The following is a 56,666-nucleotide window of genomic DNA, read 5'->3' as shown; positions in this document are numbered from 1 at the left end:
TGCCCATGGGCAATAGCTGTTGACAGACCCATCTTCTAGTAAGTTGACTAATCCCTTTTAGAACTATTTAAGCCAATGGCCACCATTGCTTCTTGTTGAAGCAAATTCTTTAGCTTGATTATATGGTGCCTGTAAATGTACTTTCTTTTCTGTGCCCTGAATCTACTCTTTTATTGGCTGACAGTGAAAGTGTTCTATCCATCCACCTTCTCCACACCTTGTACAACATATTCTTGGCATGTATGTCAACCTTCTTATATTACTTTTCACAGATCCAAAGAAGTCTTCACTAATTATACAGCAGCAAGCACAAATTTGCCACCTAATGTACAATTGGCAGGGAATCACAGTTAATCATGGCTCCTGGAGGAGTTGTGTTTACAAACACAAATTGATCTCATTCACATGTTTAATTTTTAGGTGTATTTCAAAATTATCCTAGATGTAAACCTAAAAAAGCAACAAGTGAAGTAGCCATCATCTGGATATATGGATGTGCCAATGTCTTCTTAAAAGTAATGTGAAAATCTACCTTCGGACTTTGAAACTAAGAGAATTAATGTACTCCTGTTGCTCTGCATATTTTCGGCTCAGCTCTCTCAAACTGGGTCTAGAATTCACTGGGGTTGGTAAACAGCAGAGGTTCTGTTGCAAGTCATCTGGGACTGGGGCCTTTCTGAGGTTGGACAATCTGCCTTTGCCAGCAGAAGCTGCAGGCGCCACCAACAATAGGCGAAACAGCAATGAAACACAGGGTTGTCACGAGGCACACGCACACAGCCGATGAAAGGGGGGCTGCAAATATCATCAACCCCCCCCCCCCACAGAAGCATCTTCACACAAGCTGCAATCCTCAGCTCTTGAATCAATACCATTTAAGACCAATTAACCACAGAAACAAAAACGACCTTCTGCCTCTAGTTTTCTCCAGCTTTGAAACCTTCTCTTTGGACATGCCTGCCAGCTCCGCTCCCATCAACAGAATCTGTAATCAACCAGCCTGGCCTGCCATGCAAACAATTATTTTAAGAACCATACTTAATGGTTCTTACAACAGGTCTACCAGGAAAATGTATAATTTTACCTTTTGACTCTTATTTTCTCCCCTTACGCCGTCCCAAACTGTGGTAGTCTTTGTTTGGAGGAAGGCTAACGCTTCCTTTCCGCTCGTTCCATCACATGAAAAGAGAAGGGGAGACCCTGCCGTACCTGTTTTTTTAAAGCATCATAAAGTCCATACCTGAATGCTAAGATGAACTTTTAGGGGAGGAAGGCAGGAGGTTTTCAGAAGTTTAATCCACAGTGTTAAAGGAAAGCGGGCAGATTCTGCTTTCTCGCCCTAGATGGAGAAGCGGGGCTGGAAAGAAACTTCGGCAGGCTGATGCAAGATGCCTTTGCAAGCGATTTAGCATTCTGAGGATTCCTGGGGCCTGGCCAGAAATCCCACAATCCAACATATTTCACATTTGGTTTCAATTAGGGAATGAGAAGGGGGAAGAAAGTCACCAATTGGAACTGGCTTCTCTTCAGCGGCTCTTTTCCCTCACTCAAGGGAACTTGGGCTAAACTATAATTTGCAACAAAACCCATTCATTGCTTGGGGGGAAAAACTGTAGCAAACAGGCTCCAATCATCTATGCATTCTCTTTTAAACATTTTAAATATGCCCCCTTCCTCTGACTTAGCTGCCAGCATTTGTTTTGATTTTACTGTCTTGAGGCGTGTTGATGAACAGCACAGCAGAAATAACTTGAATGGGCTATTGAGGAGCTATAGTGCTTTTAACACAAATATCTTCAGTTGGGTGACCTGACCCCATCGTTTTTAGATGGGGGCGGGAATCTGATCTGTTTTAAAGTTAGGAAGACCAACTAGGAGCAGTTTAATGTGAATGATTCTAGTGGTAGAAGGCTGAGGACCAGGCAGTAATAAACCTAAAAAGAAGTTCCCAATCTGAAATCTCCATTGGCTCAAAGGGGTCCATTGTGTTTTCAGTAGAGCTGAAATGGATATTTACAATTATTCAAAATGTTTCAAAGTTTACATGTTTGTCAAACTTCAAATTTTACTTCCAGATTCAGAATCTGGGCCTGGACTTGCTGGTGTCTCTTCATTGCTTGGATAATGGCAGGCATACAAATAGGTAGCACGTAAGAAGTGCCATGCTGGATCAGACCGAGGGTCCACCTAGTCCAGCACTCTGTTCACACAGTGGCCAACCAGCCATTGGCCAGAGACCAACAAGGCAGGACATGGTGCAACAGCACCCTCCCACCCATGTTCCCCAGCAACTGGTGCACACAGGTTTACTGCCTCGAATACTGGAGATAGCACTCAACTATCAGGGATAGTAGCCATTGATAGCCTTCACCTCCAGGAATTTATCCAACCCGCTTTTAAAGCCATCCAAACTGGTGGCTATCACTACATCCAATTAGGTTGTACTTGAAGTTGGTTTTTTTTTTGCCCCAACGTGCATCGCCTTACACTTGCTTACATTGAACCGCATCTGCCATTTGGATGCCCACTCTCCCAGCTTGGAGACATCCCTTTGGAGCTCTTCACAATCCCTTTGTGTTTTTTATACTGTATTTTGTGTTTGTGTTTTTAACCTGTTGGTTGTTTTATTATGGTTTTAATTTTTGTGAACCGCCCAGAGAGCTTCGGCTATTGGGCGGTATAAAAATGTAATAAATAAAATAAAATAAATAAATAACAGCCTTAAATAATTTGGTGTCATTGGCAAATTTGGCCACTTCACTGCTCACTCCTAATTCCAGATTATTTACAAACAAGTTGAAAAGAATTGGTCCCAATACTGATCCCTGTGGGATCCCACTATTTATTTCCCTCCATCAAGAGAATTTACCATTTATTCCTACTCTCTGCTTTCTGTTCTTCAACCGGTTACTGATCCATAAGAGGACCTCTCCTCTTACTCCATGACTGCTAAGTTTCTTCAGGAGTCTTTGGTGAGGGATTTTATCAAAATCCTTTCGGAAGTCCAAGTAAACAATGTCCACCAGATCACCCCAGTCTACATGTTTGTTGATACTCTCCAAGAATTCTAGTAGATTAGCGAGACAGGAATTGCCTTTGCGGAAGCTGTGTTGATTATTCTTCAGCAGGGCCTGCCCTTCTATACGCTTATTAATTTTGTCTTTAATAATGCTTTCAACCAATTTATCTGGAACAGATGTCAAGCTAACTGGCCTGTAATTTCCTGGATACCCTCTAGACCCCCCCCCCTTTTTAAGGTGTTACATTGGCCATCTTCCAGTCCTTTGGTACAGAGGCTGAGTTTAGGGACATGCTGCATATTTTTTGTGAGAAGGTCCGCAATTTCATATTTGAGTTCTTTGATAACTCTAGGATGGATACCATCTGGACCTGATGACTTAGAGCTCCATCACACCAGCACGTTTGCCCTAGTTTACCCTCAAATTATCTGCCCTTGTTTCCATAGCATGTGAAAGCCTGATCCACTTACACCTTTACGCTTTTACATTTCATTCATCTTTACACCTTTCCTCTCCTGGGCACCAGCCTATCGCTGTTCTTCCATTGAGATGCACATCCCCCCCCCTCCAGATCTCCTTTGTACCTCCTCCTACAGTTCATTGGTTGATGGTCGTTCGACACCACGCCCTCCCTACGTAGTTATTCCCTGTTGCCTAGACTACGCCAGTTCCCACCACCCTGCCTGGAGGCTTTGGAGCATGAACATACTAAAATCAGATGCAGGCTTACTTTTAAGTAAACACCTTTGAATAGAGAGAGACTTACTTCTGAGTAAACAGAAGTAAGACCTCAGAAGTAAGCATGGGGTTGCAGAGCACTTCTTTCCAGTTTGCTGTTTTAAGACTTAAAAAAGAAAGCTTCTGAGTGACCACACTATTAAAAATCAGTTCTATATTTGTTTACTCAGAAGTAAATTTCTCTCTGATCAATGAGGTTTACTCAAAGATAAGCCTGTATGTGATTTTAGTATGCCTGATATTTACTTTTGAGTGAGAGAACCAGCAGATCTGTGGTTTATGAACTTGAAGATGCACAGCTTCACTTAATCAAAGCCACTATCGGGAAAAGGGTTTAAGGGGGGGGGGATTTTAAAAAATCCCTATAAATCAAGGGATGACCCAAACTGATTCAAACTTGGCCAGGCTAAAGCCCTCCTTAAAAATGAGGGTGCAGCTGGGAAAGAGGGTGCATTTTCCACATTTCTTTTAAGGTGAAAAGGCCTACTCTGGAGTAAGGACATAGAGTTCAATGGGACCTCTTCTTGCTCCAGAGAGACTGCTTATAACCCACATATAAATTTAATCCATAGATTAATTGATTAATCAACTAAAACTCCTATTAGCTGCCACTGGAAGTTGCATAGTGCTCCCCTTGTCATGCACTTCCAATCGCATGAAAGACCACAGTGCGTGGGTGCGCTTATTCACAGTTGCATCCTGTTTATTTCAATGGGCTCAAACCCGACTCCCTGTTTGGATACTGAGCCAAGGGAAGGAAGGGACAGCTTGCTTTGTGGGAGGGGGAGCTCGGCTGCAATTCTGCACATGCTTACTTGGGAGTAAGCCGCATCAGAGCCTTGGATTGAGGGTGACTTGCAGCCCCCTTTTGAAAAGGATTGGGGAGAAGGCACAAGGGGGGAGGATCCCTAGCTGGGTCATGTGCAAGGGGGGCTGTATAGAGTGGGAAGAGCTTGTCTGGCAACGCCCCCCCTCCCAGTAGGGGTGCTTCTACTCCTAAGCAAGCATAGCTCAGGCTGCAGCCCAACCCAAGCTGCGTTTACTCAGAAGTAAAGGGCGGTTAACTCCCAAGTCCATCTGAATCTCTCTCTCTCTCTCTCTCTCTCTCTCTCTCTCTCTCTCTCTCTCTCTCTCTCTCTCTCTCTCTCTCTCTCGGCTTTTGGGCTGTGAGAGGTAGAGAAAGAGACGCAGGAGGAGGGAGAGATGGAAAGGGGAGGGGAGAGGAGCTGCTCAGCCAGCCCAGTCCAGATTAACACCTTCGTGGGGAAACCAGCCCAGAGAGCATGATGTATGAAGGTGAGGAACACCCTCCCTCACTTCCCCTCTGCCTCTACGATGTCACCAATGCATCCCCCTCTTGCTTCCCCACACACCCAAAGCAAGTCATGAAGCAAAGGTGGATGAACGAAAGTACAATAGACAGTTCTTTCATTCAGCCCAGCAACCAGGAAGCAGGAGGAGGAAAGGATTTGAACTGGAATTTAAAAACACCCCCTGGAGAAAAGGCACGCCCTTCCACCTCTTGAAAACACGCCCACAGAACATCAGATTGAAAATAATGGATGAAAATATGCATTGAAGTTTGAGCGATGTGCTTTCACATTACCAGAAGCACTGGACTATCGCTAAGAGGGAGGGAAGAACCACAATTTATTTATTTATTTTATTACATTTATATACCGCCCCACAGCAGAAGCTCTCTGGGCGGTTCACAAAAGCTAAAAACAGTAAACATTAAAAGTATACAATCACAGCAGGACATGAACAACATCATCTGAGTCCTTTGCATACAACGCACAGCGACAGTGGGCTATAATGCTGGTGTGATGGAGCCCTTATTAGCCCTAATTTGTCAATTAGGTTGAGAACTTCATCTTTTGTCACCACTATTTGCCTCAGTTCCTCAGACTCTCTTCCTGAAAACATCAGTTCAGGCACAAGGCATCTGTCCTGTATCTTCTGCAGTGAACACCGATGCAAAGAATTCATTCAGCTTCTCTGCAATCTGCCTGTCCTCCTTTAGTGCTCCCTTAACTCCGTTGTCATCCGATAGTCCAGCTGCTTCCCTAGCTGGTTTCCTGCTTCTTATATTTAAAGAATTCTTTATTGTTGGCCTTTTTATTATTAGCGATGTGCTCTTCAAAAGGCTTTTTTGCATCTCTTATTGTTTGCTTGCATCTCCTTTGTGCCAGCTTGTGCACCCTTTTGTTTTCCTCACTTGGGCAAGACTTCCATTTTTTGAAGGAAGCCTTCTTTTCTACAATAGCTTCCTTGACACTGCTTGATAACCATGTTAGTGACCTCTTGGACTTGGTGCTACCTTTCCTAACCTGTGGAATACATTTTAGTTGAGCTTCTATTATTGTTCTTTTGAGTAAGCTCCATGCATTTTGCAAAGATTTAACCCTCTGGATTCCCCGTTTCAACTCTTTTTTTACCAGTTCCCTCTTTTTTTAGAGAAGTTTCCTCTTTTGAAGTCAAATGTGACCATGTTGGACTTCCTGGGCAGTTTCCCACTTAAGTATATATTGAATCTGGGCTCCACAATTCAAGAAGGATGCTGACAAGCTGGAGCATGTTCAGAGGAGGGCAACCAGGATGATCAGGGGTCTGGAAACAAAGCCCTCTGAAGAGAGACTGAAAGAACTGGGCATGTTTAGCCTGGAGAAAAGATTGAGGGGAGACATGATAGCACTCTTCAAATACTTAAAAGGTTGTCACACAGAGGAGGGCCAGGATCTTTTCTCAATCCTCCCAGAGTGCAGGACACGGAATAACGGGCTCAAATTAAAGGAAGCCAGATTCCGGCTGGACATCAGGAAAAACTTCCTGACTGTTAGAGCAGTACGACAATGGAACCAGTTACCTAGGGAGGTTGTGGGCTCTCCCACACTAGAGACCTTCAAGAGGCAACTGAACAACCATCTGTCTGGGATGCTTTAGGGTGGATTCCTGCATTAAGCAAAGGGTTGGACTCGATGGCCTTATAGGTCCCTTCCAACTCTACTATTCTATGATTCTTTGATAGCACTGTGGTCACTGTTACTGATTGGTTCAACAATATTTACATCTCGTATTAGGTCCTGGGCAGCACCACTTAGGATTAAGTCCAGGGTTGCCTCCCCTCTGGTTGGTTCCATGACTAACTGTTCCATGGCTCAGTCATTTAGGACATTAAGAAATTTAACCTCTTTTTCGTGACTGGAATATGCATTTATCCAGTCAATGTGAGGATAATTTAAGTCACCCATTATTACAACACTTCTTTGTTTGGAGGCCTCCCTGATTTTGTTTTCCATCTCAAGGTCACTCTGAGCATTTTGGTCTAGGGGACGATAGCACATTTCTAGCACTAAATTCGGTTTGGGGCCCTGTATTGTCACCCACAGAACTTCTGTGGAAGAGTGTGCCCCATTTAGGTGCTCTAGTCTGACACAATGAGCTCCATCATATGTAAAGAATTTCCCTGCTTTCCCTCCGCTTTTCTTTTTTTTACCTCTGATGCATAAGTGCGTCAAGCTTATGGTCCCTTTCAACTGAATATGCTGCTCTTTCTCTCATTTGCTCTTCCACTCCACCCCGCCACTTCTTTTTCTCCCCCCAGTTCATTGGTTGCTCCTCCCTCCCTTTTTTTTTTTTTAACAAGAATATACAAGCAGGTCCTGTCAGCTGAGTACTTCAACCAGACCACCTTTCTGCCTGGCAAAAATGGAACAATCCTTTAGTCTGGCTCTTTGGGGGCATTGCAGAAGTACAATCCTGTCTCTGAAGAGACTCAGGCGTTGTACAGTTTTAAAAAATGCTTTCGAGCCTGAGATGCAAGGTTTGGGTTTTATATTGAGGCTTGGAGCCAGCTGCTGGGAGAGTTCGCTTTTCCCTGCCAGGACCTGATACAATCCATTCAAGCCAACAGCAAGGCTCGCATCACAGCACATGCCCCCAACAAAGCAAAATGTGAGTACAGCACTACATGGAGGCTTAAGGGTGCATTAAATGCGCTTAGAGAAAATAATCCAGACTTTAGGCATAGTAGGAAAAGACAGAAAAGGCTGGGGAATAGGCAGAGTGTCAGCAGGACGGGCATGGCATCATGTGAGTACCATGCTGCAAATCAGCAGACCAGGCATGGTGAGAGTGCACTAACTTTCTGGTGTGATGGAGCTCAATGCCCTCTATGATGTACAGAGTAACACCACCCCCAGTATGCCCTTCCCTGCACTTGTCTAGACGGGTGCTTTTCCCCATGGTAGCTTTGGAATGGCAACAGGTGATCTACATGATGCAGCCGCCACTCTGAAGTGATCCAGGGGCAAAGCCCCAAAGCTTTGCTCTAAAAGAGCCAGGCACTTACCCTGACTTTGTTAGCTTGGAGCAAAGCTCAGCGCCTCTGTGGACCCTTGTTAAAAAAATTAAAGGGGGGTTGGATATTCTGCAAGGGAGGGAGCACCCCATTCTCTCCCCCCCCCATTTAGTTGTAAATGCAATCCTTTGCATTTACAGCTTTTTTAGAAAAAAAGAACTAAACTTAGGCCAATTAAAAAACAAACAAACCCTAACCTTGGAAGAGGGGGCATGGATGTTCCCAGGTGCCCCAGAACTGCCGCATGTGTGCTCGGGTGGGCGGGCGCCACGGCAGCGCCTACCAGAAAGCCCACAACTGTGCTTCTTCCGCTGTAGATGGTCAGAAGGAGCACCAATGTGGCATTGCACTGTCTCGTGCCACCCCCCACTGCAGACCCGATGTCGTCAAGACGAGGGTCCTGACCTTCCTGTAAAGTTTATATTCAGGGATGACTTTGTCCCACTGGTTCTCTCCGTTCCACCAAGTTTCTGTAACACCCACTATGTCCAGGTTCTCCTTTGAAACCAATCAATTTCCCAATTCTCCCATTTTGGCTCAGAGGCTTCTAGCATTTGCACAGAAACACTTATACGTAGTGTCCCTCCCCAGATGTCTCTCGCATGTCCCTTTTTCACTGTTGCACTTTAGCCTCTTTGATTGGCTAACATGTTCCATCCTGTACTCATGGTCTATTTGCTCTCCTTCTATATTGGGACAATCAAAAAACATTTTCAGATTCTTCTCCTTTAGATGATTTAACTTGAACCACAGTGGCGGACTGGCCAGGGTGCCAGCTTGCCCGATGGCAAGTGGGCCCCCTTAAACATTAGACAATATGTTAAAAATGTTAAGGACCTTTTAGTAGCTTTATGTGTTTTATAAAAGGTATGTATTTAATTAATATTTTTTATATACTGTGGCCATATGCGCTTTAATTTAAATATAATGCATTTTCTTTCATTGTATAAAATTAGTATAAAACTACTAGGTATTAGTTTTCTGTAAGCTGCAGTCTCAAATAATAATATAAACTCATAATGCAAGTTCAATAATTAATGATACCTTTATTTACTCTACAGTTATCTGATAGTACAGATGGAGCTGCAAGCTACCATGGCCAGTATTATAATTGTTTACAAAGTAAAATTACTGATGTGGCTGAGCAACATGTTCATATATGGTGCTATACCCATGTCTTGAATTTGGTGATAACTGAAACAACAAAATGTTGCATGCCTGCAGTTTCTTTTTTCAATTTGCTCCAGAATTTAGCAACTTTTGTGAAAACATCATACAAGAGAATGGCTGTATGGATAGAAGTTGTTGGAAAACATCTAGGACAAGAAAAAATGAAATGATTAAAGCTATGTTCTTAATGGTTTTAATTTTTGTGAACCGCCCAGAGAGCTTCAGCTATTGGGCGGTATAAAAATGTAATAAATAAATAAATTGGTGAGACATGATGGTCTGGAAAATCCAGTGCAGCAACAACTATATTTGTAAGTTTTGATGATGCCGTTGTCAGTACTTTTGTAAACTACTGCATGGAGTTTAGTAGATTCAGCTACAACGAAGTTGAAGGAACAGACCAGAACATTTGATAACGTTCACAGCAAGGCATTGAAATTTGTAAATAAATGTAATGTCAAGATTTCACAGTTGAATATGGATGAAAATCAAACATTGGAAATTGACTCTTTGGAAAAAGCATTGCCAGTTAAGAGGCAGAGGAAGAAGAAAAGAATGGCAGATGAGGTTATAGATGATGAAAGAAATTCCTCAGATTCTCTAGCTGATTTTCGAGTAAATGTGTTTAACCTAATAATGGACTGCATTGTCCAGTCACTAGATTCACGCTTTGTACAACACAAAAAGTTGTATACAGATTTATCCTGCTTAGACCCAGCAAAGTTTAAAACTATTGCAGAGAACGGCCTTGAAGATGAAGCATTGGACGGTATTATTAAGCTGTCTCCACAAATCAGCAAAGATCAAGTAATATTGGGGTTGCTTTCTTTTGCTTTGAACTTTGATGTATTAAAGCTATTGCTTAACGATGGTGAGAATATGGATTCCAGTTGCAACAAGTGTAAAATTGGTAGCACTTGCCCATCGTGTGTACTAAAAATTCTGGCATCCAACAGACTTCATGACAAGAGATATGATAACCTTTATGAACTTTATAAAGTCTTCTGCACACTATCAGTTACTCAAGTCCAATGTGAGAGGACATTTTCAAAGCTAAAGATCATACATACAAGGCTAAGAAATTCACTGTCTGAGGAGAACTTGGAATCATACATGTTGCTATCCATTGAAAAGGAATTGTTTGATGAATTGGATGCAGAAACAATTATTGACAGATTCGCACAATCATCTAGTGAATTCAAATGATTGCTCTTAATATAGTGGACTGCATGAAATATGCTTTTGAACTACATGTTAATGTGTAAAATGTTCAGTAGTAGCAAACTATTTACATTTAGTATCTACTATATACTGCCAGTAATATGTACAATACATGTACACTGTAATTACTAAAAAATATACATATATTTCGCAAAAAATTTAATTGTACCTTTTTTCCACTTATGTATTTTTTGAAAATTTGTTTCTTATAAAAATTAAATCATAGCCTTATAGCTGTGGGTGGGGCCCCTTTGTCTCCTGGCAACCAATGTTTTTATAGTTTTTATTGATGCAAGTTTTTATCCTGGGCTGTTAGATTTTTCCTTTATTTTGTAATATCTGTTAAAAATACATTAATATGTTTTCATAAAACAATAATCACAACCACACTTCGACTTTCCAAATATATTGTATTTTATATTTGTGTTTTTAGATTGTTGGTTGTTTTTATGCTCTTTATGATTTTAATTTTTGTGAACCGCCCAGAGAGCTTCGGCTATTGGGCAGTATAAAAATGTAATAAATAAATAAATAAATGAATAAATAAATAAATAAATGTAATAAATAAATAGATGCTTTGATTATTTTGTACTTATGCTGAGTGTTTACAGGCTGTGGCTACTCCATCATGAGGGAAAAGCTCTCCATTTGTACTCAGGAACAGCTGCCTTATTAACCTGGAGAAGAGAAGATGGAGGGGAGACATGAGAGCACTCTTCAAATACTTGAAAGGTTGTCACACAGAGGAGGGCCAGGATCTCTTCTCGACCCTCCCAGAGTGCAGGACACGGAATAACGGGCTCAAGTTAAAGGAAGCCAGATTCCAGCTGGACATCAGGAAAAACTTCCTGACTGTTAGAGCAGTACGACAATGTAACCAGTTACCTAGGGAGGTTGTGGGCTCTCACACACTAGAGGCCTTCAAGAGGCAGCTGGACAACCATCTGTCAGGGATGCTTTAGGGTGGATTCCTGCATTGAGCAGGGGGTTGGACTCGATGGCCTTGTAGGCCCCTTTCAACTCTGCTATTCTATGATTCTATGATTCTATACCATGTTTTCAGCCATATGTGCTGCAGGGTGAGTATTGCAACTGCTCCCGCTACAGGGCTGGTTTTGAAAACAGATTCCCCAGCTGAGCTCATACGCAGGGCTGGTTCCAGGTTTTGCAAAGCCCTTTCAGGTGACGGCAGCTCTTTCACACACCCTGCAGGACAAGAGGCGGAGGGAGGGAGGGAGGAAGCACACAGACAAGCAAGTAGCAGCCCTTGCTCCTAGTTGCCATTGGGCAAGTGAGTGATGTGAGGCGCAGCAGCCACCCACAGCCACTCTTTTCTTCTGCCCTTCCACTTGCTCGTGTCAGCAGACTAGTGCATGGTTTAGTAGCTGCAAGCAACTGTCACTACCACTGCCATCACCTACCCTGAGGAGTGGGAAAGTGGAGCATGTGGGCGCATGGCACTGAAGGAGGAAGCTCCATTATTTTTTAGTATATTTTAATACTTTCTTAAGGAGCAATTTTAATCATAATTAAAATATTTTTAAATGTAATATTAAGCTCCATCGCACCTACTTTCATCCCTGGTTTCCCCCTCCCTTTCCTTAGCAAGTCTAGCGCTGGGCACTCTCACGTCTGTGCGCTGTTGCGCTCTTTCAGCTCGTGTATCTTTTCACCTGGAGCGCTTCTATGCTGGCGAAATCTCCCGCCCTGCCCCCTACGTTCTCCTTTCCCCTACAGTTAATGGTTTATTTTTTTTAAAAAATACTTCTTTATTTCTGCACAAATACAATAGTACAGCAGCCTGAAGCTGCGTAATTACAGTAAAACAACACACTATACTTTCCCCTACGATCATATTAAACAAACTCTGGGGAGAGAAGGAAGGGAGGCCATTTGTAGGAAGCAGGAGGGAGTGCATGGGCTGAGACTGCTGCTGGGCTTGCAAATGGTTTATGGCGGGGGGAGCGAATGTGCACTGCAGCTGCAGTACCGGGCACGCTGGTGCCTCTCCCATTTCTTACAAAAAACCCAAGTCTTTAACTGCAAAGCTTCACAGGGTGAACCACCACCACCTCTGTCCCGGTGCATTTTCCGCATTTCTTTTAAGGTAAAAATGTACCCCTGGTCATGCCTACTCAGGAGTAAGGACATAGAGTTAAATGGGACCTCTCTCCCTTCTCCTTCATGGTTGAGCTGAGAACTGCCCTGCCCTCCTCTTTTGTTAGCAAGGCTGCCCTTAGACACACACGCCCCAAACAAAAAATGGGATGGTCTGATAGAATGCAAGGACAGCAATAGACGGAAGGGAGGAGCAGATTTATTTCGCATGAAAGGAAAAAAACCAGACTTTCCCTGCTCCAAAAAGAAAGGAAACATGGAGGGGAAGAGGGGAAATGAGTGCAGGACAGGGTCGTCATGTGAGTACTGGGCTGCAAAACCACATACCAGGCATGGCAAGTGTATGATAAATCACTGGTGAAATGGAGGCCATTGTTTGTATGTTCCCTGGTTTAAATACTACAGTGACCTATGCTGGTAATTGTGCTAATGTGTTACATACAATGTGTCTGTATACAATGTTTGTTTACTTCTGGGCATACCTTTTATACACTAGACCCTGTTCTTTATACTAGACCACTGCAGAAGACTGTATGTTGACATCTGTTTGGTTTATTTGGTATTGTTATCATTGGTATGGTTAGGCCTTTTCATCAACATTATATTTTCTCTTATAGTTTTGATGCATCTATAACAGCACAATATCAATGTATTTTCTTTTATGGTTTGATGTAATTTTTTTAAACTACATAGATAAAGAAATTAATGCTATATTTTGTTTTATACATATTATCACTACTAAGACCAACCCAGTTGTTCTGTTGCCAGATTCAGAGAGCACAGCTCTTGTGCCATTAAGGGGACAACCCTATGCACATTTAGACAGAAACATGGATAAGATTACGACCTAACGGTTGTGAAGATAGCTGCAAGTGCAGCTTCGCCTATGAATGCTGTCTGCTGGCAGAAAAAGCCCGCCACCAACTTCCAGAGGGTAGCCACATCTTGCAACAAACACAACACAGCCATGTGGCACTTTAAACACTAAAATTTATTTTGGCATAAACTTTTGCGAACTTCTGATCTGAACAACTGCCTTTCATCAATGATCAGGCAACCAGAAATAAGTCCTTGCTAAAATTAAGCTGTTATTGCAATTGTTGGCCAGTCATGCTTTTGGGGAATTGATTGCTTCTCAATGGCCCAGAATGGCTACTTGATATCTGTTGATGGGAGCTGATCATTATATTAAGGAGATGGATGGCAGACAGTTGGCAATGGTTTGAATGGCGATGCCTCCCATCTGATATAAGGTATGCCGCCTTGTGAAGGAACAAAAGAGCCTGACAAACTTGGGGGGAAAAGTGAACCTTTCTCAAGCAGAGAACAGCCTGTCTCCTTTGCTCCTCAGCCTAAAACTTTACTTCTTGCCCCAGAGACGGAAACCTTGTGAAACCTTGAAACTGGGTCAGCCCATAAGACCTGGCAACCCTAGCTATGAAAGTCTGTTGGCTAGATTTTGTGTCCCAATCTTAGGGCTAAGAACATCTGTCCCCATCTATTTTCGCTCTCTCTGCAGAACAGAGAGAAAGCCATGCCCACATTGGATTGTGCTACATAAGGCAGGACTACATCCAACGTTAAGCAAGCAGACGTCCACTAGCAGAATGGAATTTCCCCCTAGCTCTCCTCCCCGCAGGACTTTCTGTGCCTACCCCCAAACCTCTGGAGCACAGGGAGGGTGGAGGGGAATTCATTCTGCCAGCATTTTCTGTTGCACTGGCAGGTGGGCAGCATTGGATAACCCACAGATTTCTACAAAATAACCCATTTACAGTATTTTAAAATGTGTTTTGTGCTTTATGTATTTTATTTAGGTATTTCAGGGTTAACCCTCCCAAGGCAGACCATAACATAGTAAAAATAAAATTTTATTATGAAGTATTACATTCCGTAAAACCCCAATACATCTAAAAATTCTAACCATATTGTGACAGTAGCAGTTTTGACAAAATTCAAAAGGGAACAACAATCAATGCTTGTATTTGTTTTAATTTGCTGCAACTCATCTGATCACCACTAGGTTTAGGGCTCCATCACACCAGCGTTTTATTGCACTCATCATGCCTGGTCTGCGGTTTTGCAGTGCAGTAGTCACATGACGTCCTGCAGTCACCCCACCTCTTCCCCTCTATTTTCTGTTTTTTTCCTAGAGCAGGGAAAGTCAGTTTATTTCCTCCATGTGGGATTACAGCACCCTTCCAGCCCCGTGCATTGCCGTCCTTGTGCTATGTCCTTTGTTGGGGGCATGTGCTTTGAAGGGAGGTCTTGCTGATGAAAGAGGAGGGCAGGGCGGCTCTCCTCCTCCAACACACCGCGTTGAACCAACAGACTTTGTGCTGACTCAGTTGGACAACAAGGGCGTAGCATTGGGTGAAAAGTTAACTAGCCTTGTTCATACTGTAAGAGGTAATTCAAGTACAGACACATTTTATGCTGTTTGAAATAAGTTTATTGAACATGTAAACCAAGAAGCCAGAAGTAGACCACCACAATCCCATGGTCCGTTTTGGAGAGAGGTGATTAAATGACTTGATAAGCCATAAAGCTTTGCTTTATCCTGTGATGCTGTAGTCTGAAAGACCAAATACTAACTTTCTACATACATGCTGCTCATTGCTTTATGATCCAAATTGTGCTATTTCTTCTTTATTCCTATTGTTCTGCAATAATAAAAAAATAAGACCAGAGGTCTGTCATCAATTACTTCACATTGATTCGTAAGTGTTCGGCATACCTCTGCAGCTCCTAGACTATGCACATTTGCCCTCTGACCATTCCCTATTCAAGTTTCTCTCTTTCTCCGTTTGTTTTCTCTGGCCTTCTCCCCCACATTCTTCAGGATGCCCCCACTTGTATGCTATTTCCCCTCAGTTTGCCTGAGGCCTTCTTAGGACCCCATCCTCCTCTTTTCCTATAGCTATCTCTGCTATATAGCTATCTCTGCTCTGCCACACCACTCTAGAGAAGCTTAGCTGCCAGCAGCCAGAGAATCAGCATGCCTAAAACATGCTGGCTGAGAATTATGGAAGATGCAGTTCAACACATCTGGATGGCACCAGGCTGGGGAAGCCTCCTGTAGAGGGTTCTGGGGGCACGATCTAGGCCCTTTCTACACCTAAGGATTATCCCAGGAAAATGGAGGGGTCGTCCCTGCCTGCTCCCGGGATCCCATGTGTCATTTGCATTCACAACAGGGATGATCCCGGGGCGATCCCTGGAAAAAAGGCAGGTGTAGAAACAGCCCTAGTGTGAACACACATTGTCATTTATTTATTTTGTCTATTTCTTAAAAAAAACACCACCCACCACTGTTCATATAGAATCCCACAGTGGTTAGGCCTCACTGTACAAAAAGAGAGCATGCCCCAGTGTACACTCAATCTTACGTTTGGATCCCTAACTCCCTGGTGTACATAATCTATCCCACATAATATGCCCTATCAAGGTCCCATGTCATGTTGCCCCTGGTTTCTGTTACATCAAAGAACGTGCTCAAGTGTTGGGTTGGATATCCATTTTCATTCTCTCCTATAGAGCTTATATTTTCATTTGGGCACTACTACTGGCCTTCGTAGTTTTCTTTTCTTTTCTAATGATAACAATGCTCTGTAGGCTCAATGAATGGTCCATCTGAGACAGGATCCTTTCCCAGAGTAACATATCAAAAGAGCAGAACACATAAGAAATTCTAGTAAAGGTCAGTAACGCCCCAGCAAATTTCCTAGTAATTTTAGTTATTTTTCTTGGATTAGCTAAGATGCATTTTCTTTAATTTTTAATTGCTACCTTTTAACCTGTTTCTAAACTAAGAATATTCATGTTATTCTTTGCATAATTCCAAAAAGCCAATTGATTTCTTCTTTTCACAGCACAAGTGTATTCTCTGTTCAGACAAACTTCGACACAACACAATCCTACATACATATAACCAGGACAACAACCTATTGAGGGTAATTTTATCCCCCCTCCTCAAGATTACACTTTCTTCCACCTGCTGTATATACAAATTTAAAAAGTAAACATTTCTCATCTTGCAAGTTCTGAGAAAAAATAGTTCGATTTCTCAAGCATACTTAACTTTCAAAGCACCTGCACTTTTTACTTTTTCTATGGTGGGTTGACCAAGTTCTCCAGAAATGAATCACCTCCTCTGCTCTCTGCAGTTGCATGTACTTAAATTATGGTCAAACAAAAGGGGTTCATTTCAGCCTTAGCCGTCCCACACAGCAGCATGAATGGACCCAATTCAAAGTAGCACCATGAGCGGGCGATAGGTGAAGGCAGGAACTGGGATCGGAGTGGTACAGCAAGACGTTCTACAGCCTTGGCCTTGTCGTGGAGTGCTACTTGTGCTCCACTTCAGACAGCAAAATGTATCAGGCCAACATTGACTCATTTTCCTAAACACAATGTTTCTCTTGTAGGAGAATGTGGACATTTTGGCATTCACCATGCCCACCTGTCATTTTAATGCTTTTGGTGGTGGCAAAAAACCTCAGGACTTGTGTAACAAAAGACCACAAAACTAGCACAAAACTTTTGCATAGCTTCAGAATGGATATCACAATGTTGGTTTTTGTGTGTGTAAACTACTAACCCACATTTCTTGTATCAGTACACAGTTGTGGGTGGCATAACACTCAAGGTTTATTTAACTCTGGGTTATTGTGAACTGTGAACCCAGCCAGGCTAGCAAACCATGGTTTGTTAACTATGAACAACCCAGAAAGAGAACCCATGGAATGTTGTTGGGTTGGGAACTCTGGGTTTAAACCATGGGTTGTCAATACGGGTGAACCCAGAACCATGGGTTATTCATGGGTTGTTTCACCAGGCTACAGAGGCGGTGGACAAGAGTGTTAAGAAAACCCAGCCACTCTGCATGCCAGTACTACAGCATTGCAAAGGCATTTGTGATACATGGAGGAAGCAGATGAAAGAGGAAGGACACAAACAATGAGAAAACAACCCATTGATCATGTTTGATCATCTGCCAGACAAATTGAAGCTAGGGCAGCAGACCGTGGGTTAATATTATGAGCAAACCAGGTCAATGTAAGTCGAAATTTGAGCCAGTTCCTCTGAGCTTCTATGGTCAGTGTTCAAAAAATAATAATTACAACATCTCAATGAACAACGTTTGCTCCCTGGCAGCTCTAGGGAAAAACCAGCTTGTCAAATTAGCTGGGATTAAACCTTTGTTTAGGCTCATGGGAGAGCAGAAGCTTTGTGGGGCAGGCTGAGGACAGGGAAGATGTATTCAAATGTGTGTCACACAGTCTCTTTACTTCTCACCTAAATGAGCATTTTCTCAGGAATGGGCCATTTTCCCAGGTGCAGCTGCAGGAGTAATCCTAATAAAACATGTATAATATTGCAACATACCACATGCAAAACTCTGGTTTCACTTATTAGACTGTCAGATTGTCCAGAATGTAAGCCAATATTTTAACTGCAGGGTATGAGAATTTAGACAGTCTTTTGAGACTGAGATCTTATAAAGCTTGAGAAAACAGTGTTGTCATTTCTTTTCAGCTGTAAAGAGCTTTCTCTTAGAGGCAGCCCAGAATCAAAATGGAGGGTGGGTGCTGGGGCAATCATCTGCCCTGTGACCACGGCTCATAGTCTTTGATCCACTACCTTAGTCATGCAAAAAGAATTCATGTCTGCAGAATTCCAAAATGTTGCAACCAGCTGTGACACAAATTAAACGCATTTATGACAAATTTTCATGAGTCATTCAGAGCATTTCTTCACAAAAACCCCAAATTTCATTGTGGCATACACTTTGGATTTCTGTGATGCAACCTGTTGCCCTCCGTAGAGATAAACATTTTAAAAATAGCAACCCCTGCCATATTTCTAATATTAAGGCTGACGAAAATGTCAAACATTCATTCACTTTGGTCTCAAACTGTGGGGTATCAAACACCTAGAGGGGCACAAATGGCAGATTCTTTGGCTGCCTCCCACCCGAGGCACACTAATTAGTCTACCTCTGGGTGGATTGAAAGCTTCCTGGCAGAGGATCCTTGCTGCTCCACAACGGGATGACTGAACCCTCAACTACCCCATCATCCTAAAGAAACCTGGGAAAACAGGAGTTCAGAAAGAGTGGCTGCTTTATTATGGCATTTCTTTGAATGTGGTTTTGGGAGGAGGTTCTGCTTTAACCATCTGGTGTTGGAATGAGTCCATAGATTCTTGCAAGTCGCAGTGGGTTTTATGCACACAACTGCATATTAGAATCTTTGTACGATCACACATAGAACACATGATTGGTTCTGGGTCAGGGCCCCCAGAAGAGAGTATATTCAAGAGAGAAGATCAGAGGTTCAAGAAGTTTGAGGAAATACTGTTTGGAAGAAAAATGATTTAATTGAGGTTCATTTCTTCTCTACTCTTTCAAGTGTGCAACCCCTGCAAGATACAACTTTTAATAAAATAATAATATGGGCAGCAAAACGAAAACCAAACCCCTTTTTTTAAAAAAAAATCAAGTCACATAAATTTGAGAAAAATAAAATTTCAGATTAGTTTCTCAAGCTCCGTACCATAAAGTTCCTTTTGCAGGTATAACATAGGTTTTGATACAAAATGCCGTGTCTTGAAGCACTGCAGCATGAAAGGCAATGTCTCTGCTATGTGTTAACTTTTTGAAAATTAAAAGTTATATAAATAGATACGCCAAAGATGCCAAGAGGAAAAAACACTGCATCCCTTTTTATTGCAGCCAAGTCCTGGATTTTGGTAGAACTCAATTTGAGTGAAAACCCCACAAGATGATATTGGAAACCCTTGCTTGAATGCTCACAGTCTGACAATCAAGAATCACAAAGTCTGGAACACAAAGATGATTTTGCATGGCGATCTTACATTCCATTCTTCACCAATTCATGGACCCCACTTCTGTCAATAATCAAAGGGGCACGGAATTCTTTGTCCTTCACAAACTCCTCCAGGCCCTAACAAAAAACAGCAGCAGATATTCAGAAAGTGGCAACAACATATTTAATAGCATTAAAGCCTAAATAAAAATGAAGTGCAATCCAATGAGCAGCTTAGGACTTGAACTTGAGAGCCAGGTTCAAGTTCCTGTCCAGTCAAGAACACACTGGGTGACCTTAAGAAAGTCATTCTGAATTTCACTTCTCCATGTAGAAACTTAAAGTATTAATAACCTCCATAACAGGGTTATTATGGGGCTGAATGAGATAAGGGTGTTGGGAGCACTTGGTATATAATCATTTATACACACAAGTGGCAGCCATGTCTAAGTCTGAAGCGCAAGATAAATTATTCACTTTCTGTATCCTATGTGGCACTCGTCCTAGTGTATTTCCTATTAAAATGTCTTCTTTTTGATCAAAGCCTCTCAAGTTGGGTTACAACATGATTGTAAATAGTCTCTTGCTCAGTTGACTGTGCTAAGGCAAGAGTTTTGATCAGGAAGGAAAGCTTTACAAATGTGGTGTCTTACCTATATCTTTTAGTTATTGGGGCCTTTTGGGAACAGGCTAATACAAGTTTTGTGGGCTGATTTACAAGATTAGTTACTAATATAGAACACAGTGAGTATAAATATAACCCAAAAGCCCAATATCAAGCACTAATAAAATAGCATCAGCCAGAAAACCTTCCTAGAAGACAGAAAATTAGATTAAAATTGTGGTGGCCCCCCGACTGTGGAATGATCTCCCTGATGAGGCTCGCCTGGCGCCAACATTGTTATCTTTTCGGCGCCAGGTCAAGACTTTTCTCTTCTCCCAGGCATTTTTAACAGCATTTTAACAGCATTTAACAACGTTAAGTTTGTTTTTAATGGACCCCACAATTGTTGTTTTTAAATGGATACTGTTGTTTTTATACTATTTTTATGTGTGTGTGTGTGTGTGTGTGTGTGTGTGTTTTTAAATTGTATACTTTTAATGTTTACTATTTTTAAATGTTGTAAACCGCCCAGAGAGCTTCGGCTGTGGGGCGGTATATAAATGTAATTAAATAAATAAATAAATACATGTCCAGCAGAGTAAAATCTAGCTTCAGCATAAAGGTATGTAGCAGTTTTGCAAATAAGTCTGTATAAACACAATTGTGTGTTTGTCTGTGCATTAGCAGTTGTGCCACACAAGTCCACCAGAATGGGTTTATATGATCCTTTCCCTGCCCCACCCAAGTATCTGAAACATGAATGGCATGCTATGGGGCTTCGGCAGGAGCTTCAGCTATACCACTGTTTGACACGGCCAGATAAAAAAATGCCACTTTTCTTTCAAGTACGCTATTCATGTCAAATTCATTTATCCATCCATCAAGTAGAATGACTACATGATGTCTCTAGACTCAGCTTACTCATTTAAGTTACAATGACTAGGATGGACATTCAACATACTATTTCCGCCTAGACTAGCTCATTCCCATAGAGCTTCTGCAGAAGACCTTCCTGGTAGATTAAAACCAACATTTATTTTAAGTTTGCATCATTAGACATTTAACCCAGAGCGGGGGTGGGTGGGATAGAAAACTTCATAGCAACTTACTTCACCCCCATATGAGACAAGAGGAGAAATCTCACATTGAATTGGCAGATCATTGGCATCCTTCAGACTAAGGAAGAAAAGAAAAGATGGAGAAAAAAAACCTTAGTCAAAAAACAAGTTAGTCAAGAGAGACATGTGTCTCAATTTGGAAGTTCAATCTTTGTATCTGGAACAACCCTGTAAAGGATTAGCATTTTGCTCAACTCCTACTAAGAAAACAGTTCAGCAGCAGTGCAGAACCCAAAATAGTGTCCAGGTCTATCACCTGGATCCATAGTGATTACTTAAATGAGCGACATGAGTTTGAAAAAAAAATGCTAAGAAAGACACTAGCAGCAACTGAAAAGAGGTTTTTCAAGATTTAACAAGCCAACATTTTCGTTGGTGCCCTTTTCGCATATGTAGTCATTTACTCATGAAAAGCAAAGCAAACTATTATTTATTTATTGCATTTTTATACTGCCCAATAGCCGAAGGTCTCTGGGCAGGTCACAAAAAATAAACCATTCAAAGTATAAAACAAACAGTATAAAAGCATGATATAAATTGCAATATAAAAGCACAACCAGGATAAAAATCAGCAGCAGTGCAGAAATACAAATTTTAAATTTGTACTAAACAGCCAAGTAGCTGACAAGTAGCTACTTCCCATCTTAGGGTCACTTCAAACATTTTATGAAATTCCAAAGCTGCAAGCTTTAAAATCTGCAGATTGAAAACAAAATATATTTTGGTTCTGATACAGAATAGAAAGTTTTTTGTTAAAAGTGGCCTTGCCTTCTCATCATGACTTGTAGTAGCTTTCCCCCCACTTTCCCCCTTTTTTTTTCTTTTTTGAGATCTAGAAGGAGAAAATAGTAAACTACTCCTAGTCATGGTGAGAAGGCAAGGCCACTTTTAATGAGAAGTTCCATTCTCTATCAGAACCAAAATAGCACCCCAGAATGTAGTAGCATGTATTGAGGTTTTAGAACTAAGCAAATTATTTCAATTTACAATAATGAGTCAATCAATGAATCCATAAAAGCCAAAGGTGATTGAATGGCCTATGGATTTTCTCTTCAGAAAGCATTTCAAAATTCAAAAAAGTGTGACAACCTGTTTGCATAATCTCATCAACAACTGTAAAAGTGGCTTTTCCTACTCTTAAATGCTTTCCATGCAGGAAATGACACAATTTGAAGTGGCCCTTAAGTCACCAAGGTTCCTTTGTGATCAAGAAACTCATAACCCTTCAAACCAAGTCAAGAATCACAAGAATTCCCCATCACCATTCAGCAATACCAGCAATAAAATAAGCAGGATACAATATATAAAGTTGCCTAAAACTGAGTTGGTCCTTTTAGCTCAATCTTGCTTACTCTCATTGGGATCTGAGGCAAACAGCAGGGTCTACATATATTGTATTATACTGCATTAATAGAAGTATAGATTGTAAGCCTATGCGGCAGAGTCTTGCTATTTACTGTTTTACTCTGTACAGCACCATGTACATTGATGGTGCTATATAAATAATAATAATAATAATAATAATAATAATAATAATAATAATAATAATATAGCTTCCAAATCACATGAGGTACTGGTTCCTCTCTATTCAGCCCTGGTTAGGCCTCATCTAGAGTATTGCGTCCAGTTCTGGGCTCCACAATTCAAGAAGGACGCAGACAAGCTGGAGCGTGTTCAGAGGAGGGCAACCAGGATGATCAGGGGTCTGGAAGCAAAGCCCTATGAAGAGAGACTGAAAGAACTGGGCATGTTTAGCCTGGAGAAGAGAAGATGGAGGGGAGACATGATAGCACTCTTCAAATACTTAAAAGGTTGTCACACAGAGGAGGGCCAGGATCTCTTCTCGATCCTCCCAGAGTGCAGGACATGGAATAATGGGCTCAAGTTAAAGGAAGCCAGATTCTAGCTGGACATCAGGAAAAACTTCCTGACTGTTAGAGCAGTACGACAATGGAATCAGTTACCTAGGGAGGTTGTGGGCTCTCCCACACTAGAGTCATTCAAGAGGCAGCTGGACAACCATCTGTCAGGGATGCTTTAGGGTGGATTTCTGCATTGAGCAGGGGGTTGGACTCGATGGCCTTATAGGCCCCTTCCAACTCTGCTATTCTATGATTCTATGATTCTATATTGGTTTGCTTTACTAGCCAGCTTCCGCTTGACTTCACTAGCAACTACCTTCTTTCCCAGTCCTCTGCAGATACAGAGAGCTTTGGGGATAGATAAGTATTTCTCTTGTTTACACTGGGTAAGGAGAAAATAACTAACAGGAAGGGGCTTCTCTGTCTGTTTCCTCCCTTCTTCAAACTTCTATGCAAATGACAGAAGACATCTTCTCTCTCAAGTACTGAGGGCTTCAGACAGATGGGAGTTCGCTCACTTGTGATGCTGTTTGCAAATTAGAAGAAACAACAGGAGAAAGGAGCATTCTCCAAATTGCAGCTTGACTGAATGTCCTATCTCTGCCTTGAGCCCTTTGGCAAATTCAAAGAACTTGAGGGAAAGAGAAGTCTTCTCTTTCTTGGTGCAATTTGGAGAAGGGGCAAAAGAGCAGGACACCCCTCCATTGTTTCTTATGTTCACCAACTGCAGTGCAAGTGAGTGGTTGTTGAAGGCTGCCCCCTTGCAAACCCTGGAAAATACTTCTGCCGTCAAACTATCCAAATCTACCCTTAAGGTGGACAAGCACTCGTGGTTGCAGGGAGAAGAGGGCCCTTATTGGTAGTTAGAAGCAGCAGAGGAAACTCCGACTATCTCTTCTCTCATCATACTGTGGCTTGGAGGGAGGGAGAACTGCCTTTCTCCCAAGCACAAGAGGGCTTGGCAGAGAGAGAGGGATTTCTCTCACTTTTACTGAGGGTTTGAGAAGGCAAAACGCAGGAGCACCTCCCCAGTGCAAATGAAATAAATTCCGGGCTTTCACCTAAGGGGATGGCAGAAATGGTGGGATAAGGAATGTGGATGAATGGCTTTCTGGGAGACCCATGAACTTCAAGGGTTGCTTCCAAAGTGACGCCTTCTGTTTCTCCTCCTCTAGTCTGCAGACCCTTGTTTTCTCAAGGTAACTTGGGCTATTCCCATTAGAAAGCAATCTGCTTGTTGCGCCTCATTCCCCAGAAAAACTTGGAATCCTACACGTGTGCAATTCACCCAAGAAAGAATATTGTGCAAAAAACCAATAAGCTAGCAGATTGACTGAAACTTTGCACAAATACAACCTGCCAGCTCAGGGGCAAAAGAAGGCCTCAGGAGCTGCATCAACGGGGCTTGCCTAAAGGCCATCTTTAATTGTGCATTGGCCTATTTTTTCTCTCCTGCCCCAATATGTTCAGATTTTAAAGTGGCTCTCCAGGAGTGAAGATACCATACAGATTAAGGTCTTCAAAGAAGTGAAGCTAGGTCCATATACAATAATAGTTGAGTATATAAAAACAGAGACACTTGGACAACATATTTCACTGAGGGTAGAAAAGAGTGAAAGCAAGAGTTGCACTAGGCCACATCCATATGAGAGTTGTGACGATACACATTTTTGGGTGTGAAGTAGTTCTATGCAGTATCTTCATAGAATCATAGAATAGCAGAGTTGGAAGGGACCTACAAGGCCATCGAGTCCAACCCCCTGCTCAATGCAGGAATCCACCCTAAAGCAGCCCTGACAGATGGTTGTCCAGCTGCCTCTTGAAGGCCTCTAGTGTGGGAGAGCCCACAACCTCCCTAGGTAACAGATTCCATTGTCGTACTGTTCTAACAGTCAGGAAGTTTTTCCTGATGTCCAGCTGGAATCTGGCTTCCTTTAACTTGAGCCCATTATTCCGTGTCCTGCACTCTGGGAGGATCGAGAAGAGATCCTGGCCCTCCTCTGTGTGACAACCTTTTAAGTATTTGAAGAGTGCTATCCTGTCTCCCCTCCATCTTCTCTTCTCCAGGCTAAACATGCCCAGTTCTTTCAGTCTCTCTTCATAGGGCTTTGTTTCCAGGCCCCTGATCATCCTGGTTGCCCTCCTCTGAACACGTTCCAGCTTGTCTGCATCCTTCTTGAATTGTGGAGCCCAGAACTGGACGCATAGAGAAGCGCCTTCTAGGACTGCAATTTACCTCTGTAAATGCAATGCTTAAAACACACTTAGAAATGTATTGCTTAAACACATACACTTCTACGGAATAAGAAATGTGCATGATTGGCTCTCCGGCAGACCCATAAACTTCAGGAGCTGCTTCCAGAGTGATGAAATTCTCCTGTCTCGTCAGGGAGCCTTGTGTATATTATCACTAATTCCAGAAAGATACCGTCATATACACTAGCCAAGGAAGTGATGGATAAAACTCATTCCAGGGTTTGTCTTGACAAACGGTTTGCCCTGGGATGGATTTGCAGTAGCGGCAGGGCTACATGACACATTGTGAAGCCATCCAGGGGCAAATCCCAGAAACTCTGCTGGAAAAAAGTCGGGCACTTACCCCGACTTTTTGTCTGAGGAGGCATGTCACAACCAATGGCACCCCTGATTGGTCACCATTGGCTGGACAGGGAAGGGGGCGGACCTCCAGGAGCTCAAAAGAGTCCCATGCGTCCTGGTAAAACAGGGGGGGATGGCCCAACACAGCAATAAATAAATAATTTTAAAAATGGCAGGTGGAGAGGAATGGGCAGCCAGAGGAAGGTCAGAGGGAGGAGAGGTGGCTCAGGCACCCTGTGTCCGTCTCCTCCTCCTCCTCCAGCTGCCTCGTTCCTCTCCCAACCCTCCCGGTGTTCAGTGCAGCAGCAACTCTGCACTTGCGTTCCTTCCCATGCAGATGCCAGGAAGGAGCACAGATGCGGGAGCCCGAGGCTTCATGGCGCTAAAACACTGCCATCAAGACAGGCGGCCAGTTTAAAAAAACGTAATTCTAGTTTATTATTATTATTATTATTATTATTATTATTTATTTATTTATTTATTTATATAGCACCATCAATGTACATGGTGCTGTACAGAGTAAAACAGTAAATAGCAAGACTCTGCCGCATAGGCTTACAATCTAATAGTTTATAGTGAATTCTAAATTCCAGCAGAGATCAAATATAGAAAAAGAGTACCATAAGTGTGGGAATCTGTCGGAGTATTAATATCTCTAATTTAGCCTGGAGAAGAGAAGATTGAGGGGAGACAGGATAGCACTCTTCAAATACTTAAAAGGTTGTCACACAGAGGAGGGCCAGGATCTCTTCTCGATCCTCCCAGAGTGCAGGACACGGAATAACGGGTTCAAGTTAAAGGAAGCCAGATTCCAACTGGACATCAGGAAAAACTTCCTGACTGTTAGAGCAGTACGACAATGTAACCAGTTACCTAGGGAGGTTGTGGGTTCTCCCACACTAGAGGCCTTCAAGAGGCCAGGGATGCTTTAGGGTGGATTCCTGCATTGAGCAGGGGGTTGGACTCGATGGCCTTGTAGGCCCCTTCCAACTCTGCGATTCTATGATTCTATCTGCAGTAGAACACAGGTTTTGAGGACACAGAAACCAGTTTGTCAGGCACACGTAAAAGTCTTTTCCCCCTGTGTTAGCTACAAACTATGAAATGTGCTCCCTCAAGAACTACGATTGGCCCCCACTCTCTTAGCCTATAGAAAGACGTATCCTTTCAATTTTGTCTTTCTAAATGTGTCATTTTTACTGTTTTTACTGTTTGGGGTTTATTGTCACAGGATTTTATTGTTTTAAGTTGTTGTATACCACCTTGATGGCTTTCTAGCAGATATGGTGCTATATAAACATTGATAAATAAAATAATAAATTATACCTTCAGAACTTCTAGAAGATCAGCATGTGTTCTAGCCAAATTAAACAGAGAATCCAAGCCTGACACAAATGTAGGTCAGCACTAATTGAAATACAAAACGTTTCTATCTTTGTGCTCCAGAAAAGCAGCCAGAGGTTCATGAACCCAACTGCCAGCACCTCTCAGTTAAGCTTTGCAGATATTCACAGAGGACTAAAGCTAAGCTATTTTATTTCAACCACGATAAGAAGCAGCTACAGTATTTTATAGTCAGACATGCACCCGTTCCCCAGCATGCTCTTTGGCTCCCATTCCCTTGATAGTTCCCAAAAGACAAGCACATCACAGCAACGACATTCTCCCTGTTAAAAAACACAACAGGCTGAGCATTAAGACCCTGCATGCCGTAAATAGATCTGTTAGTCAGTACCAAAGCAGAGACCCATCACCATGCATCCCCAGCAGTCAAGGACGGTATATTTACTTGTGATTGACATCAGCTTGGATCGCATCTGACCTTCCATTAGTACAGCTGTCACATGGGAAGAAAAAGGATTAATGAGAAGGGAAATGATGTTATGGGATATGCCAAATCTAAACAGCAGACTTCCTTGGAAGTCCTATATAATGTTTGGTGGGACAAGTTCTATTAGTATACCCAGAACATGGAGGCACCATTTGCTGAACTGAATGGCAGCTATATGTTATCTGGGATTCTATTTTTAATTGAATTGACCTTTCTGCACACATCGCGAATTTGTTTGACCTCTGCACTCAGTTCCAATGCCAGATGTAAGAGACATCTTGGTCATTTTTCAGAGCATCTGCACTCACATGATCAAGAAACTATCTGCATTTCTTTGATAGGGATCCCTCTAGCAAAGAAATGCAGATATCATTCAGTTCTTGATCATGTGAGATCCACCCCAGCCCACCTCAGCCCCCATGAACTAATGTTAATTCCCCCCTCCTAAGTGCAGAGATAGATCATACTAGTCCTATGATGAAATGTTTTGGGACACTCAAGCACAAACATATGTAGCTACTTTGTACCAAGTGGCCCACCTAGCCCAGTAGCATCTACTCTGATTGGCAGCAGCTCTCCAAGGTCTCTCCAAACCATTCCACTCAGGAGTGACAAATCTTAGGTTAAGGACAATATTCCCTCAGAGGAATGAGGTGGTGGGATGCACACCACAGCTGGGTGGAGGCGAAGCCAAAAGCAGGTGGGGCCATGTTTACCAAGAATGAGACCCACTGGCATGCAGGTATGCCAAATATTGGCTTGCTGCGGCAGAGGAGATAGGCTAGGACAGATGAAGAAGTCAGATCTGGTGGTTCTTCATTCCTGGTTTAGCTACTGGCATTCTGCTTGCTACTGTTATTCTGGAGCAAGGGTTCCTAACATGCCGCCTGTGGGTGTTTCCAACAGTATCCACGTAACTTTTCAATCCCTGTCCCCTTCAAAAGCACTTTAACAAAAAAATTGAGAAACGTTAGGGCACCAGCTCTTCCTTCCTGTACCTGAACATGTTGCTGATCTGCTGTGCAGTGGGCAGGCACAGAAAGCAAGGCAAAGGGGAAGAGGGGAGAGAAAGCATGAGTCTAGAGTCTGGGAGTGGAGAAAAACAGCAAAATAAAGGGGTGAGTCAGAGAGAAAGAGCCAGGAGGGGAGAGAAAGAAGAAGTCTCGTGATGGGGGAAGGAAGAGACATAGCAAGGAAAGGGGTGGGGAGAAGTAGCGAAGCCAGAGGTTGAGTGGAGAGAGCAAGAGAGAGAGAGCACAAAGGGGAAAGGTCTGTGTGAATGGAAGAAAACTGGGTGGGCCAGGGAGCAACTTTTTTATTTCGTCTTCCCTGCCACCCTATAGCTTCACTATTTCTCTTCCCTGCACCACCTCTTGACTAGCCAGGCTCCAGGCCAGCCATTATATGATTCGTCATTTTGTGGTGGTGCCCTCAGCAGTTCCTCAAATTCCCAAATGGGCCCAAGGGTCCAAAAAGGGTGGAACTCCCCATTTTAGAGGGCTGTGCCACGGATACCTACTCACATCCAGGAATGGCTGGCCTATGTAAGGGAGATGAAGCCTACAGCTGTTGTTCTCCAAAGGCTTAATTTGAATCATGGGATGCTGGAATAGTTACCCAAATGCTGGCTCTCCATTCACTCTCCCCTAAATCTGCCATAAAAACCATGTATTCATCAAGATTGTCATTAATTATTATTAAAATTGTACAATTTTCTCAGCTATGCAAATACAGAGGAGGGATATTATGCACTTGGGAAGCCTACTGAAAAATATCATTGGGAATCTTAGCAACTGTAACTATCAGCATATTTTCATGCTCTAACAGATGGACAGCAATTGTATCAAGCCTCACAGGACATACTCAAACTACAAATTAGGAACAGAAGGTAAAAGCTAGAGGAAGTCCAAAACCACCCTACCGCAGAATGGCAGGAAGGCGTGTTCCATTTTCATCAACAAAATGGCCACCAGCATTGAGAACCCAGCAGTGATGCAGCGACATCAAGGAGTGCTGTGCAGTGGTGGGGTTGTCCTTGCCGTTTTGGCTGTCTGCGTTCTTCAAAGGGGAGAACTCATCTTCTCGCAGCACTTCATAAACCACAAAGTTCCTGGATGGAAAATAAAGTAGGCATAGGTCAGGCAGAACGACTTTAAGCTTTTAAAAAAAATCTTGTAAATCTGAAGGAAGACAATCATCCCTTCTGGAAGTCTACATTATACTGTGAAGAGCAGGTCTGTAGCTGGACATTAGCAATAACCTCAGAAGCCAAGGAGAAGGAGAAAGGACTTGTATGAGGCAAAGAAAGTCCTTTCCCCAACCTGTAAATGCATCCATGGAGCTCAATGCCTTCAGAAATGGAGTGCACGCAACTTTATAGTGATTACTGGGGCTATTCCCAATCTTTCCTACAGATGGGAAGCTGAAGGTGGATTGCTGCAATGGAGTCCATCGCGGAGCTTGCCTAGGTACCATACTAGAGCCTCAGTATAGACAGGAGGGCCACTGACCACCCACTTCCTCCTTTCCATGCCAGCTCCATGTCCTCTTTCTGGTTTCCGCTGCATCCTCCTATCTGCTGCTGGTTCCCAAGATAGTCTCAGGGTCAGAGCTCTTCATCCTTACATAGCACCTAACAAGTCACACAATCTCCAATCTATCTTCAAAGTACTTTTTTCTGATCTCTGACTAATGAGATGATCTTGCTCCTTTCTCTGCTGGCTTCACCTAGAGTTTTAGGCAGCCTAGCTTCCCTCCCCATTGAACACCTACACCTTCCACATTCTATAACCAGGAGGATCAAAAAACAAACAAACAAAAAAAAACACCTTTCAAAACAAAAAGGAAGCCAGAGACGATATACCAAAATGTATATGGTGACACAGAACACAAAACACTCTCAGAGCTAGGCAGACAAGCAGTTGGAAAGACTTAAGGATCTACCTGGCAAACTGGAAGATGTCAAACACAAACTTCTCCATCTTAATTCCATTTGGTTTGTCTGGCTTCAGAGGCTTCCCAGTGGCCACATCTATGTATGAGATCTTCTTTTGGGCTGTGTGGTGTTGTAGATGAGGCTCATAAACACTGGAATGTCAAGTTGAGAGTCAGTAGAGTATGAAGCACACCGGGACCTATCAAGGGCCATTAGCCCAACAGAAGCCTCCATATACCAGATGTTGGGTTCAAAGAACAAGGAAAGGGAATCATCTTCATGCCATGTTTGTGAACCATTTGGCTGGCTGGCAGGAACCGATACTGAAGTAGATGGCAGTTCTTAGGTTTTCATTGAATTGAAATTGCTGCTTTTGATCTAGAGTCCCAACCTCAACAGTCCTGATCCAACATGGCAGAGACTGTCTTCTTCACAATCCCTTGTTAAGCCAGACCATGGCTATGAAGCCAGGAGACCCAAAGAATAATGTTTATATGTAAATTTACAGTTATAATGGCTACAAAATAATCCCTGGACTAGAATTTAGAGCTTTATAGTGTGAGCCGGAAGGGTTAACTGGAGCCCCAGACCTCATTCATTTCAGTCTTTAAGCTGAGAAAAGAATGAGAACATATAACCAGCACAAAACCGCTATCCAACCAGCAGAATCAAGCTGTAAAGATTCTTTTGGACTTGTACCCATGCTGCAGGGAATGTTAAAGTTTGCCATGAAAAGTCTCCCTGGACATAGAAAAGTAGCATGTTCTAGAAGGGACTGACCTAAGATGAACATGCAAGTTTTTTATTTGCAGAGAGCAGTTCTCTTCCAGGAGAGCAATCAAACATCTACCCCACACTCCCACCCAGGAGTTCAGAAAAAGTTTTACCACTTAAATCTACAGCATATATAAACTGATCCAGGTCACTAAAAATGCTACCACATTAATATTTAAAGGAAAGACATTTTATTTTGCCAGGCCTTTTAATCTGCCACAACTTAAAGCTCTTTATATTCCATGACCAGTTTTTGTGCTATGTGTTTGTGGTTGTTTTTATTATTATTGAATTGTAAATGTATTTATTTCTTGTTAAACCAGCCAGAGAACTCTACAAATATTGTTAATAAATAAATAAATACAGATTTTGGCATGCAACAGAAGGGTCAGAATTGCCTTAGAATTACATGTCATGAACCACCCATGACTAAAGAAGGCCCATACTTGACAATGTCTCTCAGAAACTCCACGGTGAAGTAGTGATTGGCAATGTTCCCAGCATTAAAAAGTAGCCGGCCATCAGGACTTCTTTTCTGTGCTGTTGCCAGAGAGATCTCGCTGTATTCCACCACCTTGTAAACGCCACCCACTCGGCACACCACACCAACTGGCTCTGTGGGGTTGGTCTTTTCAACTACCTAAAAGAGGATAACAAAGAGTCTTGTAGCATCTTGAACACTAACACATTTATTGTGGTATAAGCTTTTGTAGACAGATGCATTAAGTGTTATCTTCCATTGGCTGGTATAATTACAAATGGCTGTAGAAGGGGGGGGGAATGTAAATGATGGGGTGGCAAAAAACACAGTCTGTGACAATTAAATTAAGTGACCATTCACAAGACAAAAGGGTAGTTGCAAAGTAATGTATACACACATTGTCAAAATGTATAGAAAGCAATAGATATTTTTTGTTGCAAAGTAAAAGCCAGGTCTGGACAATATTTTAATATTTTTATTATGGTCAGAGAGAGATTAAGGTACCAATTAAAAGTAAAGATTTTTTTTGGGGGGGAACCTCCCCCCCCCCCAACTTAAACCAAAAAAAGAAAAAGAAAGATAAAATCCATTTTTTAAAACGTCAGATAAATGCAAGTAACACTTTGAAAATTCTGTAGGTATAGGCTGTAAGCTTCATTCAGAAGTGCCCAAAGTCCAAAGCTAATAACTGCATCTCAGGGCCTTTGTTCAGTTTTGATCCAGTGACAACTGACTACATAGCCAACTATGTCATTCCTCTTTGCCCCCCATGATCACAGGTGCTAAATGGGTGATATAAGAGCTTGTAGGTTCTTCTGTTACTAAGAAAATCAGCTGAAACAAAAATAACCTTATTCACTACATAACCAAAACACTTAAAACTGGGAAACAGCACCACTGAAACAATCCCTGTAGTTCTTATAAACGTACTGCTGCAGTTTAACTCTTTCTTTAGCTCTATTTCATCACATTGGGCTGTCATTCCTTTGCACAGGAACTGCTGAAATTCAAGTCAGACATTTTACAGAAGAGGTAGACACAGTGCTTGTTAAATAACTTGTGAATTATTATTGAATCAAACTAAACTGCCATTATCATTAAAACACTAATTCCTTCCCACTCTTACTTAACTATGTCCTCATAGAACAGAGGAGTGCAGAAGAATTACAAATGTCTGATGATTTTTTTCTGTAAAATGTTTGTGAATTCATCCTTGATTTTTCATTCTGTTCTACTGAGTTACATAGAACTCAAAATCCTGCATATTGTTACATAATCTGTTATTAGTACCTAATCTTTTTTTTAAGCAGCAGTTTGTATATAGTGCTTTTCAGTTGTTCCAGGTATTTATAGGTAGGCCAGTATTATCATGCACATGGAGGGGCTGATACATAGAGAATGGGTGGCTGGCAAGTATGGGGCTGGAGTGAGATCTAAACCAGGGACTTCCCAGCTCACTTTGGTACACCAGCTCTCTATATTGTATTTCTTATCCTTTGGAACCCACGGCACACTAGCTTTCTACACCTAACCCCCAAACACAATGAAGACTTCAGTCAACATGCTACACTGTGGTTAGGCCACTAACCCTTTTTCAGAAAAGGGTTAGTGAGTGTGTTTAAACTGTGGTTATGTAGCCACCACGGTTACAAATGGTTTACATGACACGCTAAACCATGGTTCACATGACATGCTAAGCTCAAAATGCTTAACCACTGTGGCTTAGCGTGTCGTCTGAACAGGGTCATTCTCGACAGTCTTTGTGAAGATTGGTTACCTTTTATTTATTTATTTATTTATTTATTTATTTATTTATTTATTTATTTATTTATTTTACCTTTGCTCCACAATCTGCTCCCTTCTGCACACAGAACCCAATGAACCGAGGGTCGGCCACTTTTACCAGAATATTGTCGACACAATAGACATGGATGCTGCCAATGCCTCGCCGTTCCATGTCTTCCACAATATGATGTGCTCCCAAAGCTCGGTATAGACCACCATTGCCATCTTTAGGAGGAGGTGAGAAGAGGAACACTTAATTGTATAAGGTATTTCTTATTAACTTACAGCTATTTCTGTTTACTTTTTTCTCACACATAACATTTGTCAATAAAGATCCAGTATCTTCAAATAAGACAGAAAATAACACAACAGCATCACTGACAGCTTTAATTTAGTCTGCTCCAAATGCCTTGCAAGGCAAGACCAAAATGTTTGTTTTCTAAGACAAGACAAGAAGAAAGTCACTCGTGCTCTTAAAAGGGAGTTCCATAATGGTGGTACTAAGGCAACCTCTCTTACTTATGGCCACTCAAATACTGCTGGCACCTGGAGCACAGCTTCCCCCAAAGGCCTGAGGGACCTGTGAAATTATCATAGAAGGCACCAAAGGCCAAAGCATTTAGGGCTTTAAAAGGCAGGAACACTTTGAATATAGCTCTATTCAGAAGAACATGTTAGACATATGGAATGAGCTAACTAACTGCCTGTGGAGCCAAGTGGAGCATACATTCATCACTAGAAGATCTGTTGGTCAACAGGCGATGAGGTAGCTGTGATGGCCACTGCAGAAAGAACAATCATGCTACCCAAAACACCCAATTCATCTGGCCTATAGCCCCTCTATGTTTTGTATATTTACATTTTGTATTCTCTCTCCCACCCCATAAAAATGGGATAAGTACTATGAGAAGAGGGTACTCTCCAAATTGCATCATAAATCCCCTCTATTTCCAAACTGCAGCATGCTGTTGCTTATGAAAACAAAGTGATACTACCCCCACCCAATGGGTACCAGCAGGCTTGGTAGAACCCGAAGATGTGCAGAAACACAATACAATAAAATAAAATGCTATCTTCCTCTCTCTCTATATATACACACACACACACCAAAACACCACTGTGCACACGTGCAGTGCATGTTTGCTTCACCCAGGTCTGTTGCCCAAAGTCTCCCAAATGGGTTATCTCCTGCCTTTGAAGGTGCATATCAGGTTGGCCAACAGCCAGCCCAGTCGACACGTCAAAGCTCCTCCTACTCAGGCAGGAAGCTTTCCCACTCTTGAGGACAAACTCTGAAGGTTCTCACAACACAGAGGGACACTTGTGTATACTAACAGTGACCTCAATTCTCTGTGTCGTCCCTTACACAGACAAAACAGCATCACTTAAGCACAAGACATATAAACTGCTTTGCGGGAACCCCAAGGTTTGGGGAAGTACAACATTTTTAAAGAAAAAACTAATGGGGTAAAAAAAAAACCACCTTCCCCTGCCAAATATGCCAATGAAGATTAAGCTTGTTCACAAGCCACAGAATGCTGACTTACTGCTGGGGGAATGGAAAATGGGTGAGAGGGGGAATTCAATGGAATATAATGGAGGAGAGAATGACTAACTGACTGGAACAGTGAACAAGAGCACTCCACATGGCAACGTTTTGTTACAGGTCCTATTTGTTTATTGTAAAATCTAAATGAAGGCCACACATAATGCTAAAACCCATGGTTGGTTGGTTGGTTTATTTATTTATTTATTTATTTATTTATTATTGCATTTATATCCTGCCTTTTTTCCTCCAAGGAACCTAAGGCGGTGTACATAAACCTCCTCCTCTCCATCTTATCCTCACAACAACCCTGTGAGATGGGTTGGGCTGAGAGTTTGTGACTGGCCCAAAGTCCCCCAGTGGGTTTCCATGGCCAAGTGGGAACTAGAACCTGGATCTCCTGACTCCCAATCCAACACTTTATCCACTACACTACACTTTAGCCACTACACCACACCACGCTATTTAAACCATCCTTGGTTGTCCTATCCAAGGTTTGTTTGGTAGACAAACAAACCGAGGTTTGTTTTCTCAGTCTATAGGTTGCTTGTTTCCCTTCTCTTTTGCCTGCTCCCTCCCTGTACCAAATACCTTTGCAGCTGCAGTACTGACATGAAAAAAGGCTGAGGTTTATATTTTTATTGCTCCTGCCTGCTGCCTTTGTAGCCTGGCAAAACAACCAATGAACAAACCACAATTCTGGGTTCACACATAAAAACACATAGTTTAAATAACCCAATATTCACAACCCAACAAAAAACTATAGGAGCTTCCTTTTCAATAATGGTCACATTCAAATGATCCTTTAGCCAGTTGTTGGAGGACCAAGTGGCCATGGTGCCTCGGAGCAACTTTTACCAGCTTCTGCTGGATCGCCAGCTATAGCCTCTTCTGGACAGGGATAGGTTGGCCACAGTGCTACTGGCATTAGAAACCTTAAGACTGGATTACTGCAATGCACTCTATTTGGGGTTGCCCTTAAGACCGCTCCGGAAGCTGGAGCTAGTGCAGAACACAGCAGCTCAACTGTTGTCAATAGATGCCTCTTTTCAGCATGTAACTCCTTTGCTAAGGGAATTGCACTGGCTGCCTACTGGCTACCGGGCCAGGTTTAAGATTTTGGTATTAATATACAAAGCCCTAAACAACTTGGGACCAGGATACCTGTGCGAGTGCCTTCTCCCTTATCAACCTGCCTGGTCACTGAGGTCATTGGAGGGCATGCTCCTGGTGGTTCCATGTGGAGCTATGGTCTAAATGGAGTCCACCAGGAAAAGAGCCTTTAGTGTGGTGGACTCTTCTCTTTGGAACTCCCTGCCCCTGAAGGTCAGGCAGGCGCCAACACTAGGCTGCTTCCAGTGCCGCCTGAAAACAACTCTATTTCGAGAAGCCTTTTTTAACTGAATTGACTAGCCACTGTTTTTCCAGTCCTTTGTTTATAAATTGAACAATTTTAAATTGCTTTTTCAAACTTCTTTATTTTTAATGTTTATACCTACATGCACCGCTCCAGAATCTATTTTAGATATGGAGTGGTATATAAAAAAAATTGAAATAAATAAATAAAAGATAAGGCTTAAAATTGAAATAAAGGATCTTCAAGATACCGTGCCATTTACATCCTTGGAAAATCCATTACGCTGCAAATTGAAGACGCTGATTTTGTCAAAGCAGCAGGCAGGCGCTGCGTAAGGGCCCAGTGCTTGTTGGGGTCATTGGTTATAAAAGCAACTCAATAAATGTTGGATCTCATTTTACCTTATGACCCAACAATGGTTTTTTTTTTTATTGAAGTACATTAAAAGTGTTACCCGGTTGACTCCCATGAGTTACTGCTGTACACATTTGTTTTTGCTTGCCTTTGGGTAATAGTGGAAGTCTCTTTTGGAACCACCTACAAAAAAGCAAAGGCTCCTCAAAGTATGAAATTGATCACTCTTTTTTGAGCGCCAAATTGAAATGACAATTTATCAATCAAATACGGAGACAAGATATGCAATGTATCATAAAATATAAAATTAGGAGACAAACTCTCACGGTGATCTCATTTATTGTAATTAGTGATGTTATCTCCGTTTAGCTATTAATTGGTAAAATCTGGTAACAAGTATGGATATCTATGCTATGTCCTGCTAGTTTTTGAACAATATTCTATTTTTAAACTGTTTTGTAGGGTTTATCAATCTTTGTGGTATCTTTTGCATGACAAAAAGGGATGAATTTCTCTGTAGTGGAATCAAAGCCATTTTTTTCTGTTTCATGCAGAGAGATAAAAAAAAGAGGCTATCAAGATTACCTTGTATGCCCTCTTCCGCCCTTGTGTTTTTAGTCTGGGGTGCCTAACTTCAATTACCAAAGATAAGATAATTGGTCCTGTTGTCCCCAGCCCCACAAATTCTTTCAGAGTGACCTCATAAGTTTCCTATATCTCCACACCTTCATAATTTGGTTAATTAGCACAAACAAACAATTAAAGCCCGATGAGTGAGAGAAAAGGGTTGAGACAGTCACCAGAGCAGAGAGGAGAAATTGTGGTGGTATCACTGGAAAGTGCTTTTGTGCATTGTTGTACCTGGTGCCATACAGACTTTGCCCTTCTCTTCCAGGAGAATTTTCCCATCAAAGTCCATAGCAGGCAGCATCCCCTGTTGGAAGAAGACCACATTCTCCTTCTTTAAGCCAAAGTATTTGTGCTTCAGGAAAAATTCCTTAGTCAATTCCATCGTCCTCCCACTAGTCATGATGTACCTGTTCAGCAAAACACAACAAATGAATGCTAGTTCAATAAGGCAGGAAGCAAACATGTTACAGGGGCTTGCAATCCATGCAGGTCCGGCCCAAGGCAGGTCACTGCCTGAAGAGCCGGGGACCTGCTGTGTCCCCTTAGCCCCCTCCCCTCCACCTAGAGATGTAAAATATATATATAAAAAATTGAAGCAATGAAAAAAACACGTTTTCCCATTTCTTTTCAGGGGGAAACAGATTTTTTTTGGAAAAAATGGGGGAAATGCAATATTAGCACTTTTTTACAGGTTGAAAGTCACTTTGTTACTTTAGGAACATAAAATGTAATTATGTAGAAGTTTGTTTGGCATAAAATGATCACATTTGGTATATTAAAAGTACAGTGTAATCAAACAATTATTACAAGTTGAATTTACTTCTTTTTTTAAAAAAAAATCTACAATACTTAAACATACACCATTACAATTAAAAAATATATACTACATAATTATTAATTAACATTAATATCTTATCTATATAACATAATCAACATATAAGTGCACCCCCCACCTCGGGATCTCATTCCTGGTTCCAAAATCTCATACTTTCTTCTGCTGGTGGTTCCCCACTTCCCTTAGAAAACACAAATATTAGGAACTGCTTCCAGATTCCTTCAAAATCATTTGTTTTAGCTATACCTCTTCTCACTTTAATATTACAAGTCAATTTGTCATTAATAGCTATATCCCATACTTCTTTGTACCATTCTTCAATACAACAATCTCCCTGAATCTTCCAGTTCCTAGCTACAATCAATCTTGCTGCCGTCAGCAAATTCGATATCAATTCCTTAATTTCTTTTTTGCATTTTAAATCTTCAAGTAGTGACAGTAATGCAACTTTTGGTGTTTGTTTTATCTTCAATCCCACAATTTCTTCAATCTCTAAAAACACCATCTTCCACAATTTTTGTACATATTTGCATTCCCACCACATATGTAAATACGTTCCTTTTCCCCCACATCCTCTCCAACAATTTGCTGAATGCTGATTATTTATCTTACTTAATCTAACCGGGGTTAGGTACCACCTCCATATAATTTTAAAGTAATTCCCTTTTATTCTCACTGACATATTTCTCAACGCTCTTTGCTTCCATAGTCCCTCCCAACTCTGTTGTCCTATTTGTACTTTCAAATCTGTCTCCCAAACCATTTCCCCTGAACTATCCATCGACCCTTTCTCCAACAATATTCTGTATATTTCACTCATTAACCCTTTTTGACACTGTTCTTTTTCCTTTATCATTTTCTTTTTTAACTATTAATTCCTCAAATTTCGTCAACTCTCTACAATCTCCATTTTCTCTTACCCACTTTTTGGTCCACTGTTCTAATTGCCAATAATTTAACCAAGTTAATTTTTTATCTTTTAAAACCTCTTCCAAATCCTCTCTTGTGTTCATTTCTCTTAACCAATCCCTTAATTTCATTTTATTTTTTTCTATTAAAACTTTACTTAATCTAATCTTTAATTTAATCTAATCTTTAATCTCGAAAGCAGCTCCCCTTTATATTTACTCCAAATCTCCCAGTGAAACCTCAAGAGCGGATTACCTATACTTTCAGCCCATTTTTTCCCTCCTTCCCTAAAAAATACATTTTCCAACTTCATCTCAATATTACTTGTGGTTGTATCCTCCATCCAATCTAAATCTCCTACTCCTATAATCGCTTCCACAATATGCCTTAACCTATTAGCTATATAATATAGGTTAATATTTGGGAGACCCAATCCTCCCTTTTTTTGACTTAAATACCATTTATTCTTGTTTACCCTCGCTTTCTTATCCCCATTACAATATTTATGATATTTTGCTAACTTTTTATCTCTAATTCTGAAATTTTTATTGGTAACATCCTGAGCACAAAGTTAATCTTTGCTAAAATCTTCATTTTTATTAATGCAATTCTTCCAAACCAGGATAAATTTAATCTTTTATATTTTTCCAATTTTACTAAAATCTCTTTTTTTAAACTATTTAAGTTCTCCTTCTCTAAACTCTCTAAATTTTTTGTAATTTTGATTCCCAAATATCTAATCTGTTCTTTAACTCTCATTTCTGTTCCTTTTCCTTCCCATTCCTTCTCTTCCTTTTTAGTATAATTGAATAACATCATCTCTGATTTGGACCAATTTATTCTTAACCCAGTAATTTCCTCAAATTCTCTCAGTTGCTGTTTAATTCTTTCCATCTTTCTTATTGGATATTTAATAGTTAGTAAAGTATCATCCGCAAACATATTCAATTTTATTTTTTTTATATCCCCTACTCCTTCTATCTCCCCATCATCTCTTATTGCATTCGCCAATAATTCCATAACTATTACAAACAGGACAGGCGAGAGTGGACATCCTTGTCTTGTCCCTCTGGCTAGTCGTATCTTATCCGTAACTCCGTCGTTCACTACCACTACGGCTGTATTTTGAGAGTATAATTGTTCTATTAGAGCTTTAAATTTATTTCCAAATCCCATTTTATTTATAACCATCTTTAATGCTTACCAGCTCACACAATCGAAAGCCTTGAAAATATCCAGTGCCAAAATTCCCGCTTTAACCTTTAACAAGGTTATTAACAGGGACTGACCGGCAAGATCACATTACGCCAGTCCTTTTACAACTTCATTGGCTGCCAGTCCAGGTCCGGGCCCAATTCAAAGTGCTGGTATTGACATTTAAAGCCCTAAACGGTTTGGGGCCAGGTTATCTGAAGGAACGCCTCCTCCCATATGTACCTACCCGGACCTTAAGATCATCTACAGGGGCCCTTCTCCGTGAGCCCCTGCCAAAGGAAGTGAGGCAGGTGGCTACTAGGAGGAGGGCTTTCTCCGCTGTGGCACCCCGGTTGTGGAACGAACTCCCCAGAGAGGTCTGCCTGGCGCCTACACTGTACTGCTTTCGTCGCCAGCTGAAGACCTTTTTATTCACTCAGTATTTTAATACTTAATTTTAACTTAAATTTAAATTTTACTGTTTTAACTCTGTATTTTAATCTTATATCAACTTTGCTGTGTGGTTTTATCCTGGTTGCGCTTTTTATACTGTATTTCGTAATTGTGTTTTAACCTGTTGGGTGTTTTACTGTGGTTTTAATTTTTGTGAACCGCCCAGAGAGCTTTGGCTATTGGGCGGTATAAAAATGTAATAAATAAATAAATAAATAAACCTTAGAGTTTTTTATCACCTGTATTACATTTAAAACTCTTCCCACTAAATTATGCATTTGTCTACCTGCTACAAATCCACATTGGTCTTCCCCTATATATTCCACTATAAATTTATTTAACCGTTTTGCTAAAATAGTTGAAAATTTTTTTTGCATCTTGATTTATTAATGAAATAGGTCTGTATGAATCAGGGACAGTCAAATCATTATCTGGTTTTGGAATTAAAATGATCAATGAGTGTTCCCATGATTCTGGTATCTTCTCTCCCTCCAATATGGCATTATACAGCTTCAATAATTTCGGTACTACTTTTTTTAAATGTTTATGCTTTTTTGGTAACTGTCAAGTCAAGTCAAGTTTATTGCTTTTGGCCAATGGCCTTTGCATAAAACAAACAACACAACAACAGTACAATCAGCAAATATGGGAAGACAAAGAATTTACAGAAGTTAAACATATGCATATAGACATAATTCATATAACACTTGATATACAAAATTTAAAAATATAGAATAGTCTAAAATAGTCTAAAATAGTGTGTCATTGTTGATCCATAAGTGATATGAATTAAATCAGATATGGTCAAATGCAATCCTCTCCTTTACAATTGACGGCTATCTCTGCTATGTATTTCTTTCTGATCTTTTTGGCAGCTTCTCGGCCTTTTGGCTAAGATCAAGTGTGTGTGGTAAGAAATGGAGCTATAAGCTCCTGAACTGTAAGGAACACCTGAACGGTAAGGAACCTCTTTGGGTTTGCCAGTTTGAGAAACAGGCAAAAAACAATTAAAAAAACAACAGCAGAAGAAATCATCAACATTAGTAACAAAGAAAATTATTTATGTCTCCGCTAGTCCTCCACAGTGTCAAGCAGACATAAACCCCCCATTCCCATAAAAACAACTGAGAAAAAAAGTAGGGGGGAACACCAAGGTTCAATGAATATGCATGGAATTTAATCAGACTCATTTTCTGAGCTATCACAGAAGCAGAAATGCATCTTGCTCAGGCATTTGAGAGTTGTAGTCTCAGTTTGCAACCGAAGACTTACTTGTCCTTGGTGCACAGAAATTATAATAATCCGATACTGTACATAGTTTTTAGGAATAATTTGAAGAACTAAATATATGAACACCTTGTCTTAAACATTTTATTCATCATGCTAAAATAAAACATTCCATAATCCATTTTTCTTCATTTTCTCCCAATTTTTCAGGGGGGGGGGGGGAAGACTTCAGAAAAAACAACAACACCAAGACACACACTGGCACAAAAGAGTAATTTCCAAAGTGCGTATCACAAAAGAATTGCTAGAATACTTAAAAAATAAAGGCACCTATGATCCCAAGATACCCATGCACAAAAGAGGGTGCCAACTGCACCTCTGCATGACTCAGTGCTTTGCTCTTGTCTCCCTCCAATCAGCTTTTGTTGAAGGTGGGTAATTCTTAATGCTCCAATTGCACCCAAGATGGAGACATAGCAGAATTTATCTGCTCACCCACAAGAGGATTTCTGTTGTGTCTCTGCATAATTTAGGCACAAAACAGCACCTCTTGCAGAACTACAGAGGGAGGATTCCTCTGAGGGCCTGCATTTCTAATTCTTCTGTTTTTAACTGTAAGAATTATGTGTCTCCAAAAAGAAGAATGCCTCTGCTACCGGAAACATTAGCCTTAAGTGCAACATACACGTGCACACACCTGACCACTGGCCAGGCTGGCTAGGTTTAATAGGAGTTGGCATCCAATAACAACTGGACAGCCATAAGTTTCCCACCCCTGACCTACACCACACGTCGAAGATGACATTGATTTAACTTTCAGCATCTCCATAGATTCCTTTTTATGTTTACATCTTCATGAGTAAAGAACCTAATATTAAGTCTTGCCTCCCCTCTCATAACTAAATCCTCTAGTCAGATAAGCTGAACAGTTTATAAGCATGGCTGTACATATTCCATGCTAGAAACAATTCTAGGCAATCCAGATTCTGTGCCAGATTCTACAAGTTGTACAAATCACGCAAGCCGAGCAAGTTTACACGATTTCTTGAATTTGTTCTGCAAATTGTTATTACTGTATGTGGTTTATTGGAGTTTTGCTGGTTTCAGGGAGGAACAAGAGGCAAAATGCTACCCCTCTGACAAATGGTAATCTTCTTCATCCATTTCGTTAACTTTTAAGATTACAGCAGGCAGTTCCCACCTGCTTTCAAGCACATCTATGCAAACATAAGTGTTTTTAAAAAACACTTCTAAACAACAAAAACATCACTGAGATTCTGAAGAAGCTGAATTCTGGGCCAATAACCTTTTCTGAACTCCAATGGGATCTCAATATCCACAAAAAGCAGAAAGCTAGCAAAACCTACCTCTGAACTACTAGATGACAATTACAGAAATAGCCAAGATGCTTACCATGGAATTACACACTTGCGATCAAGTTGTTTTTCAGCTAGTTGCTCCAGTTTCAAGATACGCTCTGCTTGAATCTGGAAGAGGGTTTTGTGGGATGGTAGGCCTACATCATACATTCCCTTGGGGTATGAGACACCCAGCCTTGTCCCCTGTCCACCAGCTAGGAGAAGAACAGCTACCTTGCTCTGAGAAATCTGTCGCAGACCTAAACCAAGTGAGAAAAATAAAAGTGAATTTATCTCAGGTCAGTTTATTTTATTTTGACATTTTATTGCAAAACAGAGAGTCTTCTGGTGGAACAGTATTGAAATATAATAAATAGTTTAATATAGGATATATATTTTATTTATTTATTTATTTATTTATTTATTACATTTCTATACCACCCAATAGCCGGAGCTCTCTGGGCGGTTCACAAAAATTAAAACCATTCAAAGTATAAAACAACAGTATAAAACCATAATATAAAATACAATATAAAAGCTCAACCAGATAAAAACAGCAGCAATGCAAAATTACAAATTTAAAAACACCATGTTAAAATGTATTTATATTGTTAAAATGTTGGGAGAATAAAAAGGTCTTCACCTGGTTTCTAAAAGCATATAATGTAGGTGCCAAGCGAACCTCCTTAGGGAGCTCATTCCACAGCCGGGGTGCCACAGCAGAGAAGGCCCTCCTCCTGGTAGCCACCTGCCTCACTTCGTTCGGCAGGGGCTCACATAGGGTAGGGCATACAGTCATGCCCTATGTGAGTAATTCCCAGGCCCTTGGCTTCACCTCATTTTGATCAAGCACCAGCCATCTCTTTCCTGCCCTAACAGTTCACTTTCTTGCCCTGCTAAGCTAGAAGAAAGAGGCCTCTTTTCTCCCACCCAAAATGGAACAGTGAGCTGCCAGTATAGAAATGTATTGCTTCTGAGCCCACACTAGGAGTTTGCTTCTTCCCCTCCCAGCACAGAATGTAAGGAACCATATAGGTAGTTTGTGAACGAGGGACAGTGTGTGAAGGCGCAGGGGTGCGAGGGGGGATGTGGATGGATGGATGGAAAGTATGGGATTGAGTGGGGGAGAGAGAGAGTTTGATCCCTTTTTGTCAGTATCTAAGGCTCCCTCCTCAAAATGATGGATAATCATCATGTATGAGAGAAGGATTGAGAAAAGGGGTATCCTGTCCATAGTTTACTTTGGCCCTGCCTGCCAGCAGTATTTGGCAACCAACCACTTCCCCCACCCCCAAATTTTCTCTATACCAAAACTGAACTAAAACACATTGCACAATGCCTGCCCAGTTTTAATACTGACAACAAATGTAGCAGTTTTAACAGCTTCAAGGGAGTTTTAAGAAACTGCCAAAAAAGTTGTTTTTGAGATTTACTCTTTATTGCCAAATGACTTATAAGGCCTACACCCAGTTTTAGTATACTTGCCAGAGAGAAGATATTTATGAACCCCATATACAATTAAGCAAATTCATGTATCCTTCACAAACGTTAGGATTAAATTTTGGACAAGCCCAAGACATCACAGAACAGATAATCCATATTCCAAAGCCAAAACCTTTAAATTTCTTATCACAGGAATTTCAATATAGGCATTTCCTCAAGTAATATTTATACAAACATGCAGCTGAGTGTTTTGTGGCCGCTTCTAGATAAAACACTTCCTGGATGACTTCCTGTTTGGAAATATGCCTGAAACTATTTAAACATTTGGTTTCAAATGATCTACAGGTGAATGAGGAACACAGGTAGAAGAACAACTTGAAACAGCAAGAAAGCACAAAGTTAACCTTTAGAAAGTATTTATTCAGTAGTACTTTTATGCAACACCAAGTTTCATTGGCCTGAAGAAGAGTACTGTATTACTCAAAAGCTTGCTTTCCAGCATTTTAAACATTTCTTGATGCAAATCAGCACCTTGGTTGCTCTGCTTTTTTCCCTGCAAGCCACACAGCTACTAAGGCTCGCATCCATTATTTGCAAGTTACAGTGCTTTTGCTAGTCTAGATCAATCTGACTGGGGTCTTGATATTAGTTATGTTTTAGGGTTCATCCTTCTTTAACACCAATGCTTCAATTTGGATTTCAATACAAAACACTAGCATATCGTAATAACGAGTACTCAGATGACAGAATGCAGAGGTCAGTCTCCAGCTTCCATGGAGGGAATAGTTACAAGATGGGGGACACTTGGCTCAGCAATACTACAAATGAGAAAGATCTTGGAATTGTTGTAGATCACAAGCTGAATATGAGCCAACAGTGCGATATGGCTGCAAGAAAGGCAAATGCTATTTTGGGCTGCATTAATAGAAGTATAGCTTCCAAATCACGTGAGGAACTGGTTCCTCTCTATTCGGCCCTGGTTAGGCCTCATCTAGAGTATTGCGTCCAGTTCTGGGCTCCACAATTCAAGAAGGACGCAGACAAGCTGGAGCGTGTTCAGAAGAGGGCAACGAGGATGATCAGAGGTCTAGAAACAAAGCCCTATGAAGAGAGACTGAAAGAACTGGGCATGTTTAGCCTGGAGAAGAGAAGATTGAGGGGAGACATGATAGCACTCTTCAAATACTTAAAAGGTTGTCACACAGAGGAGGGCCAGGATCTCTTCTCGATTCTCCCAGAGTGCAGGACACGGAATAACGGGCTCAAGTTAAAGGAAGCCAGATTCCGGCTGGACATCAGGAAAAACTTCCTGACTGTTAGAGCAGTGCGACAGTGGAATCAGCTACCTAGGGAGGTTGTGGGCTCTCCCACACTAGAGGCATTCAAGAGACAGCTGGACAACCATCTGTCAGGGATGCTTTAGGGTGGATTCCTGCATTGAGCAGGGGGTTGGACTCGATGGCCTTGTAGGCCCCTTCCAACTCTGCTATTCTATGATTCTATGATTCTATGAATATAACGGCGTTTCAAAAGCAGTGTTCAAACCAACCAGTGTGCAAAGCACTTATATGAAAAAATAAATAAAAAGAGGTACTAGGATACTGAAAGTGCAGCTTCACCATACATGGAGATTTTATAGGAGACAAGGGAGGGGCTATGACAACGTATGCATGTATGAAGCCTAAGGGTAAACCCCTCCTATCTGCCGTTAAGGGACTTCAGGAGAAAGGGCTGGGAAAGGTCACTGCTTGTGACCCCAAAGAGCTGGTTTCCCTTGAGACACATGCACTGAACTGACTCAAGCAGCTCCTACTCCATCTGCAGTCACACTGTATCATTTCTGTGGACAAGTGGTATATTATGAAATGATATGCTTAAATTTCTAACGCCCTTACTTAAGAGCAGGCTCACATGTACAGCAGCCACCAACCTGTTTTCTAGCAAGCTTTTCTGAACTCAGGGCAAAACGCATAAGAATTCCCCTAAACAAAGAAAGTTTACCTCGGTTGTGGCATTAAGTTTTGTTCCTAACAGAAAGTGAAAAATTCACTTAAAAGAATGGATAATATTGCATTCAACAGGCCACTTCCTTGAGAACCAGGAGGTACACCCAAGCAATTTTATTTTGGAAATATTAATCACAGATACATAGATTTGCCTACCACCCATATCACATATTTTCATATTGACAGGTCACATTGTGTTCTTGTGGTTACACTTTGTCTCAGGAGCCAAATACTATCACCACTGGCATATATGAAAACCTTAGAGTCCTGAGATGCATTTCTCAGTGTCAACTCTTAAGATCCATTTCTCAGTGTTGACTGTGCTGTGCCAGCCAGGTATTTACAGATGGTAGGGATGTCCCAACAATAGGTGGGAATTCGGTACCACAAAAATAGTTACTGTAGCTAGAGCTTTTAAATAGCGATACTACTACATAAAGTAAAAAACAGACACAATAGAAGAAAGTGAATTAGGGGTGGGTATCATGAATCTTTATGCTGTATGAATCGGTAAAAACATATTAAACTACTAAAACCCATTTTCATCAAGGCACATGCAAGAACTGGGCTAGAACAGGTGCTGGCTGAACTTCTCCCTAGCATTAGCTCACACCTCCCAAAGGAGAGCTTTTTCATGCTTCTAAAAGAAGGAGAGAAGTAAGCCAGTGATCTCTTGGTCTATTTGCATAGACTGCATCACTTCAGGAACCAGGTCTGTTTCCATAAAACTGCCCTATGAGTAAAGCAGAATCGCACTTAGTACCTTCCTCTTCCCAAGTTGGCAGTTGAGTTCGGTCCCGGGTCGCACTCCCCAAGACCTCACGTGGCACAGGTTCCATCTTGGCATCCATGTTCTCCTGCCTTGGTAAACGGCTGCCACCTATCATGGCCTTCTGAAAAGCCTGGCCCAACTCCTCCAGGTCCATGGCTTTCAACTCCATATGCAGCTCCTGTTGCTCTGGCACACTCAGCTCATCCCAGAACTTTAGGAGGTGGCTCTGCCCTGCCTCAGCCAAGCAGTGCTGGAGCACACGGACATCATTCTCCCTATCCATAGTCTGTGGAGGGAAGAGAAGACGTTTCATAAGGTTCACTGAGAAACAAGCAGTGTCCAAACATGAAGTACTGATTAGAGGGGCATGCAGGCATTGGATAAGATTTCTTGCTCCTCACCCTGGACAACCATTTGCACCCAAAAGGGTTAGATGGGTGCGCAGAAACCTATATAATTTCTATTCACAGCAAGAGAAAGCTACAAACAAAACATCCCTAAGAACCACACCCACCAAGAGGAGCCACTGGGCCAGGCTGGTGGCCTAACTCCTTAGCAGCATGTGTATGGTCCAAGGCAAATGTATCTATTTATGGCAAACGTACCCTCCCACTTTGACCCTCCATTCCCCCAAACTCTCATTTATGCAGAGTTTTACAAGGTTGGTTACTTGACAGGCAAAATATGACGTTTCCTTTCAGTCATCCAGCACACATTTACAAAGGGCAATAGCAAATACTGAACCAGGGTGGGGAAGGCGGTTACAATTATTCCCAACTGCTCTACGCTAATCTGTAGAACAATGATAACATTACCTGCGTGTGTACCCTTAGGAACCATCCCAGAGACACACAGACTGGCTGGCTTGCAAGATTCATACACACAGACGCACACAAGGTCGGCTCCTCACATGCATTGGGACAACCTCCCAGCTTGATGCTATGAATATTTTACTCCAAAGTAAAGCCCACTCTGTTCAATAAGATTTGCTCTCAGGTAAGGGCACACAGGATTGAAGCTTAGGCCGTAGCTAGACCTAAGGTTTATCCCAGGATCATCCCGGGTTCGTCCCTGCCTGAGCGCTGGATGCCCTGCGTGGCACTTACCCTATTTCTTCGATTCTAAGATGCACTCTTTTCCCCATATAAACATCTCTAAAAACGGGGTGCGTCTTAGAATCACGGGTGTGTCTTAGGGCTTTTTCCCCCTGTTGGTGGTACTGAAATTAGTGTGCGTCTTACAATCGGTAGATGAGCAGGTTTGACCCCAGGACAATCCTGGGATAAACCTTAGGTCTAGCTGTGGCCTTAGTCACCTTACCCATATATCACACTTCCTCCTAAATCGAGCACACCAGGCGCAACACAAACGCCAACATGATTATGTGCTTAGGGCAAGAAGCGTGCCTTTGGCTTGTACTACCCTGGAAAGTGCCATTAAAAACTTTAAATACAAAATGACACAGGCAGCCCCACATTATTAACCAGAGCAGGAGCTACTATATATATATAAAAAACCACTGTAAAGAGCATAGCTGATACTGTTGTTCGATTTAACACAATTATTGTAATTATTCGAAATTCAGTACGCGGGGCTCAGTTTTAACGAAAGTAAGTGACATGCAATTTCAGTTCCTTCCAGCAATATGTAAACCCTTCAACGCCCCGAAGGGAAACCCCTCCCCAGCTGCGAATTCCCTCGCCCCGGGGCTGACTATGAGAGGGCAAGGGCAGGGGCAGCACCAGCACCAGCACCAGCACCAGCTCCCGCCTGCTGCACTCAGCTGCTCACTCACCTCCAGCCGCAGCAATGCCAGCTCCTCCGGGCCAACCGCTCTTGCCTTTCTGGCTCCCTCCCTCCCACCACCAGCAACCCATCAAAAGCTCTCACAAGCCCTGCCCACCCTCAGCCTACGCTAACCAATAGCGACGCGGGAGGCGGATCCCGGACCCCCAAACGCCGTCTCCTCTCGATTAGTTGGTGGGCGAAAACACGGGGTATGCTGCCACGTCACGCCCGGGAGCGGAACAGCCACGCAACGCGGCTGGCTCAACGCCAAGGAGGGAGGGAAGGAGGAGCCAAGGTCACCGCCTGAGAACAGCGCGAGGCGCGCGCGCGTGGTGGGAGGGACGGAGCTTATGTGCTGAAGACGGGTACTGTTGCTGTAGCAACGGCGCTGCTCACGTCCTGGTCGCCAGGGCGGGCCTCACTGCTTCTGAATCACCTCAGGCGGGGCTGGCGAAATGCCTTTCAGGTTATCTCCCTTTGGGCCTCGTTTTTGGGTTTTTTTACCATCTAAGCTTGATGAAAAGTTCTGGTGGGCTCAAAAGTGTACATATTATTATTATTATTATTATTATTATTATTATTATTATTATTATTATTATTATTATTAATTGTATTTTTATAAAAAAAAAAAAACCCAATAGCCGAAGCTCCCTGGGCGGTTCACAAAAACTAAAACCATTCAAAGTATAAAACAAACAGTATAAAAACATATAAAATACACATTAAAATGGGTTAAAACATACCATACATGATGAAAACATCCTGAAAACATCCTAAAATTCCACTGGATAGGCCTGCTGGAATAGATCAGTCTTTGTTGCTTTTTTAAATGCTAAAAGACTTGTCAAGTTGACGAGGCCATTCCACAGTCTGGGAGCAGCAGAAGAAAAGGTCCTCTGGGTAACAGTTGTGATGTTTCACTTCGCCTAATAAAGTTATTGCCCTAATACAGATTTGGGCGTTTATCTTAACAGCAAGCCTGGCCGTAAGAAAACCGTTGCTTTTCACATAACCGAAAGCTCTACCAGAGGGGTTGGGGGAACCACCCTGCACAAAACTGGCAGGTGAAGAAGAGTTTTACTTCACCCTGTACATTAGCTTTCTAGGAGGAAGGATACATATTATTTCCTTCGCTCTGAAAGTGGCACTTCAAACAATGCTTTACCACTTTAGTTAACATTACTAGTCCTTCATTGCAACTGCAACTTTGAGACACTGGAATTATAAGGGCCAGCCAGTCCACACTTTTTAGGCGCAGGTTGGGGGGATTAAAAAAATTACCTTGAAATGACACTATTAACGCAGTTCTAAGAACAAAAACAGTACAGAGTGGATATCATGCTTTAATATTGTTCAAAATGCTAGAACAGATATGTCTCTGGGTGCAGAAATCACCAGGGTCTTGCTATTTACTGTTTTATTCTGTACAGCACCATGTACATTGATGGTGCTATATAAATAAATAATAATAATAACATATACCGTATTTCTTCAATTGTGAGACGCCATCGATTGTAAGACGCACACTAATTTCAGTACCACCAACAGAGAAAAAAAACCTAAGACACACCTGCGATTCTAAGACGCACCCCATTTTTAGAGATGTTTATATGGGGGGGAAGTGTGTCTTAGAATCGAAGAAATATGGTAGAATAAAAGACCACAGGGGCCTCCAGCATGTTAAAGACTAACAGATTTATTGTGGCACCATACTGCCAACAAGTGCCCACTTCATCAAATGTGTTGTGGCCTCTAGTCCACACATAAAAACAATTTGCACCAAAACTCTGTTTCACTTTAACATGGCACAGAATTCTTTGTTGGATATGCTGTAACAAACTACGCATCTGGAAAATTAAAAAAATGTTAAATTTGATTATGATTGGTCTTAGAACCACAGAACAGGAAACAGGAACAACATTAATTAAATTACAAACTGTCAGGCATTGCTCATGGAATTAGGTCACTCTGAGAAAAGCAAACAAAAAACAGCAACAAAAAGAAGAAAAATAAGTAAGATCCTCCAGTAAAAAGGGAAAAAGGTAATTCTAAGAAAACAGTGATATTTTTTTTTATTTATTTACAACATTTATATACTGCTCAATTATCTAACACAATTTCTAGAGTGGTGAACATAGATATAAACAGTAAAAGAAAGATTTAAAAAGCAAATTAAAATTATTCAATTTAGTAACAAAGGAGCCGGGGGGGGGGAAACAGTGGCTAGACAGTTGGGGAAGGCTTCTCGAAACAGATGTTTTCAGGAGGCGCCGGAAACAGCCTAGTGTTGGCACCTGCCTGACCTCTAAGGGCAGAGAGTTCCATAGAGAAGGGGCCACTACACTAAAGGCTCTTCTCCTGATGGATTCCAATTGGGGCACGGGTCCACGTGGAACCACCAGGGGCATGCCTTCTGACAACCTCAGTGATCGGGCAGGCTGGTAAAGGAGAAGGCACTCTCTCAGGTATCCTGGTCCCAAGTTGTTTAGGGCTTTATACACTAGTACCAAAACCTTAAACCTGGCCCAGTAGCCAGTGCAATTCCCTCAGCAAAGGAATCACATTCTGAAAAGAGGCAGCTTCTGACAACAGCCAAGCTGCTGCATTCTGCACTAGCAACAGCTTCTGGACCAGTCTTAAGGGCAGCCCCACATAGAGCGCATTGCAGTAATCCAGTCTTGAGGTTATTAATGTTCATATCTCTGTGACCAATCTATTCCTGTCCAGAAGAGGACATAGCTGGTGAAACAGCCGAAGCTGGTAAAAGGTGCTCAAAGGTGCCATGAAGTGACAATGTTGGATCTAGGAGTACCCTCCCAAACTATGAACCTGATCCTTCAGAGGGAGTGCAACCTCATCCAAAACAGGCAATAAGCCTATTTCCTGGACACAGGAACTACTCACCCACAGAGCTTCCGTCTTGTCAGGATTCAGCTTCAGTTTATTGGCCCTCATCCAGCCCATTACTGAGTGTAGGCATTGATTTAGGACTTGCACAGCCTCTCCTGATTCAGATGTCTCAGGGAGATAGAGCTATGTGTCATCAGTGTACTGATGGCATTTTGCTCCAAATCCCCTAATGACCACCCCCAAAGGTTTCGTATAGATGTTAAACAAAATTGGGGACAAGATGGTGCCCTGTGGTACCCTATAGCTCAGTTGTCAAGGGGCCAAGAAATGATCAGCCATTGTTACTCCGTGAAATTGACTCGGCAGATAGGACTGGAACCACCATAACACAGTGCCTCCAACACCCACCCCAAAGAGTCAATCGAAGAGGATACCATGGTCGATGGTATCAAAAGCCGATGAGAGATCAAGCAGAATTAACAGGGTTGCACTCCCCTGGTCTCTTTCTCAATAAAGGTCATCCATCAGGGCAACCAAGTCTGATTCAGCCCCATAACCAGGTCGAAACCCAGATTGAAATGGGTCTAGAAACAGTGTCCTCCAAGAGGGCCTGCAGTTGTTTTGCCACAACCCTCTCCAATACCTCCCTAAGAAAGCAGTATATGCAACTGAGCGATAGTTGTCTAATATTGGATCCAGAGTGGGCTTCTTCAGGAGTGGTAGCACCACCTCCTCTTTAAGGACATCAGGGACAACCCCTTCCTGCAGAGAAGCATTCACCACACCCAGGACCCACTCGGTCAAACTCCCTCAGCTAGCTTGTATTAGCCAGGAGGGGCAAGGATCGAGAGGGCACATTGCTGCAAGTGCCTTGTCAACATCATCAGCTTGCAGCAGTTGAAACTAATCCCACAAAATCAGGCAGATGGTGGTATCAGACACCTTGACTGGAACTGCACTAATAACAGTGTCAAGTTTGCTGCGGTGACATGTGTTTTTGTCCTCAAAGTGAGATGCAAAAAGGTCACAGCGGGTCCTTGAGGGAACCAGGGCTACATTCACTGTGGAGAGTGTTAACAACCCCTGGACCACTCAAAAGAGCTCTTCTGGACAGCTACTTGAGGATGCGATTTAGGCAGCAAAGTAAGCCTTCTTTGCTGCTTGCACCACCCCACGATAGGCACAATTATGTCATCTTCACTTTGAGTCTTGCACTACCTGCGCTCTAGCCAACATCCAGCCTGTTTCATTGTCCACAGTATACCAGGGAGCAGAGCGGGCTCCACAGTGCCAGAGAGGGCACTCAGGTGCAATCAAGTTGATGGCCCTCTGCATCTCACTATTCCATAATGATGCTAGGGCCTCAGCTGGATCGCCAGCTCTGTCCACTGGAAAGTCCCCAAGAGAATTCAGAAATCCATCAAATTCCAACAGTCTCCTGGGGCGTTTTCAGTATTGCAAGCTCAGCACCCTCTTTGTTGAGCCTCATCGTCCTCTCTTTTACATTTGAGATGACTCTGGCACATTGTTGCAACTCCATTGTTCCAGCCTGGAATAGCTATTGAGAGTAACTGGTAGGCATGTGCTCTGCTCCGATTAGAATTGGAGAATCAGAAGCGAATTGGCCTGCTCCGCCTTGCCCAGAGGCGGAGTAGAAGCGGACCGTGGACCCTTAGAAGCACGGCGAAGAGAAGCGCCCATAGGCGGAGCGATTCTCTTTTCGCGGCGCGATCCGATCACCATTTTGGAAAATTTCGCCCATAGGATTGCATTGCGGAAAAGAATAGGGGATAACTGTGTTGTTTTTTAAGCTATCTTTCTGAAACTTCTTGTGAGAGAGTCGTGGCTGGGGGTCATTTTGAGCCTACTCTCAGCTCTCTGCTTGGTGCGGTTCGCTTGCTATATATTTTTTTAAAATCGGGTAAAAAAACCGGGAGATTTACCTTTTTGAAGTGCTGAGGGGCAGAGTCAACTCCCGGTCATGATCACATGATCTCAAAGTTGGAGGAGGGGATAGGCAAAATGGGATACTTGGGATACTGGGAACTTCTCTTTCTTAGTCTGAACAGACTTTTCCCAGTGTTTTTTAAAACAATAGCCCCACCAAATGCACAAACACAACCTGAAATCATATACTAAGCAAATAAATAACAGATAGGAAACACAGCACTGCTACCCACCCAAACCTTGGTGAACAACTGAATAGATGTGGTGCAAGGGGATGAAGTCCCCTAGGGCATGTGGACATGCCCAGTGCACAGACACTGTGTCCTGCCCTTGGAGGGTCATCAGAGTACTCCAAAGGTTAACCAGTGGAGAAGCAAGCTAGCTAATGCCTATCATGAGTTGAAGTGTTAGTTTGCTTCTTAAAGACTGGTCCCTAGACAGGGCCAGTCAAAATTGGCACAGTTCCCCCTCCCCCTGGGCACGTCCACTTCCCTCTTACTGGTAAAAGTCAGATATAGCCTTTTAAAAAAAATTCTTCTTGTTGTTTATTCAGCAACACTGCTGCTTTTAATTCCATCCCTCCTTTGTTTATTTATTTGTTTATTTATTCCATTTTATATTTACACCCCATAGCCCAAGCTCTCCTGGCTTTTCCTCTTCAGTGAAGTCAGGCAGGCTTTCATTGTGGTTCAACTCCTTATTGTTGTTGTTGTTATTGTTATTGTTGCTATTAATATTAATTAGTCCTGCTATTAACATTATTATTTTGTTGTTTAGTAATGGCTGTGATCACAGTGCAGTCAATCAACTCTGAAGCAAGGATCACAAAGCTTTACTCTTATCCTCCTAGCCTCCTAGTTATGGGATGCAAAAGAAAAGGCATCTCTCTGTGCTGCTCCCACCTCACAGGGATGGTTTGCATTACTGGCTTCCTTGTGCCCCCAGAAATGTCTGCTGCCTGTCTGCCTTCCCTCCCTCTTCCCCTGCCCGCCTCGTCTTGCTTTGACTCAGAGGATAAGTCCTTCCTGCGCTCACTTAGACTTTTGGAAGTTCCAAATCAATTTTTCAAGTGTGGAAGAAGATTCATATAGGTTTATCTCTACTCCCCAATTTATGGCATGTTGGGATTTCCTTTGAAATGGCCCCATTGAGCTGTGTGCAGCTTTAAATCCCTGAGATACTGGGGTGTCCAATTTTCATAAATTCCCCAAAAATCAGGGGATGATGGGATTGGCTTGAGTCTCAGCATGCATGTGTATCCATGGATAATCTATCATGGTGCCGAGTTTGAGGTTTCTAACGTGAAAATTGATGTAGTTCTAGCATGGGACTTGATTTGGGGTGAGTTAAAAGGTTTAAGCCCCGCCAAAAATCAGGGGATGATGGGATTTGCTTGAAACTTGGCATGATTGTGGATCTAGATGGCATCTGTGAGGGTGCCTGCTTCCCATTTTTTTATCTGTCAAATTGTCGGAGAACAGTCCATGTCTGAAAATGGGGTGTCCGTTTTTCATAAATTCCCCAAAAATCAGGGGACGCTTGGATTGGCTTGAGTCTTGGCATGCGTGTGTATACGTCCATGAGGTGTCATGGTGCCAAACTTGAGGTTTCTAACTTTAACAGAAAAAAGTTGTAGACTTTTTTGGATTTCAATGCAAGCCTATGGGGGGGGGGGGAAGTGGAGCTCCGATCTGGATTCGGAGCTCCGCAGCGGAGCGGACTATAGGCGGAGCGGGGCAGAGTGAAGCGGCCCGATCCGCAAATTGCGGATCTGGAAGAGAAGCGGATCGGGGGGGGGGTGTCCGTGCACACTCCTAGTAACTGGGAGTCACTGCCTCACCTCTTTGTATTTTTGTCATGTCAAGTATGACATTCCTTTGATCTTTGGAAACTTTTGTTCAAACAATAGAAGAATTCCTAGCTCTGACCACTCAGTTTGAAAGCTCATTAGATCAGTTCCACTTGTAGCTGTTGGATCAGTATTATGTGGGTCCACGCTACTGAAAAATCACCCTGATCTCCTTCTTACTGTTGGAAGAAGTACCATTTGCTTGTTTGAAGCCAGAATCCTGTAGGCAAGCCCAGACAGAGAGAGAGAATAACACCAGAGACGCAGGAGTTTCAGCACAAACCAACCTTCAAATTCAGGAACTGGTCACACAAACCCAGGGAGAGGTATCTTTGCAAGTCTATGCTGTTTTCAGGATAAACAAATTGTAGCCTTGTATTCTTCAACCCCTTTTCTATGGTGTGTGTGTGTGTAAGAATTTTGGACTGTTTGATCAGGGGCTCAGCCATTTAGTGCAGACTTTCCTGGTCAACCAGAGAAAAGGATTGCAGCCAGGACTCCTGCTTTCTTTGAGCACCTCACCCATTGTTTCCATTGCTATCAGGACAAATTCTCCTGGAGAAGTTGTCTTGATGCACAATGTGTTTTGATCCCCTTTCTGCACAGTAAATTCCTGAAAGACGAAACAAGAGGAAGCATATAAAGCATTGTAAATCGGAGGGAATGTGCTGTAAAATCTAGGTAACGTTCTTGCCCCAGACCC

The 56,666-nt window shown here is 42.1% G+C and overlaps 1 protein-coding gene across 2 annotated transcripts; it reads right to left on the bottom strand.

The window, feature by feature from the left end:
* Positions 1-18,988: 18,988 nt before the first annotated feature.
* Positions 18,989-49,372, bottom strand: UAP1 (UDP-N-acetylglucosamine pyrophosphorylase 1). Of its 2 annotated transcripts, XM_063133653.1 has the most exons (11): positions 49,325-49,372; positions 47,521-47,815; positions 43,364-43,568; positions 37,564-37,739; positions 33,498-33,670; positions 31,626-31,819; positions 30,414-30,557; positions 29,392-29,580; positions 27,429-27,476; positions 21,171-21,237; positions 18,989-19,595 (listed from the first exon to the last, which is right to left on the bottom strand). In XM_063133653.1, exons 2-11 carry the CDS (start codon positions 47,810-47,812, stop codon positions 19,503-19,505), a joined length of 1,581 nt encoding a protein of 526 aa, XP_062989723.1. In that variant the 5' UTR covers positions 47,813-47,815; positions 49,325-49,372; the 3' UTR covers positions 18,989-19,502. The 2 variants fall into 2 exon arrangements, with proteins under 2 accessions (XP_062989723.1, XP_062989731.1); XM_063133661.1 differs by lacking the exon at positions 27,429-27,476.
* Positions 49,373-56,666: the final 7,294 nt, after the last annotated feature.

Source organism: Elgaria multicarinata, chromosome 1, assembly GCF_023053635.1.
Source record: "Elgaria multicarinata webbii isolate HBS135686 ecotype San Diego chromosome 1, rElgMul1.1.pri, whole genome shotgun sequence".
NCBI classification, from domain to species: Eukaryota; Metazoa; Chordata; class Lepidosauria; order Squamata; family Anguidae; genus Elgaria; species Elgaria multicarinata.
The sequence above is the reverse complement of the archived record's forward strand: the minus strand, read 5'-3'. Positions and strand labels throughout refer to the sequence as shown.

Coding starts and splice junctions, on each gene's coding strand:
- UAP1 (XM_063133653.1), bottom strand. CDS start 47,812: ATGGATAGGGAGAATGATGTCCGTGTGCTCCAGCACTGCTTGGCTGAG. Junction 33,671..37,563: donor CAAAGTCTGTATGGCACCAG/GTACAACAATGC, acceptor CTCCTCCTAAAG/ATGGCAATGGTGGTCTATAC. Junction 19,596..21,170: donor TTGTCTCATATGGGGGTGAA/GTAAGTTGCTAT, acceptor GTTTTTTGTTAG/GGCCTGGAGGAGTTTGTGAA.